General features: G+C 35.5%; 1 protein-coding gene and 2 pseudogenes across 1 annotated transcript; 2 read left to right on the top strand and 1 right to left on the bottom strand.

Moving 5' to 3' along the window:
• Nucleotides 1–31465: 31465 nt before the first annotated feature.
• On the bottom strand, nucleotides 31466–33303 carry LOC149158377 (UDP-glycosyltransferase 72B1 pseudogene; annotated as a pseudogene).
• Nucleotides 33304–37490: 4187 nt separating this feature from the next.
• On the top strand, nucleotides 37491–39191 carry LOC149158376 (uncharacterized). Its single transcript, XM_089433966.1, has 2 exons — nucleotides 37491–38323; nucleotides 38471–39191. Exons 1-2 carry the CDS (start codon nucleotides 37491–37493, stop codon nucleotides 39189–39191), a joined length of 1554 nt encoding a protein of 517 aa, XP_089290092.1.
• Nucleotides 39192–49915: 10724 nt separating this feature from the next.
• Nucleotides 49916–50844, top strand: LOC149158375 (ADP/ATP translocase ER-ANT1 pseudogene; annotated as a pseudogene).
• Nucleotides 50845–72089: the final 21245 nt, after the last annotated feature.

The raw sequence follows: 72089 nt of genomic DNA, 5'->3' as shown, positions 1-72089 counted from the left end.
AATGAAAGAAGCAATGGTGGGGGTCCAAGTGGAATTGGCAGGTGGCCACCAATATCCCCCTGGATCATTGTGAATTAAAAACAGAGTTGCTACTAGACCTAGGAAAATGGATAAAGCATCGATTATGCTGCTTACATTCATTATTCTCTTATAGACTGACGACATCTCTGGTTCATATGGGTTGCGGGATAAGCAGGTTGATAATTATAAGTTGTTTCTGGGTCAAGAGGACCTCAAGCATATAATGTGGGACATTCGATATAATCTCGATGACATCATGGTCTGGCTGAACAAAATCAAGCGCTACATTCACTCAGACTCAGTTATGGACTCCACAATGCTTCAAAATGGTGAAGCAATCATTGTTTCCACACCAATCAATATGGTTAGTGGAAATTCATCTCCAGATCATTTAGTGATCATCCTTGATGAATGATTTGTCTCTCACTTCTATTACACTATCTGGTTTTTTGTTGCATTTTTATGTTTTCTAGTTCTTACTATGTTATGTTTGTCTTCCAGTTCGGTAATATGTATGCTTTAATCATGGTTAGTGTTACTTATGTTGGCCAATACTCTTGCTTTTGTTGATAGTCGGGGCCTCTAATAGTCTTTGTTATATGTCGATATGGACTTTTTTTGTTGACAAAGTCAACAATATGCTAGAGTAGAAACCAATTGTAAACTTTATTTTTCAATATCAATAGAAATTAGAGTCGTATATTACAAAAAAAAAGGCTTATAATTGATTTAAAATATTAAAGTGGTGTTTAATTAAATTTTGATTTAAATATATGTTTTAAGAAATATTATTGACTTGATTTTTTTTATATTAGAGTAATAATAATAATATAGTAAGGTTATAGTGAAATTAGATATTAAATTAGTGGATGAGATTAATTTTTTTAATAGAGGATGTCTCTTCAAGTAAAGATTTGATTGATGCGAAAACAAATTGTAAATTTGTCTCAACATGATGATTTGATTGTTATTTGTATTGTGAGTTTAGCTTAAATAATTTCCTTTCCTTTCCTTTTTCCTTTACCCATAATGATTCTTGAAAAAAAATACATATTAGAAAAAATGCATAATCTACGTCATTAAACTTACTCAAACATAATAGTGAATTAGTTTATAAATTCCTATTTATAATTAATAATTAATAAATATATATAATAAGAATAAAAAATTATTTATTACATAATATTAATAAATTATTTTGAATGATATGTTATTTAAATAATAATGATAAATTAGTTTACTAATCTATATTCATAATTAATAATTCATAATAAATTTACTAGTCTATATTTATGATTAGTAATTACTAATATTTAAAAAAACATTATTATAATTTAATTGTAAATTATTAGTGAAATAATTATTATTAGTTATCATAAATGTAAATTAACTTGTTATTAATATTTAAAATAATTTAATGATAACTATAAGTTTACTTTTATTATTACTTAAAATAATTTAGTGATACTTGAACTTTCAAATATGTCTGCGGATTGATTAGATAAAGACAAACTTTAATTAAACATAATCACATTTTCAATAAATAAATATCTTCACGACTAAATTGAATTAAATTAAATTAAAAATAAAAAATATTAAATTTAACGATTAAAAATGGGAAAGGAAACATAATTCTCCATTTGTAAAAATATAATATTTCATTGTGAAAGTAATTATATATTTTTTTACAATATTTCATTGTGAAAGTAATTATATATTGTCATCGTTCAATGACAGAGAAACTGCCATTTTCTCAGAGACAAAATGGGTCGTTTGCTTGGTTTTCAGATTGCAAGTAAATATTCAGTCAGCCTTTCTCATAATTCTAATGATGCATTTTCCATTTAGACATCAACGTCATTCCAGATCATCTACTTTAAAAGTATCAGCCTATCCCAACCTATTAGATCCCATTTATTTGTTGTAGCCATCCCCTTCCAAAGGAAATCCGACAAAATTATATTAAGAGACAGGTAGACATTGCTTGGGATGGGCATGAGTGATAATTGATAATTTGGATGTGCCTGCAGAACAACTTTTGTTAAAACACACCCGCTTGGGAAATTCAGGGTTCAAAACACCCAATTTGTCATTCGACAATGTGTTTTCTCCACTAACCCTGCCCATGTGGAATTATTTTGGTGGTTTCCAACTAGTGGAATCCCAGGATAGTTTGTTGGTAGTGCACCTTGAGTATAGCTCAAAGTGTGACAAAGTATTTTTTATATTTTTTTATGGGTAGTTGAATAAGAACATTTATATTTTCTCTTTATTCACCACCATTTCAGAAGCGAGCATAAAATGGGTAAAATATTACAGAAACTCAGTGAGAAGAAAGTTGGTTTTTGACTTTGTAATGATGTAATTGGTCTATTGTTTCCTTATTGTAGATAGAGAATCCAAAGATAAATAATTAATTGAAGAATGAAGATACATTATTCCAAGTTGCTATAGCTAATAGATTCCACAAGGTTGATATATTATGGAGAACCATGGAAACGTTTTTATAAACTCTTGCAAATGAACTTGGGAATAAGGCTGACCTTGCAATACTTCTTTCATGTCTAATATCCCCTAATTGTCCCATAATATAATTTCTAAGTAAGTAGAAAAAACTGGATAAAACTCCATAGACCGTTCATTTGGCGATGGGATCATTTTCTTTTGAAAAGGTTCCAGTATCAGTAGTATTTCATCCTTTGTAACTTTATTAAAGAGAGCCTCATTTTCAATTCCATTCACCATTTGAGAAGAAAAGGAGATTGCCTTAACTTTCATGCAAAATTCCAAAAAAGTGTCAAACCTCTAGTCTAGTGACATTGTCAAAACTATTGACATTAACTTTATTCTCATCCATGAATTTCTAGATAAGGTAATTTAATTATTTTCCTAAGATTTTTTTATTTTTTGAAAAAATTTGATATTCTAGTGACATGGTCATATAAAAAAGTTGTGCATATACAATAGATACACATATACTAAAGTTGCACATATACGGAAGCTACCCATATATGGAATATATGGATATATGAAAGATACACATATACGGAAGATATGTACATATACGTAAGATATGCATATACATAAAATGTCTGCATATAGAAAAGATGTGTGCATATAAAAACGCTGTGCATATATGTGCATATGTGCATATCTTCCATATATGTGCATCTTTTGTATATGGGCATATCTTTTGTATATGCGCAACTTATGTATATGTGCATATCTTCCATATATGCGCAACTTTTGTATATGCACATGTTTTCCATATATGCACATATCTTTGTATAAGTGCAACTTATGTATATGTGCATCTATTGTATATGTGCAACTTCTTTATATGCACATATACGAAAAATATGCATATATATAGAAATTATGCATATACAAAAAACATGTGCATATACAGAATTCACATAGCTTCTATACGAAAGCTATACATATACAAAATATATACAGAAGATATGAAGATACAAAAGATTTGTGCATTTATAGAAGTTGTGCATGTGTATATGCGTATATGAATATCTTTTGTATATGTGCATATCTTCTGTATATGTGTAGTTTCTATTTATGCACATATATTTCATATATGTGCAGCTTCTATATATGTGCATATTTTTTGTATATGTGCAACTTTTGTTTATGTGTATCTATTGTATATGCACAACTTCTTGATATGCACATATCAGGAAAATATGCACTTATATGGAAGTTGTACATATACAAATAAAATGTGCATATACAAAATATTTGCATATACGAAAGTCACACGCCTTCTATTTGAAAAATATGTGCATATACAAAAGCTACACATATACGGAAGGTATTTGGATATATGGAAGATATGCATATACAGAAGTTGGGCATATATGCATATATGTGTGTCTTTTTTATATATGCATAACTTTTATATATGTGTATATTCCGTATATGCACATATCTTCCATATATGTGTATCCTCCATATATGGGTAGCTTCCATATATGCACAACTTCCGTATATGATATCTAAAATGTTTTCATATATATTTTATTTATTAATTAACTTTTTATATTTACTTTATAAGTTTTACTTTGTGTCATAAAGTGTGCCATAGGGATCACCATGGCCAAATTCATGTTAAGACATCTTCATAAAATCTCTTAATACTACTTAAAGTGAAATTAATGGCCGAGTTTGCTCAAGTATATAAGGCTTATAATTGATTGGTGTTTCTGTAAGGTGGTGGCATGAAAAAATCCATCATTGATTGTAGTAAGTAAATTATAGGGGAATTGAATTTCTTTTCCATGATTTCACAAATAAAGTTGCACGATTTTTCTTAGTCCTTTAATGGCAGTTTTTTTATTAAGTGGCATACACTATAACGGTTGATAGGTTATATGCATCTTTGGTGAAAGAAGAGTTTTCTTGTGCGATGTCCTCAAAGGTGGGAGGGGGTTCCCCCTCCTTCCGAAATGCCCTGTTTGGTTCTTCTCGTAAAGTATAAGAATAGGTAAGGTGGTGGTCCATCGGGAGTGCAACAAACACCAGTAATGGGGGATTCATGGAAAAGCAGTATGCGGGGGTGGTGCGTCCCCAAAACCCCCCAAAACCCCAATTTCACCATTCTTGCCAGAATTTTAGAAATGTAGAGAAAGGAGATGTGAGATCACGCATTTATTTGTAAGGTTATTGGCATTTGGCTGATAGAACGAGAGATCGAATGTTGGATACAAGCTAACTGGAAACCTAAAGGAGAGGTAGATCTACGAATAGGCCCAAAAGAGGTTTTACGGTTATCTTTTCCAACCCGGAAGATAAGGAACGATGTTTTGAAGGAGGGTTGTATTTTCTTAATAATGCAGGACTTTACATCAGGCACTACGAAGCATGTTTTAACCCAGATAAGAAGGAATTCATGGCTTCACTGGTTTTAGTTAGATTATACTCTTTACTACTAGAATTATGGTTCTCAGAAATATTTGAAGGCACTGGTCAAGATCTGGGACGTTTTGTGAAGGTTTTGGAGGTGAATAAATGGGGGAGGAACTTGTCATATGACAGGATATGTGTTTATAAGAATATCTCGCAACCCTTGTCGGACTCTATAGAGTTGGATTATCAAAGGGAGATTTGGATGCAACCCCTTAACTATGAGCATGTGTCATTCCGATGTAGACCCCGTCACAAACATGACCACTTATTCTGTGAGTACTCATTGAAGAAAAGGAACAATCCAAAGGAAGATCGATGATGAATGATGGGTTTACAAGTTCTGCTAATAAGAGGTGCAGTGAAAGGAGACAAATTCATTTTAGCCCAAGGGAAGCAGAGGATAAGAAATATTTCTCCGCACTTGAAGTAATGGAGAAAGACAATCAAGAACTCGATGTGACCCAAATGGATATTGTTCCTTGAAACACACTCAGGATAAGGGAGCCTTAAATTGAAAAATGGGTGAGGAAGAAAATCTACAAATATAATCTATTATACATTCCTTGGCAAGTTTTGCGAAAGTGGTTCCTCTATTGGATCACAAAATCATCAACTTGTCAGAAGAGGAGAAAACATTGGTCACTATGGTAAATTAATGGGTTGAGAAGGACATGCCAGCTTTTCCAAGTGAGGAGAAGGAAATATACTCCCAGTCTTACCTTCATTAGAAGTAAAAAAAAGGACTTTCTCAAGGGACTCGACAACACAAGCTTTCCAATCCTTTAAAGAGAAAGGCAGGGAAATTTGATTGAAGGAATGGTATAAAGAAGAGAAGAAGAAGATTGTCAAATAAAAATGAGAAGCTCAATAATAGAAGGGGAACACTTCGAATATCTTAGAGTAGGTTCTCATTCGCTTAGCGAAGGGTTTATAAAATATCTGCATAGTACAAATGAAAATTTTATCATTGAATATTAGAGGGCTAAACAACCATGATAAACAACATTATTTTAGGGATCATATTGTTACATGTCAATTTTTTGCCATGACACTTGATCAGTTTATGGGTCTTTTTACCATCAGTGAACATGTTTGAACCATCTCCCTCAGAAGTCAAACAACCCAAAATATTTTGGATTAGATGAGAAATTTGAGAAAAATAGTTGTCACACCTTGTTAAATTCCACCTACCCCAATTTCTCTAGAGTTTCCTGTGCATGTGCTAAAATTAGCTTTGAGAATAGCACAGAGTTGCACTCTGTCTGCCACTATAAACTTGCATAGGTGAATTCTAGAAATAAAAAATAAAAAGTACATTCTAGAAACATAGTTGTTCAAATATTTCCCAACTAAAAGCTTCCGGGTGATGACTATTCGAACTATAACCCTTAGATGATGCATATCCATCCATTTTCTCATGGTAACCTAATCCCTCAGTGAAGGAGTCCCATCCTCCTCTTTTGGATCTAAAACTTCCTCCTATTGGCCTATAAAATGACTAGAGGGTAGAGGGATTGAGGAGGTCAGAACTCAGAGAAGAAAAACATATGTTGTTGGTTTGAGATTGGAAATATTGTCATCTAAGGAGGAGATTGAAGGCATTTGGGAGGGGCCTCGCGACATCAAGGTGAAGGTTGTAAGGATCCTCTTAATATTTGATTAATACAAATGAACAATTTCTCCCATTTATTTGGCTTATTGGGATGATGAATAGTTTGCAATTTTTTATAATGTTTATTAAGAAAAATTTAATTCCTAATTTCCTTAATCATTAGGCTACGTTGTTTGGATTATTATATCCCATGTGATTTTGATCCTTTTTATAGTCAATGTTTGCAGGTCTTATCAAGCATTGAAGAGATGCATCAAATCACAACAAGGGATCTTCATCGAGCATTTCGTGAAAGAGGTAAGAGGCTCATCTGTTAGCTTTAATTCTTATAATTCAAACAAGTTTGACTTAAGGAAAGAGTCAATTCAATTGTATTGCTTGTTTCTAGTTTCCATCAAGGATCTAGGGAGATCACTCTTGTCCACAAGAGGGATTTTCCAGTGTAACAAATTAGAGACTCCACTGGGGAGCATCTTTGTTCTCATTTATTTCCTTAGCTTTTCTTTCTGATTTTTATGATTTATCCATACCTGAGTCTTTATAATTTAATGGCCTTTAAGATATGAGTGGTTGATTTTTCAAATTTTTATTTTTTCTTAAGTTTCCCCTCCTACGTCGTTTCTGTTTGTTAACACAGCATAGTCCTGCGCCCTTTTTTCCATAGCAACAGAGTGCATGTAAACCCGCACAGGCATTGAAATTTTTTGAAAATATTGCTTTTGCTTCAACCCATACCTAAAATTGTTTTTCTTAAAGTTTCATTATCTTTCTTTGGACTATGTTGTGTCTCTTCTAAATGTAGTTGACTACTTTGTTAATGATTTTTTAGAATTAGGTCTTTTTGAAAGAATTACTTAGGGTTTTCGTTGTTGATTTGCTGATTGATCAAAATAAGATAGATTGTCCTTCTACTTATGATATTCTTATTTTTTTATGCCAAATACACTAGCTAAGCCTTAATTGTTCCTTATTTATAGTCAAATTCATGTTGAATTGCAAATTAGGGTTTCTTGAGACCTTGTGCTTTTGTAAAGAAACTGAAGTCATTCTTGCTTGATGAAGGAAATTGTCGCTTTCATGTTGGAAAATTTTTTGCAATTGCACTGTTATCATCATTAAATCAAAGTATTCATAAGGAAAAATGTATTTTGTCCAACTCTCTTGATTGATTTCTGTGTGCTTGAAAGTTTTGAGTGATTAGAGATAAAGAGTATTTTGGCTTATTTGATGTTTAGGAAAATATAGAATTTGGTTTGTTGACTGATTTTTCATTACATTATAGTGAAATTGGTTGCTTTAGAAAATTTGAAAAGTTGTGAGTTTTCGCATTTCATTTCTAAAAAAATCAAAGAAACTCGTTCTTTTCTCTAAATAGGATTTCATCAAATTTGAAAGTTGCTATTGCATTTTAGAAGTGCATTAAGATTTCGAGTCATGTCATAACATCATAAGTTTCACCTTCATCACCCATTGAGTAAGGAATAACTTAATAATACAACGTTAATTAAATTCATCTAGAATTTTACATTTTTTAGGGCTCTTTTGACCTACAGTAGCTAAAGTGTAGGGATTTGGAATAGGGAAGGAAGTAAACTTTCCAAAGCTACAAAAAAACATTATAATCTTGAGTTAGGGAGAGAAAATCCAATTATCTCCATTTTTCTCTCGGAAGCTCTCGTTGTACATGATTTAAGCACGAGATTGTGTCGAATATGGTGAAGTGATCTTACCCACTTCATCGACCTAGATATAGTGATTTGCGCGTTTTAAAATGGTACCAAAAGGTACTTGGGGTCACTTGAAAGTAAACCTCCAATTGATCATGTGGAGGAGTCTTCAAGGGGATTGAGCTTGTTACTCTGCCCTTGCATGTACGTCTGATCTACGACAATCCCCCCAGGTAAAATTGTTGTATTCGGTAAAATTATTGACTTTAATCCAAGGGCTCTATCTAAGGTGACGATAGAGGGAAGGTCCTACTGTACCTAGAATAGATGTTGACTAGACTCACATGGACTTTTTGGAGGGTAATCTTTGCTCCACATGGCATAAGAAAAGCTACTTGCACCATATTGTTTCATTATGTAGGTTGTCAGGGTAACTGGTTCCAAATGCTCATATCTATACAAATTTTCACTTTGATCTCTCTGAAGTTGGATTTCATCACCAACTAGTAAATATTGATCTCTGTGAAAGGTGATTTTGTATGGTTTGAATCCCTAGATTTTTTTAGCTTGTGTTACTTTGTTTGCTTTTACTTTTTACAAGACCTTAGGTGTGAATAGTGAATATTATTTAATCTTAATAATAAAAACTTATTTGGGTTGAATCTAATGGCTACCCATCCATAAGTTACCAACTAAGGAAACCCCATTAACGAGAATCCTAGTCCTTTTCCCAATCTTGGAAATGTCGGTCCTCGTTATATGGCTACATTTTCACTTCCTGGATTCATGATAGGTTTACATGTATGGTTGTACTCATCTTCTTTAATTCAACATACTCCAATTGTACCAGCTCAAATGAGTTTTTCACTTCAAACAAGTTATCCATCTCAACATCAACAACCTATTGTTGACCCTTCACCTTCTTCACCCAACATTTCTTCCTCCCCTTCTTCTTCTCTCTTGGTAAAAGCCTTCATTCTAGTAACCAAGTGACTAAGAAGAAGAAGAATAGGAAAAAGAAGAAGAAGCAAGATAAGAAAGTATTCAACCAACCAACCATGGCCGTAAGTATTGGTAATGCCAAGGGAACTTCTATAATGCATCGTAAACCAAAATACCCTTGCAAGGTTTGTAAGGGTGACCACTTCCTTATCAATTGTCCTGGTATTCCCAAGGTTTTGGAAGTATGGTCAAATAATTCTTAACAAATTACAGTTGATCCATCAACCAGTGATTCTTATATTCCAGGGAAAAGGATTAAGGTCAAGTTTCCTTGTAGGTTATGCAAAAGGACTCATCATATCACATTTTCCCTCACATGGATGAATCCTTAGAATTGTTTGAAAAACTTACTATTTCACAGCAACAACTTCGAACTAATTACTGTAAAATTTCTCCCCATCTACCGCCAGTTGACGAAGTGATTGCTCTAAATCCAAGTATAGTCAATCCCACTCTTCCATTGGAGGGTGAAACATGCATCACTCAAGTTGATGGACTATTTTTCGATCAAGTCGTCGAATCGATTCCATATTTGGTCTATCCCACTCTCCCTTTAGAGAGTGAAATTCATACCACTCATGTTCTTCACGTTACTTTAGGTTCTTCTACACATGGGGACATCTCATCTGTTGCTTTTGAACCCCATCCAAGTAACGAGGCTATTTCTTTTGATTGGAGTAGACTGACATAACCTCATCTTCCTTCTTCCACCCCTTTCCAAATCATTGTGAAGGCTTATGGTAAGAATGTGTGTCACACCAATGTAGATGAAGGTGCTTCTGTCAGTATTTTACCCTCGACTACTTGGTAAGCTTTGGGTTCCCTTTATCTTGTGCCTATTACACAGAATCTGTTAGCTTTTAACATAACCGTTAGAGAACCTTTAGGGATCCTTCCTAAGTTACCTATTACTCTAGAAAGTAAAACAGTTTGTATTGATCTTATGGTAGTCCAAGGTCTCTTATATTCTAATTTTCTCGTTGGGCAAGACTATGTTTATGCCATGAAAGTTGTCGTATCGACACTCTTTCATTTGATTACCTTCCTTCATAATGGAAACATTGTGACAGTTGATCAGATTTCATACGTTGATCTTGCTTCCACTACCAGTCATACAACACCCCTGAATGTTCATTATATGGAAGTGGTACCTACATTGCCACGAGTTAATTATGTGGAAACCTATCCCATGATTTCAGTTACCGATGCAAGCAATTCTATCACTGTCTACTCGACTTCTTTTGGCTCAAATCTGGTAGCTGACATGGTCAAAACATCAATGGGGGCGTTTGAATATGATTTTCTTATCCCTATTGATCCTCTTGACAAGTGTTCCTTCCAGAGGAATTTTCTTTCATCTGATGAAGACCTTTTGGAAGCCATGATTAAGGGGTGTCCCTTGTCACGTGTTTCTTCCATATGGAAGCCATGAACAAGACTCTTGTTGAGAAATGGCAACAAGAGATTCCAGTTTAATTTGTCCTTGAATTAAACCATGAACTAAATTTGAATTCTATTCTTATAACAACTTAAAATAGTTAAATTAAGTTTATTAAACTTACTTAACTTCGGAAATTCAAGTTGGAAGTCGTTTGGAAGTCATGTATATGTTCTCCCTACTTTGTAGGAGTCCAGTGTGAGTTAATTGTGAGTTGTAAAATAGAAGACTCGGTTTCATGAGTCAGTTCAATTAAATTAGTTCTCAAACTAATTGAGAGAACTAATAGTGAGTTAACAATCAGTGGTCACACTAATGAACTCCACTAGTGCTACTCCAGTTAACTGAATATGTACTCATTAGAAACTCATGCATGTCGATTTTGAGAAAGATCCAGTTGAGACTAAAGTGCAGGGACAATGTATTATTTGTTTTAGATTTTCTTAGTTTCACTGATATTGCATGCATTTAGGAACTGATCCTTGTGGGATTGCGCTATTTTTAGAGGCTTTATTTCCCTTTAAATATAAGCTATCCTTCATAGGAGTTACACATTGGAATAGAGACTTGGAGAGCTTGTGAATTGGCTAATATTTGGCCTTGAGCTTGCTTATGAGTTGGAGATTGAATTTGCTGAGCGATGGGATTGTTCTAGAGAGAACAAGAATTGTAATTTCATCTTGATTTTCAGGATTAATACAAAACAGGTAGTGGGATTTTGAGCTATGGCTTTCCCTGGATATTCATTGTGTTATGTGCCTTTGATTCTGTTCCTCTATTGATTATTGTTTTCTCGAATTTTATGGGCTTCTTCTGTAAATATTAGAAGTATATTTGTGTCTCTTGCTTTAGAAAATTGCATTAGCTTATGAATCTATAGGATTTTCTACATGGTATTGGAGCAAGATTGTTTTTTGGGCCGAGAATTTGCAAAGCCAATTTGAAAATTTCTGTGCAAAAATTTCATAAACAGGATTTCTTGGGAAAAGATACCCAAATTCAGAAAAAAATCAGGCGAATCAGAGCTCAGATGAGGGAGATATCGTTGATCTAGCTCTCTAGAGGAGATTTCAAAGTTTTGAGTTTCTGGGCTACAAGTGAAAGTCAAATTTACAATACATACTTCAGGATTGGAAGATGGCATTCCATGGGTTGAGGCTTGAGTATGCCTTAGAAGGAAACTCAAATTTCATAGCTTGGAGGGACAGGATGGAGGTTTTGCTAGAGGACAATGGCTTGAAGGAATTTGTTGAACAAGAAATTCCTAAGCCAGCAACTACTGATGCAAAGAACATGACTGAGTGGAAGAAGTGCATGGTGAAGGCAAGGCAGATAATCATTGAGGGAGTTTGAGATCATATTTTCTCGAGTCCCCATGGAAAGGAAAGCACACATGATATGTGGAAAACATTGACGGACTTGTAACATAATAGCAGTGATCAAAGGAAGTTGGCACTGGAGGATAAACTTCATAAAATCAAGATGGAGAAAGGCAAGATGATTCCAAAGTACTTGACCAAGTTCACTCAATGTCGGGATGAACTTGGAAGTGTTGGAATCACAATTTCCAAGGAGGATATGGTGAGCCTTTCTCTTCTTGGACTCCCAAAGAGTTGAAATAGTTATCAGGACTCTGCCAGTGGTCAAGAGAAGTTGTCAGATTGGGAACAAATATGGTCAGATTTGATACAAGAGGAGATCAGGAGGAACATCAGGGATGGCTCTTCATCAAATATTGATGATGAAGAGAACTGTGCCTTAGAGATTAATGATAGGAAGGGGAAAGGTAAAATTTCTCATTCCAAATCAGATTCTTATCATGGAGGTAAGAAGAAGGACATGACGAAAATTAAATGCTTTCATTGTCACAAGATTGGTCACTTTGCTGCAAATTTTCCATTGAAGAAGTCCAAGGAGAAGTCCTCATGAGGAGCAGTAGGTGAGGCTTTGGCATCGCAATTAGAATTGGCATTTTCCCTCACTGCATGCATGGTGTCTTCAATGATGGGAAGTGTCTGGTAGTTAGACAGAGGAGCTTCTACCCACATGACTGGCGACAAAGAGTTATTCAGTGAACTGGAGGAGAAATATCTCAAAGATGCATATTGAGATGGGTGATGATGGTAAGTATAATGTTAATAGTGTAGGAAAGGTGTTCCTTCAACACATAGCGATGGTTCAAGTAAAGAAGATAGGGATTCAAGTTCATAATATCTATAAGATAAAGGTAGAATATTGTGCTATTTTGAGTTCAAAAGCGGAAAAGATGTTGAGCCGAGACATCGGCGAGTTGTGGCACAGGCGATTGGGTCACTTGCATCTTGGGGTTTTGAAGATATTGCAACAAATATCTACCAGTCTTCCCAAAGGTACACTTGAGCAAGTTGATACATGCAAGGGCTTTACTTTGGGAAAATACACCACTCTTCCTTTGGAGATAGAGACAGTCAAGTAGAGTATATTATGGAGAGAGTCCATTCAGATGTGTGTGGACCATTCTCAACAACATCTATGGCCAAACATAGGTATTATGTTATATTTGTTGATGACTATTCTCGTAAATGCTAGGTATTTTTATGTAGAAAAAGGATCAAACTTTCACAAAGTATTTTGAGTTCAAAATATTGGTAGAGAAAGCGTTTGGCAAGAAGGTTAAATATCTATGGAGTGATAATGGTGGTGAGTATGTCTCCAATGAGTTTAAGAACATTTGTGCAGTGGAAGGGATTAAATGAGAGTTGACGAGACCTCATAACCCTCAATAGAATGGGGTTGCCGAGAGGAAGAACAAGAGCATAGTAGGGGTAGCAAGGGTGATGTTCCATGATCAGGGCCTACCACTACAATTGTGGGCTAAGGCATGCAACACAATGGTTTATGTTCAAAACCGTATCCCACATTTAATACTTGAGATGAAGACACCAGAGGAGGCTTATTCTGGTAAGAGGCAAGATGTTGGTCAATTAAAGATTTTTGGGTCATTGGTTTATTGCCATGTGACCAAAGATGCACAAAATAAGATTGATCCAACAGAAGAGTTGGGGATCTTTGTGGGGTACATGCTGACCAGTCGGATGACAGTGGTTCGCAGGGATATCAGGTTTGATGAGGAGAAGGCCATGTGAGTATCCCTTGAGAGGGAGCTTGAGCTAGAGGTGGATGAGGAGATTTTAGCTCCTAATGTTGAGGGGCCTTAGATTGATGTGGAGAAGCCACATTTAGAGGTTCATAGAATGGAGACATCGACTCAGGCAGAGTCTTCCAGAGAGGAAAGAAATCGCAGTAGAGAGGCTGACAGATTGTTGGATGATACACGGGAGAATGTGGGAGCACCCTCTTCTCAACGCAGATAGAGGAGGTCACCATAGAGGTACACTAGATACATGGCACTTATGGGTGCATGTGTTGTGAAAGAGCCATCTTCCTTTCAGGAATCAGTGCAACAACTGGTTTGGGTTTATGTGATGGTGGAGGAGTATGAATCCATAGTTCAAAATAGTGTTTGGGATGTGGTCCCGAGACTCGAGGACAAGTCAATTGTGAGCTCCTGATGGCTTTACAAGGTAAAGCAAGATGCAGATGGTAGTGTGGAGAAGCATAAGGCCAGATTTGTGGCCCGTGGCTTTTCATAGGTAGAGGGGATTGACTATGATGAGTCCTTTGCTCCTGTTGCAAGGTACTCATCAGTCAGATCTATTTTGGCACTATCAGCACTAGTGGGTTAGAATATCCATCAGATGGATGTGAACATTGCCTTCCTTAATGACATGATTGAGTAAGAGGTGTACATAGAGTAGCCCGAAGGTTTTAAAACCTTGGACCATGAGTCGCATGTGTGCCGACTCAAGAGAGTGTTGTATGGGTTGAAGCAAGCACCCCATGCTTGGTACACCAGGATAGATAGCTACTTCACTGGGTTGGGCTTCACAAAGAGTGAAGAGGATGTGAACCTGTATCACATAGTGGTGGAAGGTAAGTTGTTGATCATTGTACTTTATGTAGATGATCTTATACTGATAGGTGATGAGAAGCTCATCAAATTTTGCAAGGAGGAACTTAGAAGAGAGTTTGAGATGAAGGACATGGGATTGTGCATTAATTTATTGGCATGGAGGTATTGCAGGGAGATGGGGAATTATTTGTATCTCAGGGTAAGTATGCGAATGAGATACTCATGAGATTCCGCATGGAGAGAAGTAAACCCATGGAGACTCCTCTAGCTACTAACTGGAGGAAGGAGGATGCTACTTCAGGGGAAGTAGTGGAAGCTACTGTTTATAGGCAGCTTATGGGTTCACTCATCTAATTGGTGAACACACGACCGGATATGTGCTATGCAGTTAACCAACATAGTAAAGTGATGGTTAGGCCTACCAAGCTGTATTAGAAGGTGAAAAAGCATGTATTGAGATACCTCAGAGGCACTACTCAGTTTCAGTTATGATACAAATGGATAGAGGGAGTGAAGCTTCAAGGCTTCATCGATGCAGATTGGGAAGGGAGTCCATCCGACAGGAAGATCACATCAAGAGGGATATTTAGTATTGGGTCAGTGACGATTTCTTGGTACAACAGGAAACAAAGATTGGTTGCACTTAGTTCGACAGAGGAAGAATACATGGTTGCAAGTCAGGCAACATGTGAGGATATTTGGATGAGGAAGATCCTGGTTGGTTTGTTTGGTTAACAGATGGATCTGACAGCGATTTATTGTGATAATTAGAGTTGTATCAAACTCTCTGAAAATCCAGTCTTTCATGATCGGTCCAAGCATATTGATATTCAGTATCATCATCTTAGAGATTGTGTATTGAGGCGGATCATGTTGTTATATTACATTCCCACAAAGGAGAAAGATGTTGAAATCTTGACAAAGGCACTGTCAATATGTAAATTCAAGTTTCATAGAGACAAGATCGGGGTAGTTGATAATCCCTTTCTTTTTGAGAGGGAGTGTTGAAAATGGAAACGAGAAATTCCAGTTTAATTTTTCCTTGAATTAAACTGTGGATTAAATTCGAATTCTATTCTCATAACAACTAAAAATAGTTAAATTAAGTTTATTAAACTTACTTAACATAGGAAATTCGAGTTGGAAGTCTTTTGGAAGTCATGTATATGTTCTTCGTACTTTGTAGCAGTCTAGTGTGAGATAATTGTGATTTGTAAAACAGAAGACTTGGTTTAATGAGTTAGTTCAGTTAAATTAGTTCTCAAACTGATTAAGAGAACTAATAGTAAGTTAACATTCAGTGGTGATACTAATGAAATCCACCAATGCTACTATAGTTAACTGGATATTTACTCATCAGAAACTCATGCATGTCGATTCTGAGAAAGACCTAGTTGAGACTAGATTGCAGGCACAATGTACTTTTTGTTTTAGATTTTTCTAAATTTCACTGATAGTGCATGCATTTAGGAACTGATCCTTGAGAGATTGCGCTATTTTTAGAGGTTATATTTCCCTTTAAATACAAGCTATCCTTCATAGAAATTACACATTGGAATAGAGACTTGGAGAGCTTTTGAGTTGGCTAAGATTTGGCCTTGAGCTAGCTTATGAGTTGGAGATTGAATTTGTTGAGTGTTGGGATTGTTCTAGAGAGAACAAGCAATGTAATTTCATCTTGATTTTCTCGACTAATACAAAATAGATAGTGGGGTTTTGAGCTGTGGATTTCCCCAGATATTTATTGTGTTATGTGCCTTTGATTCTCTTCCTCTATTGATTATTGTTTGCTCAATGTTTATGGGCTTCTGCTGTAAAGAGTAGAAGTAGATTCTTGTCTCTTGCTTTAGAAAATTGCATTAGCTTGTGAATCTACAAGATTTTCTATAAGTCTCATGAGGATGTTTCTTTTACTATGTCAACCTCATTAAAAATTGAAACAACCTCTTATGAGGATAGTTATTTCACTATGTCAAGCTCGTTAAAAAATGAAACAACCTCTTCAGGATAGTTCTTTTACCATGTCAACCTCATTAAAAAATAAAACAGATCCTTATGAAGATAGTTATTTTACGATGGCAACCTCGTTAGAAAATGAAACAACTTTCCATGAGCATAGTTCTTTTCCTGTGCCAAGCTCAGTAAAAAATGAAACAAATCCTCCCTTATTTGAGTTGAGTCTTTATCTAGATCTCCTAAATATTAAGTCAAGTCTTTCTGATCTCGTAAACAAGCCTTCATTTCATCCTCCTATTAGTAACTTGTAGTCTACTCAGGTGAATGAAACGAAGTTTGGGGGGCATGTGTCCTTGTAGTCATTATGCTAGGGGCATGAAAAGTTATCTCAAACACATTTTTTTTTTCTATTTCAAGCTTGTTTAAAAATGAAATGAGTCTCAAGAAAAATTTTCCTATGTTTCAAACTTGTGTAAAAATGAAACCTATCTTGAGTCCATTTCGGTTATTATTTTCAAGACTCGTTAAACTCATGAAAATCCTAATCTTCTTTTGCTATATTTTCATGCTCGTAAAACACATATGAAAATGCCGAGTTATTTCTTTCTTTTATTTCTCGCCAATTAAATTGAAATTCGGTAAGATGAGTATATTTTTATCACTTTTCGAACTCGTTAAAACTTACGAAAAATAAAAACCATGAAGTCTTATTTTAACCCCTTTTTAGACTCTTTCAAAATGAAAAGATCGCATAGTACTTTCTTGTTCGAACTCGTAAAATTAAATGAACAACCATCCACTCAGTATAAGTTTACCCCTTTTACGGACTGAGTTAGGACTATTTACGAAAAAAGTATACGTTGACTGAATATGGTAAATAGAGTTCACTCTTGTACTATTTTATCATTTTTTGGACCTGAGAGACTAAAACTGATGAAAAAGAACCTGATGGAGTCTACTTATGTTTTTCTTTTGACTTTCTAAAATTGAAAAACGTCGAGATTTACTTTCTCTGGGCTCATTAAAATTTACTGTAAAACAATTGAATGAGTTTCCTTTTTGTGTCATTTTCAAACTCTTAAAAAAAAATGCATCGAGTTACTCCTTTACTGCACTCTTAAAAACTAAACAGTATAGGACCCATTAAGCATAACGGGACCAAACCATTCCTTCTTAGGGTTCATTAAAAATACTTCAATGGACTCATCTGAAGCATGAGATTACAGTCCAAGCATATGTTATCCTCCTCAAGCTTGTAAAAAAATAAAGAGGTACTTGCCAGTAATGGTGGGGAAAAACTGGGGAAGGTATCCATTTTACATTATCATTTTCAAAAGGTAGCATGTCACTCTTGAACATGACACTCCATCACACTCATGTCCAGGTTGGGAAATCCATTTTCCTTACAATTAATTGAACCTCATTGAAAGTATTCACGGTTTTGGGTATTATCGTTAAGTCAAATGCTGCCAAGTGATTTTCGTGTCGTTATGTGTTTAAGAGAAGCCCAACCTCAATTCAAAACCCCTTTGAAAATTCTATGTCTTCAATCACATCATCCATCCTTGAGTCAGTCCTTGAAAACTATTTTCAAAACTCAACATTATGTTTCGTGTTGTAGGCTTTCCTATGACAGATCGCTTACTATCAACTTTAGCGCATTATCTAGGAAGTTTATTTTGAAACCTTCACTACATTGATGCTTGAATTCCTTAATGGCATGTTTCTCACTTTCGATGATGGGTTCTTATCATTGGCCTTCAAGCAAATGATTCTATCAGTGTTCAACTTTAGATCACCTATTCACACCTCATAGATTGTACTAGAAGTATCTTGAGAACCGTTGTCATTATTTGTGGTTTCTCTCACGCTTGTTAATGGTTCACATCATTTACTGGTAATCAAGTGGTTTCTACCATGTTCAACTTTGAGACATTTACTCGCATGGCTAGATTTGTACTATGGATTGAGAGATTGAGATCAAGACCCTGGATCTAGTTTCATCCATCTAGGTTGCGAGGAGTTTTGTATTCATGATTATACAAAAAGTTTTATGTTTGATGGTTGTGTCCATCCTATATCTACTTTGACATTATGTATTTCCATATTGTGCTATAAGACTTTTATGTTCTGAGTATGAAAATGCATACCTGAAAGATGATTTTTGATATATATTTGCATTATGTTCCTTGAATGTTCCTTGCAGGTTCCTAACCATTGCCTCTGATTCAATCTTTGGAACGATAAAGCACTTCAATCTTTCAAACTTGTTTTATAGACTTCGCACTTTAGGGGGAAATTTATTACATGTCAATTTTTTCACCATGGCACTTGATTAGTTTATGGGTCTTTTTACCATCCATGAAAATTTTTGAATCAACTCCCTCAGAAGTCAAACAACCCAAAATATTTTGAATTAGATGAGAAATTTGAGAAAAATAATTGTCACACCTTCTTACGTTCCACTTGCGTCGATTTCTCTAGAGTTTCTCGCATATGCGCTGAAATTAACTCTAAGAACAATGCAGAGCCACACTCTTTCTGCCACTATAAACCTGCGCAGGTGAATTCTAGAAAGTAAAAATAAAAAGTAAATTCTAGAAGCATAGATGGTCTAATATTTCAAATGAAATATTCCAGGTGATGACTATTCGAACTATAACCCTTAGATGATGCATCTCTGTCCCTTTTCTCATGGTAACCTAATCCCTCAATGAAGGAGTCCCATCCTCCACGTTGGGATCTGAAACTTCCACCTCTTGGCCTATAAAATGACTAGAAGGTAGAGCAATTAAGGAGGTCAGAAATCAAAGAACATAAACTTATGTCATTGGTTTGATATTGGAAAGCTTGTCATATTAAAGGCATTTGGGAGGGACCTCACTGCGTCAAGGTGAAGGTTGTAAGGCTCGTCTTAATATTTGATTAATACAAATGAACAAGGGAAAATTTTAAGGATGGGAGTTTATCTTAAAGTTTTTCAACCTTGGCGAATCTTACTAGTCCTTAATATCCAAATTTTAAAATGTTTGATGATAATTTTGTAAAAATGTTTAGATTTCTAATTATTTTATATTATACAATATATAATATTAGCGATTTTTAAGGTAAAATAATTTTATACTGTAAAATTTGGGCGAAATCATTTTTAGAAAAATGGAAATTGGCAAATATTTCTTTTGGAAAAATGATGGAATATTAGCCCACATGCGAATATTAGCCCCTAAAATTTTCTCTGAAATGAACATTTTCTCCCATTGATTTGTCTTATTGGGATGATGAATGGTTTACAATTGTTTATAATGTTTATTAAGGAAAATTCAATTCCTAATTTCCTTGATCACTAGGTTAAGTTGTTCAGATTATTATATCACATATGATTTTGATCATTTTATGGTCGATGTTTGTAGGTCTTATCAAGCACTAAAGAGTTGCATCGAATCACAACAAGGGATCTTCATCGAGCATTTCATGAAAGAGGTAAGAGGATCATCTATTAGATTTAATTCTTATAATTCAAACAAGTTTGACTTAGGGAAAGAGTCAGTTCAATTGTCTTTCTTGTTTCTAGTTTCCATCAAGGATTTAGGGAGATTGCTCTTGTCCACAAGAGGGATTGTCTGGTGTAACACATATTAAAAAGTAGAACTCGACCATTGTAATCTTACAGGAAATGAAATTGGACATGATGTAGAGAATGCAAAGCATTGTATGTTTTTGTTGGAAAGGTTGTGAACATATGTCTATATCATCCTTGGGGACAACAGGAGGAAAATCTGTTTGTTGGAATCTCCAATTGGTACTCTTTCAACAATGGTTTACATCTAAGAGAATCATAATAGGTAACTTTTGATATCTAGGAACTTAAGAGAACACCTTTCTCTTAGTGTTATATGGACCCTAAACCTCTGGAATGGTGGTGAATAAAGAGAAAACACATATGCACTTTTTCAACTGCCTGGAACAGATACAAAAAAGACTGTCATCCTTTGTTCTATACTCGAGGTGCGCTACCAAAAATGTATCTGGGGATTCTGCGAGTTGGGAACTACCAAAAGGCTCCCACATGGGCAGGGTTAGTAGAGAAAACACATTGTCGAATGAAAAATTGGGTGTTTCGAACCTTGAATTTCCTAAGAAAGCTTGTCTTGAAGAAAGTTGTTCTCTATGCACTTCCAAATGATCAATTATCACTCATGTCCATCGCAAACAATGTCTACCAGTCCCTTAGGATTCTTTGGTCGAATTTCCTTTGGAAGTGGTCGGTTATAACGAATAAATGGGCTTTGATAGGTTGGGATAAAATGATAGTACCAAAGTCACACAAAGGTTTAGGACTAAGGGATCCTTATTTTGTTAGTAAATCCTACGCAATGAAGTTATGGTGGTCGTGGGTGCAAGGTGGTTCCCATGTTTGGAAGAGGTTTTGGAGTAGGAAGTGTATGTCAGCCAATTCTCAGGTGCAAAGGATGAATATGGACATCCCAATCAATGGTTATGTCATATGGAACTCGACCTATGAGGCAAGACTAAAGGTTAAAAAAATCACATTCTAGGAAATACGTGACAGTAAATTGACCTTGTTTTGGGAAGATTCATGACAACAAAACCCTCCTCTAGCAGATAATAATAATTTCTGTGAGTTAAAAGAATGGACCCGATCTTTAGGCCATTAAAAAGTAGCTGACTTTTGGAGCATGAACCCCTCTCCCCATGATTGGCGACAATGGAAAACACAACAAGACTGGGGAAATCCCAATATGATCTTGTCATGGGTGGATTTCCAACACTATCTTCAAGGACTTAGAATACAAAACTCAGAGAAAGGAGACATGTTGTGCTAGGGAACATGTCAATCTGGAACATTATCTTTAAAATAAGTGTGCTTAACATTTCTAGAAAATAATCAGGAGGAGTGAAAATTTTGGAAGGATGTTTGTGATTTAAGAGGATGCACAAAAGTGTCAACTTTTCTAGTGGTTGATCGCATGGGGTTGGGTGCTAACATGGGATCAATTGCAAAGGAAGGGATTTTCAGGTCCATGAAGGTGACCTTTTTGTTTACAAGAAGAAGAGAATGTTACTCACCTACTCATATCTTGTGCGTATTCGCAAGAAATTTGGCAATGTGCCTATGTATTATTTAAATGAAAATCACTAAAGGTTGTGGATGTTAATACTTGGCTATTAGATTGGTTTAGTGAGAAATTCAAACATCCATGGGTAATGCCAGCATGGCGTCTACGTATGGTTTTCTCTTTCTAGAATTTATGGAAGGAAAGTAATATGAGTGTGTTTGAAGGGAGAAGTCAACTATCATATATGTTACAAGAATGAATAATGTCAAATTTGTGGGAAACCTTGGTAGTGCATCCACCAGATGAACATGCAAGGAAACGCGATGATGAATTATCGCTTATTCTACAAAAACTACATCTCAAGGTGGTTACAGGTTTTTTGACTCGAAAAAATTACAGTGAAAGGCAAATTTCTAGATGTTTAGTGCAACCCCCCTTTCCATCTTTTGTGATGTTGAGTTTTGATGGAGCCTCACATGGAAACCCTGAAGATGTGAGTATTGGAAGTATATTGAGAGATGATCAATTAAAACCGCTATATAATGTACTGGAGTTTTGGGCACTGGAAAAAGGGCTCCAACTTGTAGCAAGAACATGCGTTTGCCTTCTACAAATGCACGGGGATTCTAAAATCATCGTTAACATATTGCACAAAATTTTTCTGGGTCACCTGCCTGAAAAAGCGATCTCTAGCTAGAATTTGGAAGAGTTATCAAATAACATTTGGGAGCTTCTATAGTTTTTTGATTATGTTGTCCTAGTTCACATGAAGAGGGAAGCTAATCAGGTAGAGGATACTTTAGCGAAGTGGGCGAGTAGTGGATATGAGGTAATAGTTATGGAGGAAGAATGGGGTGTATGGATGTAGCATGATATCATTCCCACACTACAACAATGGGTAGCACAAGATAGGAAAAGAGTTGTCAGGTTGGCCCTCGATAGGGGTGTTTGAATCACAGTAAACCATCACTGACATGGAGAAGGTGGTTTTTCGATGGTTAGGCAACATGAATGAAATAAGTGGCATGTGAGGCATTCTGTTGACTAAGATGGGGGTGACCCTGGGGAGTGTTCCAAGCCACCCACTTAGTATAAGACCCCCAATGCATGGAGGAGGAAAACCAACATTTAGAATGGGTGTCGTATGTTATTTCATGTGGGGAATTTACTCCACAACATTATGTTACACAATAGTGGTCTCTATAAACATATTTGAACAAGGAGTTGAGGTTTTCGAAGCTGCCATGGATGAGCAAACTTATGGCAGATTGGAGAAAGGGAGGATTTTACCTGACAAGAGATTGATCAATGTTAATGATACATGAATTATAGGTGATTTTGTACCAGAGAAGCACAGGATGGGGTTAACCACTTGGTGAATGATGAAGGAATGTCAAGGGTTCTGTTATGTTTCATGTTTCAACATCGATTAATTGGCTTCATTATATATGGATACTATTGAGCATGTAGGGTGGCGTCGAGCACTAGTATCTACAGGGTGGTTCCAAACCTTTCTAACTCTTGCAGGGTATGTTATTGAACATGTCTATGGACTAGAATTATTGGTAAATCTCTAGTTTTCCTCTTTTATCATTGCGATTCACTCATACATAGATTTAATTAGTGCGAAAGACTTTCGAAGAGTACCCTTGTATTATGGGTGGCAATATATTGTCCAGATTCCTTTTAGAAACATGCAAGCAGATGATGTTTTTTATGGTCAAGGATTTTACGAAGTCACACATTCTCAGTTTCATTTCCTTGGTAATTGCTCGCTTTGTCCAGATTTAAGATGGTACAACACTGTATATTTAGGTCTAGGGTGGTCATGCAATCATTTTGGGTATTTTAATTGCATGCAATGTCATTTCGGGTCGTGTAGTCATGTTATAGTACGATATTTCCTAGTTCCTCTTATGTCAAGGGTTCTAGTTAAGGGTGGCGATTATTTTGGTCGGTCTCCTCTGTTTGTTCCCCACTCTATTATTGTCATAGTTAGGGTTGTGTGTTATGAAACCAACTCACAAAAGATAGATCAACGCATTAGAAATAAGCCTCTTCGAGGGGGAGACCTCCTTTACATTACACAAATGAACAATTCTTAGATGATACAAATGACAAGACCTCCTTTCTATATATAGGAGTCTAAGGGGTCATAATATAATCAGAGCCGCCATTCATCTTAATTTACTCTCCTCATTACTATTTAATCTCTCAAATTAGCTCTTATTCTATCAAGCATTCAGTTGGTCCTCATGATGGATTCCGGTTGGGATTTGAAACGTTGGCAGAAAATGGTTCTTACTGTGGATTCTCCAGTAACTAAGTCAGAAAAAATAATAATGTAAGGGCACAATAATAACAATATTAGGCTTCTATGGAGCATAATAATAAAAATATGGGGACTACATGGGCACAACAATATAATAAGGGGGTTGTACTAATAACAATAAGGGGTTACACTAGTAGTATAGGGACCTAACATGCCCCTCTCCTTCAAAAATTGTTGTCCTCAACGCTTGAGTAGTTCTTGATGCTTCTGTATAAATCATTATCCTCCCATGTGGAATCTTCAGCGGGTAAGTTCTTCCACTTGATGAGATACTCTAAAATTGATCTATTTTGTAGCTGTCGATTTCTCGTTTCTCTGACTGCTTCAGGTTCCAATATGATTTTTCCTTCCTTTTCAAGTTCTCACAATACTGTTTGAACTGGGATCTTCTGCAACTTTTGAATGAGTTCCCACTCCTTTGGGCATATGGATATCTATAAGGCTTGATGTTTGGAGGAACACTTCCTGGAATCAAATGAATAGCATGATCATGATCACGAATAGGTGGGAAGCCTTTGGGAATCTCAAATACCTTGGAATGATTGTCCAAAACGTTTTGGAGATCTGGAGAAATACATGATTTCGATGTGGGATCCTCTAGTGAACATAATTGTGCAATTACACCTCGTTTTTCTTTATTTAGAATCTTTGTCATGCTGTTAGAGTTGATTATCTTTCCCGGTTTCCCTTCGATACCCCTCAATTCAACTTCATTTCCTTCCCAAAAAAATTTCAGGAAAAGTTCTTGAAAATTAAAAGCTATCATGCCCAAAGGTTGTAGCCATTGGACTCCTAGTAAAACATCAGCACCACCCATTGGAATTGAAAGAATTGGGCTATTCAATATATATTCTCCCATGGATAGCTTGATATTATGGCTCTTTCCAGAGTAATTTATGGTTCCTCCACTTGCAACCATCACTTGACACTCTGGTGCTGGATATAGGAAGAAATTCAATTCCTTGGATATCTTACAATGAATAAAATTATGGGTACTACCCGAATCAATCAACACTATTACCTTTTTCTTATTGATATGTCCTTCTATCTTGATAGTTTGAGGAGTGGTAATTTCTTCCAATGCATTACAAGATATGGTCAGATTCATTTCTTGATGCTTGATGTGATCTTTCACTTCTTGAACATTTTTCTTCTTGATATGTCCTTCTATATTGATAGTTTGAGGAGTGGTAATTCTGGCCAATGCATTACAAGATATGGTCGGATTCATTTCTTCCTTCTCGATGTGATCTTTCACTTCTTGAACCTTTTTCTTCTTGATATGTCCTTCTATCTTGAGATTTTGAGGAGTGGTAATTCTTTCCAATGCTTTACAATATATGATCGGATTCATTTCTTCTTTCTCTGGGGTCGAGTCGTGGCATATATCCTCTTCTGTTGATGTTTCTTGATCCTTTTCTTCCTCCTTTTCATACTCTATGTAAAATAATTTCTTCTGAGCACACTTATGACCTTTAGTGCATTTGTTATCATAATTGTAACAAAGCCCTTTTTCTTTTTTTTCTTCCAATTGTTGTGGTGTAAACCTTGTAGGTTTTGGAAGGCTAGGAGAAGAAACACTTCCATAATTATAGTCGTGAGTGGCGGGATTCCTTGTTTCCATAATTTCACTTTCAATTCTTCTTTCCCACCTGAATGCCTTCTCCAATGAATCAGGTTCCCAAAGACGAACCTCATGTTGAATGTTATCCTTTAAAGTACCTATGAAGACAACAATCATTTGCTTCTCTGGAGTATCATTTACCCTTATATTCAATTTTTGAAAGTTCTCAATGTGCTCTGCCATTGAACACTTTTGTTTGAGATTTATCAATTGGCTAAAGAAGGTGTTTCCCTTTGTATCCTCATAATTTGCTATCATTTCCTCTGTGAAAATTGACCACGTAACAAGTGGTTTATGAGAACAAAGCCCTTTATACCATAAATATTGATCTGGTTCTAAATATGAAGATGCAATATGTACCTTTTGTAACAGTTGCACGTCATGTAGATCAAAATATTGCCCCATCTGTAGTATCTAATTTACCGGATCCTTGCCATCAAACTTCCTCATATCGCCTTTTCTTGATTTTAGGAGCTCAATCTTGAAATGACTATAACTCTATAATTTCGGCTCTTCCAGTTCTGAAATTGCGAATTGCAGTAGCCCTCTGTGTCCTCTTTCCAATTCCACCAGTCTAATCAAAATTGGATTCTCCAAGAAAGAGTTTTGCACAATCTCCCAAGATGACTTGACTATATACCTTTTTAGAAGAGCGAACTTGTATGAAGTGCCACGTGTCACTATTTTGACCTTTGGTTCTGAACGATATACATAGGAAACTACAGTCTGTCCTCTTTTTGTAACTTCTTACGAAATTTCAATCTGATGCTCAGAGAGACAGCTATGATGATTTTCCCAAGGTGACCTGTTTGGAATGTAATTCAGGGGTCTACAAAAACCCTAACTTCCTTAGACTATATCTCTGAAACTATAGTGAGACAAGATCGGAAATTCAGAGCAAAGATTTAGACCGATTTCTTCTCAAAAGGGTTTTTGTTTTACTTTTGAAACTTCATAGCGAAAGAGTTATAGCGAAAATCCCACGATGACCTATTTTAGTTGAAATTCTGGAGCTTGCAAAAACCCTAATTTCCTCAGATCATATCTCTGAAAATATAGCGAGAAAACTCTGAAATTTGGACCCAAGGTTCAGACCTATCTCTTCTCAAATGGGTTATTTTTTTAGCATCTAAAACTTCGTAGTGAAAACATTATAGCGAAAATGCCACGATGACCTATTTAGGAGCAACAAAAACCTAGAATTCAAAGATCTACCAAATGTTATGGTACTAGCTCACAAAAGATAGAAAAGATAAATGAACGCCTTATAAATCAGCCTCTTCGAGGGGGCAAACTCCTTTACATTACACAAATAAACAATTCTTGCATGATACAAATGTCAAGACCTCCTTTCTATATATAGGAGTCTAAGGGGTCATAATATAATCAAGGCTGACATAACAATACTAATGTAAGGGCACAATAATAACAATAACAGGCCTCTATGGGGCACAATAATAACAATATGGGGACTACATGGGCACAACAATATAATAAGGGGGTTGTACTAATAACAATAAGGGGTTACACTAGTAGTATAGGGACCTAACATTGTGGGGTTATGAGAGGCCACCAAATGTATTTTGTGTGCTTTATACATAACTCAGCCTCTGTTCCTTCTTTCGAGTTGGTGGTGGTACTTTCGTCAACCGATTTACAATCCTTAGAACCTTAGAGCTTATCTTTCAACTGTCCAGTCTTGGTTGTTAGGGTTTCTGTATAGTGGTTCATGTTCGATTTGGTTTTAACATTGTCAAGTTTTGAATTGAGCGGTTGGTGGTTATATCGTGTTTGCAGGGGAAATTGTTTGTGGTTCTTAGTTTTGCTTGGCCTTAAGTCCTGTCTGATTGGAATATTCATGGTTGTAGGTATGTCAATGATGTTTACACTGCCTCTTTATCCTCACTAGTTGTGTTTGGTATTTGGGGAATCAAGGGTTTTTGTCTGAACGACCCGACCTTGCTGTCCTAAGTAAATTTCGTTGTGGGTTGTCTCGAGTCTAGTTAGTCAAATTTTGTTGCAGGTTCTTTTGTTCGATGACACTGCAAAAACAACTCATTAACAGAAGAGGAGGATTATCTGCATCGTCCTCCTCTAGACAACGCCGTCTCTTTGGTTGGAAGTCATTGGAAAATATTTATGATGTTGTGCCCCTAGAAGTTTGACAGGAAATACGATCCCTGGAGGCATGAAAATTTGGTGAAAAATTATATCATTTAGATTCTGAGGTTTGTGAATGAAAAATAGAGTGGGTACCAGACTAAGGAAAATGGAGAAAGCATCAATTATACTTCTTCCATTCAATATTCTCTCACAGACTGATGACATCTCTAGTTCATATGATGTTGCAGGATAAGTAGGTTGATAATTATAAGTTGTTTATGGGTCAAGAGGACCTCAAGCATATAATGTGGGATATTTGATACGATCTGGATGACATCGTGGTTCGAAAAACAAAATCAAGCGCTACATTAACTGAGACTCAGACACAGAATCCACAACGCCTCAGAATGGTGAAACGATCATTGATGCCACACCAGTCAATATGGTTAGTGGAAATTCATCTCCAGATCATCTAGTGATGATGCTTGATGAATGATTTGTCTCCCGTTTCTATTACACTATCCTGTTTTGTTTTAGGTTGTTATGTTTTCTGGTTCTTTGTTATGTTTGTTTTCCAGTCCAGTAATATGTATGTTTTTTTCATGGTTAATGTGGGTGTTACTTCTGTTGGCGAGTACTCTTGGTTTTGTTGATAGTTGGGGCCTCTGTTACTCTTGGTTATATGTGGATATGGACTTTTTTTGTTGACAAAGTCAACAATATGCCACAATGCAAACCAATTGTAAATTTTGTTTTTTTAATATCAATAGAAATTAGAATCGGATATTACAAAAAGAGGCTTATATTTCATTCAAAATATTAAAGTCGTGTTTAATTAAATTTTGATTTAAATATATGTTTTAAGAAATATTATTGACTTGGAGTTTTTATATTAGAGTAATAATAATAATATAGTAAGGTTATAGTGAAATTAGATATTAAATTAGTGGATGAGATTATTTTTTTTAATAAAGGATGCCTCTTCAAATAAGGATTTGATTGTTGGGAAAAAAATTGTCTCAACATGATGATTTGATTGTTATTGTGTGTTGTGAGTTTAGCTTAAATAGTTTCCTTTCCTTTCTTCTTTACCTAGGATGATTTTTGGAAAAATACACATTAGAAAAAAATACATGCTCTCTGGAATTAAACTTACTCAAACATAATAATGAACTAATTTATAAATTCCTATTTATAATTAATAAATAATATATATGACGAATAATTTTTTTATTTTTTTTATAAAAATGTTTTTCTTAATTACACAATATTAATAAATTATTTTAAATGGTATGTTATTTAAATAATAATGATAAATTAGTTTACTAATTTATATTTATAATTAATAATTCATAATAAATTTACTCATCTAATAATTCATAATAAATTTACTCATCTATATTTATGATTAGTAATTACTAATATTTTTTTTAAATATTTATTATAATTTAATTATTAATTATTATTGGTTAGCTATAAATGTAAATTAACTTGTTATTAATTTTAAAATAATTTAATAGTGAACTAAAAATTTAATCTTATTATTATTTTAAAATAAGCTTTTATTATTATTTAAAATAATTTAGTGATACTTTAGCTTCCAAATATGTTTGGGTTAATTAGATAAAGTCAAACATTTAATTAATAAATATTTTTGGCAACTAAATTAAATTAAATTAAAATAAAAAACAAAATATTAAATCTAACCATAAAAAATGGGGTAAGGGAACGTCATTCTCTATTTGTAAAAAATAAAATATTCCAATAGGAAACATTTTCAATAAATAAATATTTTTCGCAACTAAATTAAATTAAAATAAAATATAATACAAAAAATTAAATCTAACCATTAAAAATGGGGTAAGGGAACGTCGTTCTCCATTTGTAAAAGTAAAATATTCCATTTGTAAAAGTAAAATATTCCATTGGGAAAGTAATTATATATTTTCAAACTGCCATTTTGTCAGAGACTGCCATTTTCTCAGAGACTAAATGGCTCGTCAGCCTTTGGTTTTCAGATTGCAAGTAAATATTCAGTCAGCCTTTCTCATAATTCTAATGATGCATTTTCCTTTTAGTACATGACCGTGCAACAGGCAAGTTTGGTCGGTGGTGGTAAATAATTGAATCACCTTCCAAAAGAAATTCCCATGGTAATTTCGTGGCTCCTAATTCCATTGGAAATGCTTCAAATAGCCCTCTGGGTTACTAGGTTCTTGGTGTTCCTGTTTTGACCAAAAAAAAAATCTTGGGGTTTAATGAATATGGAGGTCTGGTCCAATTTGGAGTAGATTTGTAAGGATGCCTCTACCCTAATACAAACGAATGATGTATCTGTTGCTCCAAGGGCAGATTTGCACACAAAAATTGAGCGAAATAACTGTAATTGCCCCATGAATGAAACTGTTGATGCCAAGCATATGGATCAGGACATTTCAGAAGTGAACCAGAAAACCCCTTTCTTTGTTGAAAATAATTGCCTACAGGGAGCAATTGGTGTTCTGAGAGATCATTTGGAAGCCCTTGCTGATGCAAGCACATATGAGGAAGTGCAGGCTGATAGTGAGATATTGAAAATCATATGAGGAAGTGCAGGCAAAGTGCATATTGAAAATCTTTCCCCCTTGGGTCTCAATAACGTGTTTGAAGAGTAAGGTATGAATCTGAACCCCCGGTACACTGAAATCCCTGGTGACAGGAACGCGCATTTGGGATCTTTCGAGATCAAGGTAATGACATTACTGAAGCCCTTATGTTAGCATCCATGGAAAGTTAGGGTTTGCATTCAAACAAGTTCATAAAGCTTGACATCCAAAATTCTGATGTATCAAAGTTCTGTTTACAGTTGGAACGCCCCCCAATCTAGAGGACGAAGATGATACAGTTTCCATATATGATAGAGCCTTGAGTATGTTTGATCTCCCTCCCAATCACAATATTGGTATGCAAAATCTGAGCAGTTAGGTAAAGAGAATGGTAATACAAACCAGAGATATCAACTTCATGCCAATTTTTCAATCCATTGGGAAACTATGGACGTAGTTTTAAATGATCCACAATCCCAAAAATTGCAACAGCAAAGATCTAGGGGAAGGTCACTTGGAGTAGAGCATAAATGCAATAAGAACCATAAATATCATGAGAAGGAAAGGATTGTAAAACATGGACTGTGATTGGTTTAACATGGTGGAAGTTTTCAATGCTAAAATTCAAGAAACAGAGGGGCTTGAAACTCAAAATCTTGATACAGGATTAGAGGAGGAGCTGCAGATTGTTAATCATGGTTCAAAAGTATTTGCTAGTATTTTTTTTTAGTACAAAGACAAATATTTCATAAAATAAAGAATAAAATATCAAATTCAGAAATTTCAAAAGATACGGAGAACATTCAAAGGGTTCAGGAACAGACTCTGCGACCCATCCTTCCATCTTTGAAATAAAAATCCACGGGTTCAAATCCTCTACAATCAAAGACTATAAGCGAGCAAACACGTGAGATTTACTATGTTTAATATTGGATGGCTGTCACTGTCCTGAAAACATCAATATGATTCAGCTTCTGCTACAGAATTTACACTCTAAAAACAAACAGTGATGTCAAGTATATGCCATAACAAGTAACAGAAACTAGAAAATTTAATTCCAAGCATGGTTTACACTAGCCAGAGCAGGGGATATTGAAAAAAGCTTGTTTTAAAACAAACCGGGAATGATGAGTACATTGCTAAGCCAAAATATATATACGTGACAAACAATCATATAAAAATGGAAAACTAGTCATAATATGAAATATGAAAACATAAAAAAACAGCATAGCACCACTGATTTGCCACGTGTTCACAACTCGCTCCGTCTGTGGCCTTTACGTGGTGGCGTGAAACAAAATCTAATCTAATCTAATATCTAATCTAAGTGAAATAAAACTACCGTAATATGAGAGGCAAAGTGTTGCATTTGAATGGATGATAACCGTCGACATTCTGAATTCCTATCTAGAGGATGGTCGTCCCGAATGGAAGCCATGTTTTGGTCGCTGTGGCTCATGAGTTTGCTGCGTTCATTGCCTACTCAGACACTGCAGCGGCCATGGCTTTGTCCGAAGAACCCCCTTCTTTCAACGCACTCACGGCCGCCTCCTTCAATTCTTTCACTCTCGCCCTTACCCTCATCCCGCCTTCTCCTTCCATCAACTCCCTAACAACTCTCTCCACTTCTCCTCTCTTTACGAAATCATCGCTTTCCATCTTTGCTGGGATTCCCACTTTAAACTCATCAACCAATAGAAGCCTGTTCATCCTCTGTTCGGCAAAGAGAGGCCAACAGATCATGGGCACTCCATGTGAGATGCTCTCCAGTGTGGAATTCCAGCCGCAGTGAGAAAGGAAACCGCCGGTGGATGGGTGAGAGAGAACAGGAATCTGAGGCGCCCATGAAGCAACAACAAGTCCTCGGTCCTGGGTTCGGCTCTCGAATCCCTCGGGTAACAGTTGAGAAATCTCTGTTTCCTCGACAGACAGAAAGCTGCTCGACGGACTGCGCAGCACCCACAGGAAGCGATGGCCACTTGCTTCCAATCCCAGGGCGAGTTCAATCACCTGAGCCCTTGGGAGACCGGTTCCGCTTCCGAAGGAAACGAAGAGAACCGACGAAGGCGGCTGCTTATCTAACCACTTGAGGCAATCCGCCCCTCCATCTTCGACAGGTTTGTCATTGTGTTCAAGTGGCAACGATGATATGAGCGGCCCAACTGGATAAAAGCGGGGCATTCGATCAATATCCGTCGGATTACATATCTTTCATGCCACCAGCGCTTTGATAGCTTCAGGCTCCAGTTCCTCGAAGGTGTTGATCAAAATCCCCGTCGCTTCCCACAGAAGCGAGCAATGGCGGTAAACCCAGTCAAAGACTTCGTCAGACCTGTCCAGAAGGGGAGTCATCATATCTCTGCCAGGGATCGGCAGAGTGCCCGGTACCTCTATTGGGAAATCCATGTCTTTAAACGAAATTGGAATCTCCGAGACGAGCTTTGGAAGAGATAACAGGACTGAAAGCAGAGACGCAGAGGAAGTGAAGAATACGTATGTGGGTATGCGGAGCTCGGCGGCCACATCGAGCATAGTGGAGCAGAAAAAATCAGTGATGAAAGCAGAGATGGGAGAGGCAGAGTGCACGAGGGATCTGAGAGCATTTTCCACTGATCCTTTGGAATTTTCAAAAAGCTTAGATAAGTAAATTTCGATTTTCATATGTTGTGCGCCTTCGATCTCCTCCCCCGGCAACTGGATGAAATTGATGTCGAGAGCGGAGGACGCCATGGACTTGGAATAAGCATCCATGAGGCTAGGGGAGAACATCCATTTGCAGGTGATAAGGGTGATGGAGAGTCCATGGGTGGCGGAGAGGTGCCTGGTGAGCTCTGCGACAGGGATAAGATGGCCCATTCCCGCGCCGGGAAAAATAGCTACGTGAGGCTTTGGGGTTCCCATGGCTGTTCAATGTAAATGACTGTAGGCAATAGGGAGGAAAATGATATTTGGGTATTAGGACTCCGGACATATCATTTTATTGTGCCCGCCCAACATGTCAATGGACCACAACTTCCATTCTATGCTCAGCAGAAAGTAGAAACCAATACTAAGTTCTAACGAGGGTGAGGAGCAAACCAATACTACGTAAATGACGTCATAGCTTCCGTAAGTCTTACGTGGGATGAGATTCTAAGTTCTAACCCGGGTGAGAGTAAAAGAACAGAAACGAATAGTTAACTAAATGACTCTTGCTTCCGTAACCATTACGTGGGAGCGTTCAAAATTGAACACGTCAGAGCCCTTCAAAGGGCTGTGGCTGAACACGTCAGAGCCCTTCAAAGGGCCTCTGGCACGTCAGAGAAGGCACGTCAGAGAAGTAAGAGGAAATTTTTACCCATCAAAAAAAATTTTAAATATGATTTTTGTCATTTAAAAAAAAAATTGGAATAATATCTTAAAATTTTTTAAGAAGGGCTGTTAAATTTTCAACTTTTTTTTTAAATTTCATTTTTTCTAAAATTAAAATTTTAAGAATGTTGAATTTGAGAATTTCCTTAAATCCTTTGATGTTAAAACTTAAATCCCATTTGAGAAACTCCCATTTCAAAAACAACAGTTTCTTTTTTAGTTGTTTTTCCTAATTGTGCATATGATGCAAGTTTTTATTACTTATTATCCCAAAATTACCTTTTCATACCATTACATTTGGCAGTTTCTAAGTTGCTTCCATTTAAAAAACAACAGTTTCTTTTTGAGTTGTTTTTTCTAATTGTGCAGATGATCCAAGTTCTTATTAATTATTATTTAACAATTACCCTTTGATACTATTTCCTTTGGTAGTTTCAATTGAGAGCCACTAGGTTTGACAACGATTTAGCCGGAGAGGAGCGCATTCCACAAGCTTCATAACATACTGGATTTTATTTGTTTGCAGATTCCCAATTCCTGGTATGTTTTCATATTCCCAATTTCTTACTGGATTTTATTTGTTTGCAGATTCTCAATTTCTAAATGAGTTACTTGTATCAGTGTTAGTAAATGTGCTAGTGACTTGAGGCAAGATACTAGTAATCAGAGAACAGATTTATCTTTGTTCATAATAATTATAGATGCCACCTCAAATCTGGAAAATATGTTGTGGAATGCTTGTAGTTTGCTTACTTTATTTTTCTAGAAAACAACAGGTCATCCACAAACATGAAATGTGAAATACCAGTGGTTCTTATTACCCAGCATCTAGCAATTAGTCTATTTTCTCTAGCCAACTGAATGCATTTGCTCAGACCATCAATAACTAAAATAAATAGTAATGGAGAAAGGGAACAATCTTGTTTTAGTCCCTTATAGAGTTTGAAGAAATTATTCTGTTTCTGGTTGATGAGCATTGACAGTTTTGTTGAGGAAATGCATGTCATAACATAACAAGATTAGTCGAGATCGGTATAGCAGGCAATTCTCTATCATCTGTAAATAAACATGTACTCATTTTTAATAAATCAATATCATATTATTTCTCCATTAAATTTCAATATCAATATTCAATAGGATGGTCCATTTCGTCATCACCCTTTCGGTTGAACTTATTATGATCTTTCAACTGCAATACAAAAACAATGTCCCCAGTTACAGTGTCCGGTGCTTCATGAGCTTCACCCTGAAAGACTATTCTCTGTCCATGTAGCAGTGACATGGGGATTGGTTTCTTTCAAAAGCATATAATTTTCAGAGGGAATAATGTACATATGCTGTCTCAGTCATTATTCAGTCGCAATCTCATTAAAATTTCCGGGTAAAAATAAAGCTGAAGCTTTACAGACTTACCCCACTCTCAAGTAATGGCCTGCTTCAGATTAATTATATGAAATAAGGGTTGGCATCTAAATGTCTTTGTGATGAACGTGTGTGAGCCAACATGAAAATGAATCGTCCTTCTCATTTTCACTGTGTCTTCCAATTTCAATTCAATTGATTGACGCCGCCTTCATATGAAACTTATGTATAAAAGCTGTCATATGAATTCAGAGTTTGTGTGCACTCAATAAGCTATCCTAGTTGCAATTAAGGTTAATTTATTAAGCTTAATTTATTCAGTTTATAATAGCAAAAAAATTGATGTTTCTTTTAACACTTATAAAATAAAATAAATTTAATATTTTATAGCATTTTTAGATCCAAAATTAAAATCAATCTAAATTGGTAATATGAATATTTTATCAATATTTTAATTTAATATTTTAATTGAAAACCCTTACCCACACATAAATCTATCAAACTATCCCATGCCAAACACGAAACCGCCTCATCAATTATAAAAATTAGAAATACAGCCCACAGTTTTCCAAATCCGCCTCGCTTATGGATACAACCCACTGTTTTTTAATCCCTTGTCTTCTATAAAATACAACACCCTTCTTCGATTCCTCATAGATTCTCTTGCGTTATTCAGTTTATAATAGAAAAAAAATTTGATGTCTCTTTTAACACTTATAAAAAAAATAAATTTAATACTACATGGAATTTTTAGATCCAAAATTAAAATCAATCTAAATTGGTAATATGAATATTTTATCACTATTTTAATTTAATATTTTGATTGAAAACCCTTACCCACACATAAATCTATCAAACTATCTCATGCCAAACACGAAACCGCCTCATTAGAAATACAGCCCACATTTTTCCAAATCCGCCTCGCTTTTGAATAGAGCCCACTGTTTTTTAATCCCTTGTCTTCTATAAAATACAACACCCTTCTTCGATTCCTCAGAGTTTCTCTTGCGTTATTCAGTTTATAATAGAAAAAAAATTGATGTCTCTTTTAACACTTATAAAAGAAAATAAATTTAATGTTTTATGGCATTTTTAGATTCAAAATTGAAATCAATCTAAATTGGTAATATGAATATTTTATCAATATCAATACTTTAATTTAATATTTTGATTGAAAACCCTTACCCACACATAAATCTATCATACTATCACATGCTAAACACGAAACCGCCTCATCAATTATAAAAATTAGAAATACAGCTCACAGTGTTCCAAATCCGCCTCACTTATGAATACAACCCACTGTTTTTTAATCCCTTGTCTTCTATAAAATACAACACTCTTCTTCGATTCCTCAGAGCTTCTCTTGCGTTATTCAGTTTATAATAGAAAAAAATTGATGTCTCTTTAACACTTATAAAAGAAAATAAATTTAATGTTTTATGGCATTTTTAGATCCAAATTTAAAATCAATCAAAATTGGTAATATGAATATTTTATCAATACTTTAATTTAATATTTTGATTGAAAACCCTTACCCACACATAAATCTATCAAACTATCCCAGTCTAAACACGAAACCGCTTCATCAATTATAAAAATTAGAAATACAGCCGACAGTTTTCCAAATCCGCCTAGCTTATGAATACAACCCACTGTTTTTTAATCCCTTGTCTTCTATAAAATACAACACCCTTCTTCCATTCCTCAGAGCTTCTCTTGCGTTATTCAGTTTATAATAGAAAAAATATTGATGTCTCTTTTAACACTTATAAAAAAATTAAATTTAATGTTTCATGGCATTTTTAGATCCAAAATTAAAATCAATCTAAATTGGTAATATGAATATTTTATCAATACTTTAATTTAATATTTTGATTGAAAACCCTTACCCACACATAAATCTATCAAACTATCCCATGCCTAACACGAAACCGCCTCATCAATTATAAAAATTAGAAATACAGCCCACAGTTTTCTAAATCCGCCTCGCTCATGAATACAACCCACTGTTTGTTAATCCCTTGTCTTCTATAAAATACAACACCCTTCTTCGATTCTTCAGAGCTTCTCTTGCATTATTCCGTTTATAATAGGAAAAAAATTGATGTCTCTTTTAACACTTATAAAAGAAAATAAATTTAATGCTTCACGGCATTTCTAGATCCAAAATTAAAATCAGATAGTGCAGAACTTCTTGAAGAGGAACCAACATGCAAGAGGTACAAAAGAAAATTCAAGTCCAAATGGAAGTTGAGATTTCCATGGGCTTATGCTGTAAAAGATTTTAATGGTGTTGAAAGGATAAAATGTTCATGGTGTGTAAAATTTTAAAGGGAAACTCCATTTGCTAAAGATGGAAGCACAACCCTTCAAGTTAGTGCTTTAAACATCCATGCAACATCAGAGGCTCACAAATTTGCTTTGCAACTTGTAGAGGGAGAAAGTAAACGGAGTACTCTTCCAATTACAAAACATGTAGAACTAATGGTTGATGCTCAGAAAGAGAGAATTATATCAGTTATTGAGAACATGTATTTTGTTGCAATACATGATTTACCTTTGGAAGTATATAAGCCAATTTGTGACTTGAATAGGTATAAAAACACTCCTCACATGCCTCTAACAGATGAATACTCAGCATATACAAATACATCATCTGGAAAAGACTTTCTAGAAGCTGCTAAGGAGGTATATTGGAAAAAATTAAAAGATGAGATTTTCGAAAGCCCATATTACTCACTTTTAGTTGATGAAAGCACTGATGGGACTATGGTGCAACATTTGATTATTTATATTACATATTTGACCAATGAAGGAAGAGGTCCATGTGCTACAAAATTCATACAATTGCTACAAATTAGGGATGGAACATCACAGTCTATGTATGATGATGTGACATCTCTTTTAGCAGACATGAATCTATCCATGACAAAGTTAGTTGGATTTGGATCTGATGGAGCATCATCCATGAGGGGTATTCGTGAAGGTTTATCTACTAAGCTTCGTCGACATGCCCCTCATTTAGTAGATATCCACTGTATAGCTCATCGAGAAGCATTAGCAGCTAATGATGCTTCATCTTATTTTGAAGAGTTGCAAGCTATTGATAAGTTTGCAAACAAGATCTATTCATGGTTAGGGAAATCTACTAAAAGACATGGAGAATTGAAAGAGCTAATGGAGTCATTTCAAATCACAAGGCTAGAAGTGTTACAAATTCATCATATTAGATGGCTTTCTAGAGGAAAAGTCATGGAAAGACTCGTTAAGCTCATGCCTGCTTTGTTAAGGGACTGGGAGTTAGTGGAGAAAAAAATGTATGAGATGGCTACAATATTTCAAGTTCAATTTTGCATCCACTTACTTGCAGATGTGCTTATTGAGTTAAATAAACTGAATCAAAAGTTTCAAGAGGATCATGTTGACATTACATCTATTGGAACAACTTTACATATAACTATTAGTTTGCTTCATAAGCGATTTCTAAAAGGCACATTTGGGGCAGGTGCAATGCATACATCATCCTTCTTAAATAAAACACAACAGGGAACTCTTGAGTTTGCAGATTGCACAGGTATGGTACATGTACATGAATTAAGGTTTGAGAGTTTGCCAAAGTCACAAAGATCAGGGACACTAGATGACTGCATTACACTGGGAAAGGCTTTTGTAATGAAGGTGATTGACTCTCTAAATGCAAGGTTCACAGATTTACCTATTTTTAATGTAGCTAATTTTTTTAGTCCTCATAATTATTATGAGGATATGGATGACAGAGACTCTCAAACAAGAAGATGGTTGACACGTTTATGTGAAAAATTTAGTGCTGGAGGCTTGCTTTTTGTGGACAACATTAAATGTATGGATGAAATGGATGAATTTATATGTACTATGTATAAATCTTACCCAAAGAAGCATATGTTTGGAGCATGGGATCTATGTGGAGGTCAAATTGAATGGTTTGAAGGATTTCAATGCTTAATGCAGCTATGGCAAGCAATTCTTGTTATTCCGGCTAGTACAACAATTTGTGAAAGACGTTTTTCAAAATTAAATCGGATAAAAAATGAGGATAGGTCAAGGTTTTCTTTAAAAACATTGGATATGTTAATGTTTATCTCCCTCAGTGCACCTCATGCTCTAAATGAGGTAGATTGGAATGCTATTTATGATGAATGGAAATAGATGAAAACTCGAAAACCTCTTCCACTATGAAAATAGATTGAAAGAACTAGTAAGTTTCAGTGTTTATTACCATCATTGTCTTACTCTATCAAGCACTTGAATGAACCATTTTGGTAAGTGAATTTTTTTAGTTTTATACCATTTGTCTTTTGTAAATAAAAGCATAACCATATTTTTCAAGTTTGTATGTGAAGTTTTTCTAACACATATTGAATGTAATCATTGCAGGATATTGCACAAGATATGTTAAGCTGGAGGCCAAGTATAGGGACTGTAGTTCCAATAATTTGAGATGTGCAAATATTGGAAGTCTCAGCTTTCCAAAAGAGTTCTAATAGACAATAGAATAGTGATTTGGTCAAATTTGAAGTTTATAAGCTAGAATTACACATAAGCTAGAATTTATTTTTAATTTTATAAATGAGACCTTCCATATACTTTTAATATAAGTATTTTTGTTTCTTCTTATTTTTATTTTTATTTCAATTTCATTAAGATGTAATTATGTATATATGTTTATTTTTTGTACTCATATGCAGTTTCCCAACTATGATTTTGTCCCTATAGTTGGTTCAATTGTGGCTGAGTTCAAGGCCTGTGAAATATGATCATATGTGGTTACATTTCTCAATCACATGTGTAAGAGTAATTCATTTACTAATGTGACATAGTAGTATCTTTTTGTTTGTGAAAAAATAAAAAGAAATTTGAAAATAATTTACTATTGTCAATTGAATTGCTTTTTTTTGTTATGCTTTTCATTCTAGAAGTGCGACCTAAATGTGTGCCCTTCTAAATGAAATTAAGACCTACCCTTCAAATTTGATCACTGGATGAGATTCTGAGTTCCAACACGGGTTACAGTAAAATAACAGAAACCAATAGTTATCTAAATGATTCTTTAGTCAGTTACTACTATCTCTCATGGAAATGGTCATAGATGAATGACTTAAAGCAATTGAATCTCTCTAATAAAAAACTTATCATGGAGTAGCTTATTAGAATTGAAATAATCTCAAATCCCTAGGAAATAGTGGGTAAGGAGCCACGTGGCATTGATATAAGTTTTTAAATTTTTTAAAAGTAATTCCATTTTTTGCTAAATAAAATTTGCTTATATATAAATGAATGTTATAAATAATAATGCGGAACTTATCATAGAGAAAGTTATTAGAATCAGAATAATCTGAAATCCCTAGGAAATTTGTGGGCGAGAGCCTAGCAGAATCTAATTTTTTTTAATTTACTAAAAGTTGGTGCAACCTAACAAACTCTTAAATATGCTACAACCGTTTATAATCATTAAGACTAAGCATATTCCCTTGAGAATCAATCTACACCCTTAATTAAAAAGTTAAAAAAAGTCAACCGATCCTTAAGTTGAAATAAAAACCTTTGGGCAAAAAACTAAGATAAAAAATTGTTAAGATAGCTTTCATAAATAAACTAAGATCAAAGGGCCAAGATTTGCTAATTTATAACTCTTAATGTCTTAATGTTTTTGAGTGTAGTCATTTTTTTAAGTTGGTATTTTTTAAGACATAAATTTGAAGTATTTTTATGTAGTTCTTTTAAGAAATGTTATATATATATATATATATATATATATATATATATATATATATATATATATATATATACACAAAGATTTAAATATCAAAAGATCACAATTTTATTAAAAAATTATCATTCATTTTAACTTAACCATTTTTTAAATAATAAACCAAATTTAAAAAAGGTAATATATTAGAAGTTATTTACAAATTAATTTTTCTTATCCTTTTAGGAAATAGCTTTATCAATTTTTAATAAAACAATATACATAAATCATTGATGTTATGTACGCAACTATTAACAATGTTGAATTATGGAAAATGAAAATAATAAAAATGTAGCCAATCATAAATAGTTTATAGTTTCAAGAAGCAAGCATTTGGGGTAAGCAAACATTTTATATAGGATGAAAATTCAAGTATTGTATCTAATGTTGAATAATTTTTATGTGCTTATATTGAGAGAGAAAGTGTGTTTTGGGGGTGAGAAGAAGAGACAAGGGGAGATAGAGATTCAGATTAGGAGGAGAGGTAAGAAGAGAGAGCAAAGGCATCCAGAGAGGAAGAGATCCAGAGTTAAGATGGATGGATCTATGGTGGTTTATATTACAACCAAGTCTAAAAAAGATGTGTGATCAGTAGATCCAGAATAGAGATGAATGGATCTAGAGTGTTTATATTATAACCAAGTCTAAATTCTTTGTTAATATTACAACCTAGTCTAAAAAAAAGTATGAAATAACATAGTTTTATATTAGTTACACAATAAAGATAGTGTATATTAAAATTGGGATTCATGAATTTTCAGTTCTTAAAAAAAACCATTATCAAGAATATAGATTAGATAGAATAAAAATTTTCTTCCTATCATACAAAATCTAATGGATAAAATCAAAAAACTTATACAAAATCTAATGGATAAAATCAAAAAACTTACCACTGTTTTTCAACTTCAAGATCTGTTATAAATATTGACATCCAATTATCCAATCAATACAGTGTAGAATTCCAAAATATTATTGAGATTTTCAAAAATGTCTTTTTGTATTGAGTTATTTCATTACTCTCTCTCTTCCATTGCTCAATTCACCGTTTCATTACTCCTTCCATCTTCTCCATTGTTGTGTGAGGTGACATTGGATCCGAAATTATGTGTTCTCCATTGTTGTGTGAGGTGACATTGGATCCGAAATTATGTGTTTAGAAAATGTCAAGCCTGTGTCAGGCGATCACTGCAAGAGACCTAGAAACAAAAGTATTACAATGCTATAGTGGATACATATACAACGTATTAGAGCCATGCACATTTATTATGTATTAAATTCAGCTCGCAGTTCCCGTTTGGGTATTTAGACTACAGTGAGGCATTTGGATCTGACAGGGCTTATTCCCTCGACTTCTGCATTGTCTACTGCAATGGAGGAAGAGCCGGGTACGGAAGCCTACAGATAGGGACAGTGGGATTGTGAAAGAAAGTGTTCATACAGGACAATGCAATTCACATTGTGAAACGGCTTTTAGATTTAGGTTAAAAGCTTTCTTTTCTTCAGCATATGTATCAATTTTGTCCATATTAAAAAGTCCTCAAACACCACAGTTTTGTGCAATCTACCTGCGACGTGACATGGATATCAATGGATCACTGTAGGCATGAATCTATGTTCTCTTTAATTAATGTGATACCCATCTATCCAGTGCATACTCGACAACTGTGAAAAGAGGAACCGCTCTCTAGCATTAGAGCGTTTCATTCATTAGGGCTATACGTTAATGGGGAAGAAGGAACCATGTGTTTTCCAGCTAGGTGATAAATTAGAAATGGCAAAAGTAAATGAAAAATAATTCTGTTAAAAGAAAAATGGCAGATGGATTTTAGTTTCTTTTTCATGAAATATGATTTTAGTTATTTTGCACCAATTTCACTTTTATTGGGCATATTCATATTCAATTTTCTGTAAAGTTAGAAAGAATCTTACTTATCTATAAGTTAAGTTATTTATTTTTGCTAAGTTTGTTCTATAATCCTTGATCTATATGTTTTCTGCAAATATATATTATTTTAACAACTTTATGCCATAAAGAGCAATATTACAAATAGTTTTAACTTGTTACATTATTCACATTTTTCCAAGAATTGAACTGGTGTTAAGAAAAGTTCACTAATTGTATATGGCATAACTGGAAAGCCTTATTAAAAGAGGAATTGTTTATAATTTTGAAGAAGAGGATTTGTCTATAATTTTAGAAAAAATTTTCTTGAAAGATGTATGAGGGAGATTGAAAGAGATGAAAAAAAATAGAAGGATTTCAAGTGGAGTGGCTTATTTATACTCAACGAGGTTTAATACTTAATAGCTAATTAAAACAATGAGATTATTGGGTTCCTCTCAATAAGTGGAACTATTGCTAAATAATTATTTTAATATGCATAAAGATTAACATCAAAAAGTTGTAATACAACAACTTGAAGTGGATTAAATTCTTTAAGATATAAATTCTATGAACATTGAAGTTTGATAAGAATATAACGAACTTTGAATTTAGTATTTATCAACCATTGATACTAATTAATTTTTTTATCTATAAATTTTAGAAATATATAAACAAATTTACATATATAAAAATTTTGAAATGCAAATTTATTAATAGTTAACGAATTTTTAATAATTGAGATGGATCCATCAAAATAAACTGAAATCTTTCAAATGAAAATTTGTCAATACGAGATATAGATCTTACAATAAGTTTTTGCAAAAATTTGTGTAAGCAATTTCACTTCTAAAGCACACAGTAAGAGGAAAGTGAATTTTATCCGGAGGAAAGTGAATTTGATTTATAAATAAATTAATTGTAAATTTTAAATATTTTATTTAAATTTCCAATTCTACTGAGTTTTTCAAATTTTTATATACAACAAACCTAAATAATAATAGTTAAAATAATGGTAAACACCTTCATTTTTTATTAACATCTTTTTAATTGTAATTAATCTTTTTTATCTCAATCTAATTGGCAACCTGAATGTTAATTAGCATTTCTACGAAAACAAACTCTACACTTAATTTTGACGAACGCTAGAACAGACCAAAGCACGATGAAAACTTTTCAAATGGTATGCCTTTTGATCATTCATATTATTTTATTTTATTTTTGTTTTTTAAATGGTAAACATCTTTCCGTAAAAAAAAGAATATCAATCCCTTAATAAATTGAAATAGTTTAGTACATACTAATAGTGGAGACAACACATCAAGTCGTGACTCTTTCATAATCAAATGAAGAGTTGGAAATTTGTAGAACACATTGAAAGTCACATATGATATACCAATTACATAATATAATATGATATTCATAATATATATTATAATATTTATATTTTATTTATTAATAATATAACTACGAAGACACATAAAAAGTTATTTTTATTTATTTATTTTGATAATATAATTAATAATATATTTTTTTATGTATTTATTAATTATATTTATTAATGTGGTAATGTGGTTGGGGTAATTTTAAAAATAGATAAAGTCACTATAAATAAAAAGAAATTTTATATTTTTAGAATGTAAAATTATTTGTATTCAATTTATTTTTTTAATATACAGTTTATTTAATTTTTAATATAAAATTAGCATGTTGTATTTAAAATACATTATTATTAATAATAAATTTAATGTAATTCATAAATAAAACATTTCAATACATAAGTAATATTAGAAACAAAACACTGTTTTGTTTCTAATATTACTTATATATTGAAATGTTTTATTTATGAATTACATTAAATTTATTATTAATAATAATATATTTTAAATACAACATGCTAATTTTATATTAAAAATTAAATAAATTATATATTAAAATATTTTTTTAAAATATAAATAATTAAAAAGAAATTTTATATTTTCAGGATGTAAAATTATTTATATTTTAAAAAAATATTTTAATATATAATTTATTTAATTTTTAATATAAAATTAGCATGTTGTATTTAAAATATAATGTTATTAATAATAAATTTAATGTAATTTATAAATAAAACATTTCAATATATAAGTAATATTAGAAACAAAACAGTGTGGTTTTTAAATCAATTATATATATATATAAAATTATGGTTAAAATATTTAAAGTAGTTCCACTATTTTATTTTCGGTCATTTTTTACTTAAAAGATGTGATGGTTTTTGGTCTTTACTAGATTTTTGATTAAGATGGATCTATATTAATAATATTACATTAACTAATATAATCATAAGAAATATATGGTTGATAAATGTCCATAGACATCAATTTTTGGTAAAAATCAAGACACTTACTTCATAATACATCTCATATAATTAAAATTAAAAAAATAATAAAATCACAAAAATTCTAAACAAGAAAAACATTAATATTACTTTCATCCCTAAACATTATTAGAACACAAAGGACTATACTCAATTCCTTGTTCTTGTGGGAATGAATACATAGGTGAAACTAGTAAGTCAGTTAGCATAAGATTAAAAGAACACATAACTGATAGCTAGGAATAGGTTGGAAAAATGTGCCTTAGCTGAAGAGGCATGCTCCTCTTCTCACTATATTTGTATAAAAAATGTAGAGCTAATTCATAAAAATTACCACTATTTAAAGAGAAGAATAAAAAAAATTGAAGATAAATCTCAACCTTCTATATGTATATATTTCTAAAAATATCCTAAAATATTTTGTAAAAATTAAATATCTATTATTTATTTAATAATTATTAATAACTAAATTAAAAATATAAATTTTTATTTTAAAATAATCCTACTCATTTACATAAATATAATATAAATTAAAATTTATATAATATCAAATAAAATATATTAATATATTTTAAAATAAAATACTTATTAATTTAATCCTATAAAATAATAACTAAAAATGTTAATATGTGCACACTATTATTGATTTAGTATTATAAAATGATTACAAATAGAAATTATTATTTACACTAATTGTAATAATATTAAAAATGTATAGTTGCATTGATAATGCATATGACTATTAAATATGTTAAGTCGAATTATAAAATGATTACACATATAAATTATTATTTAAAGTAATGGTAATAATATTAAAAATGTAAAGTTGCATTCATAATATATATGACTAATATGGGAAGTCGAATTTTAAGCCTATGATACTTATCTATATATTTATATTTATATTTATATTTATATTTATATATATATATATATATTTATAGAAAATGTTAATCTAGATAAGTTAGAAATTAAATAAAAAGAAGAATGATTTATTTTATAATGAAATATTTATAGTTAAAATTATGTGAGGGTTTGGTCAAGTTTGGACACCTTTTGTGATGTTTAATTTCTCCAAAGTGGCTTCTATTTTTTAGCCTTTTCCCATGAAGGAATCTGAAATCTTGTAAAGACTAAACCCCACTAAAACCAACTTGTCTACATTTAAAAATTGTTTATAACCTTTTTAATTTTTAATTTAATTAAACTAAAATTTTATGTTGGCGAGTATCATTGATTTTTTATTACACACACAACTATATATTCTTTATAATAATAATAATAATAATAATAATAATAATAATAATAATAAAGTAGCCATAATTAAGTTAATTATTATTATGTTTTTTAATCTATGTTGGTAACGTGAGATGTATCATGAGACAAGTGTTTTGATGTCTATTTTGGATGGATACCTATCAACATTTATCAACCATTTAATTTATTTGAACAACATATTAATCATAAAGTTGTAATACAAAGACAAATGTAAAACACATAGGCAATTAAACAATAGTTGACTATATAACTTGGGAACTACCCAACATAAATTTAATCATAAAATGAAATATTTGTAATACATAAAAGTTTTATAATATGATATAGAAATAAAATTATTAAATTAAACATATATACTAGAGGAAACTTGGGAACTACCCAACATAAATTTAATCATAAAATGAAATATTTGTAATATATGAATTTTTTACAATATGATATGGAAATAAAATTATTAAATTGAACATATATATTCCTAGAGGAACCTATCAGCCTGCCTGACCATAAACCGCTGGGGTTTACGACCTATCTAAACCGGGTCATAACCGGGGGATTTGAACCTTGGATCTCTTAGTTTTCATAGATTTCACATTACTTTGATCACCAATTGAATTGCTCCCCTAGGAAAGATCATAAAATATTTTTTGATACTCTAGTCAATATTAATTTACAGTTATTCAAATTTTTAATGATGTATAACATTTCCTTGATGGTGGTGTTCTCATGGTAACTAGAACCCGACATGAGGCATAACCGAAATGTGGACGTCTCTCAGCATTGGTTTTTCAACAAAAGTTATAATTGAGTCTTGACATGTTGGTCTTATGTTTGGTTAATGGGGTGGTGGCCCTCAGTGATAGAGACTTGCTCTACACCCAAATCTGCATGCCCCTCGTGTGGCAATCCAACAGCTCCCGAACCTTACCCCACCTACCCATATCCGATCGACTTAAATTCAAGTAGGTGGGAGGATGTGGTTATGTGTACGACGATGTCTTTGGCAACGAAATTGATTTTTTCTGCTTTGAAATGGATCGTCTGTCTCATGGTGGATTGGTCATGGAAGGGGAATTCTGCGACAGATGAGAAAAGCTCATTTATCATCTTATCATGGTAAATCGTCTTGGGATGGAAGAGTACTAGTTTGGGTTGTACACTTGGCTCACACTATTAAGCGCTCTTGCTACTCACCTCACTCATCAAGCCCGAATTCTCACATCCGTGGCATATTATATTTGCTTGATCCTGGTTTCAAGGTGTTGATGGTATTAATCCTCAATCATTAATCTCTTTATGGTCACCAACAAAAGTTTATGCTATAGTTATTGGAGGTTTGTTTTCATTATTCTTTTCTCAGTTGGTTATTGTAGGGTTGTGTTGTAGTCTTTCAAAGGTTTGGTTAAAACTTGGTCCCATTGTCTTTAACTATAAGGTAGTCAACTCTCTTCTAGGTCATCTCTTTTCTCTTAATAGATGTCAGTGTTCTTTGTGCTCTTTTTACACAACTTAGGGACTTGTATGTCATTCAAATTGGTGGCAGTTATTACCCCCAGTGACACCTAAAAAATCTAACCCTGTCGGGATTCTGTTCAGTTGCCCAGTGTTGGTCTATGGAGTGTGGTACCCTCGAACCTTCTCCATTTGGTTTTGAAAATGGACATGGCCTTGCTAGAACTTGATTAATTCAAACATTTCTAACTTTTTTAGCTCCCAGTTCACACAAAGTTTGGGGTTTTGGAAAGTTTGGGTAGGTATCAGTTCAGGAGCGTTGTGGGATTGTAATTATCTTCTTCTTCCCACATATAGTTCTCTGTTGTTTTAATATTGGGTCTATGGTTTGTATTGTATTGGGGTCTTACCATCCTATTGCTCGTTCCAACTCTATCATTCAGTCTTCTAGAGTCACGTCTTCTTGTTCAGTTTGTAGGTCTCATGCCTATATGGCTCCTCGACAATGGATATCTAGATGCAAGGGTGGCGCAATTGGGGCATCCTCTTCATGATGTAGGTATTTATTTGGTTGGGAATTCGTGGCTAATTTTTTCTACTTCGCTCCTCTTGAGGCTAGAAATGAAATTCGACACTTGGAGGCTAAGGATTTTGATGATTGTGAATATTATTTTGATGTAGATATTGAAGGCAGTAGCCTCAAGTGGGTTCTTAATCTAGGGAAGTTTAATAAGATAAGACTTCACATCATCCATTCTATCACCTTGCACTATCAATTGGAAATGCTACTAAGCATGGAAATTCAAAATAAACAAGTTGACAACTACAAGTTCTTTGCAGGTCAGGAGGAGATTAAGAGAATCCTGAGGGACATCAAGTTTAATTTGGATAATATTGTGGTTAGATTGACTCGAGTGGAGTGTTTTGTGGTCTCTGATTTTAGTGACTGACTCCAATGACCATCAGGAGGAGCTTGTAGTCATCAACGCTCCAGTTCAGAACATTGCTCATGCAAACTCTTCTCGTCATTCGTCAATCATCAGTTTGGACTAATAAGTCCACCATGTAAAGTGTATCAGTCTTTACTTTGGGTTGGAACTTGTTTTTTGTAAGCAATCTTGTGATGTTTTTTTAGTATTACTAGTGGATTATGGATATGTACTATTGTATTTCGCTTCTAGCATTTTGCATGCCTCAATCATAGCCTTAAGGAAATTGGATGATCTTAGTTGAGTCTATTGTAGTGCCCAATCTTCTTGCATTCAAGTAGGATAGTCCCATTTTACAAATTTTGCCTACCGTTAGTTTCTGATGTGTTTATGATTATCCCGAATAATAGTTATGATCTTCCAAATCACACTTTTAGATATATGAAAAATTTCCAATATAATATCTTTTGTTGTTAATAGAAATCAATCAAAAACATTTAAAAAAACATGATCTATAACATTACTCATGATACTTGATGCTTCAAAGTTTTAATAATCCATAACATTACTCATGATACTTAATGTAATATAATTATATTTTGTCAAACAACTTTAATCTCATCACTCAACATTACAAAGACTTGATATGACTAATAAATATTTTATCCAAGTGTTGAACTGATTGCAACTATCAATTTAAAATTCATTAAATATACAGTAATTTAAATATTTAAAAGCATTAAATTTTATACATAAGGTTCCGACAACTTGAAAAGTGTTTTGTATCAAAGTTGTTTTTAGTACTCAAATGATACTTTTCTGGTTGTCTAAGTCGATAAGATAGTAACGTGCTCATTGTAATTTTTTACTTTTGATTAAATATCAATGTCAATGGGCAGGATTTATATATTTTGATTGTATTTATTAAAAATTATATTTATGCCGTAAGGCGTTTCGCTTTGAAATCAACTCCCCCTCTTACCCACCTGTCATCATTGTGAACCCCACAATTATATGTTAGATGATTCAAAAAGGCACAATCGTCCGATCATGAGAAAATAGTTACAAATTTGTTGTAGACTGTAGTTACAAATTCATTGTAAATTCGTTGTAGACTGCAGGCCCTTAATCTCTCTCATGAAGAAGGAGGAGAACAGAGATGGTAATGGGCCCTTGGGGTCACATTAATCTTTGCCCTCAGAGAGATTTGTAGCAAGCTTCTTGATGGGAGGCCTGGCAGCTGTGGTGTCAAAGACAGCTGCAGCACCTATTGAAAGAGTGAAGTTGCTGATGTAGTACCAGGGTGAATTGCTTAAGAGGGGTCGCCTTGCCTACCCCTATAATGTCATTTGGCATTGCTTTGCCCGAGTAATGCGTGAGGAGGGTCCTTTGTCTTTCAAGAGAGGCAACGGGGTTAATGCGATCTGCTACTTTCCCACTAGGCCTTCAATATTGCATTTAAGGACTACTTTTAGACTTTTCATGGGTACTCAAAGGAGAAAGATGGCTACATGAAGGGGCTTGCATGGCTTGCAGGGAATATAGCTTCTGGCAGTGCTTTTGGTGTAACCACATCTCTTTTTCATATCATTTGGACTATGCACGCAGACAACTTGGTACAGATGCATAGAACATTCAAGAAGGCAGTCAACGCCAATATAGAGGATTGTTGGATGTCCAAGAAGACCATTGCCAGTGATGGTATTGTAGGCTTATACAGGGGCTTTAGTGTTTCAATTATAGCCATCAATGTATATAGAGGGCTATATTTTGGAATTTATGACACAATGAAACCTGTGATTCTTGTTTGATCCCTCAAGGGAAATTTTCTTGTTAGTTTCATGCTAGGGTGGAGTGTGACAACAATTTTTGGTATTATTGAATATCCTTTTGATACACTTAGAAGCAGAATGATGATGACTTCAAGTGAAGCTATTAAATATAGCAACACCATCCATGCTTTTCAACAAATTGTACACCAAGAGGGCATTCGTGCCCTCTTCATAGGAGTAACAACTAATATTATGTTAGGAGTAACAGGGACTAGATTTCTTGCACTATATGATCAACTTCAGCTACTAGTTCTAAGTAAGTCGAACAAGTCAATATTGATATGTAGCGAATGCATGGACAATGTTTGGAAAAATGTCTGAATGGGATTTGATGTCATGGAATACTTGATTGTTGGACATACTAAAAATGGGTATTTCCAGGAGGCATTAAGGCTTTATGGCCGGATGCAATGGACAACTATAGAGGCGGATCATGTTACCTTTTCCAATGTACTTGGTGTGTGTGCTGGACCAAAAGCTCTGCAGTATGGAAATGAGGTGCATGGCCATGTAATTATAAATGGGTTTGACCTAGAGGACCTTGTAGGGAATGCTCTTCTTACTATGTATGTCAGATGCAAGTCCATTGAGAGTGCACAATAATTATTCGATAGAATACCTGAAAGAGATGTGGTGTCATGGACTAATCTTGTAAAGGGATATGGCCAGACTGAGTTTGAAAAGGTTATGATATATTTTACAATCTTAAGCCCAATGTATGCCTTCTCATATAACAATCACATTGTCTAAGATAAATCAGTTTTTCAGATAAATTTTGTATCTTTTGGGTGAATTATGTTAGGCCAGGTAGAATCTGCCATGCATAGCTTCTCTTGAAATCTTCTACACGCAGGCTTAAATAACTATGCTCTTCTAACACTGTGTTTGTGAATATCCAAGTAGAGGAACATTTGCACATATTTTCTTGATAAAGATAGAGTTCCAGCGTTAAATATATGCTAAGTGATCTAATTGCAGGTTGTGGAGATTAAGAATCAAGATATAGTGTGTCGTGTCAAAAGCAATGCAACTCTTTTTGGGTCCATTGTTTACAATGCATGCCACTCAAGTTCATATTCATCTTCTGACACTGAGTGATATAGATAAGCACGTAAGTAATTGCAAGCATGGATATTACTGTGTTAGTTGCCAATATAGTTATAATTTTTTTAGGCAGAGGGTCCGTGGTCATGACAGACTGGAATTGTTTTAATGCTTCAATTTCATTTTTAGCACATAGAGCTACAATTGGGTAATGTCGAATGCTTTAGTTTTTTGTTTCAATTGATGGGTCAAAATTCACTGTTTTTTCTAGGTTTTCAAGTTAGATATTAATGAATACTGGCCATGGAAGAGTCATCAATGAAGATTTCAGAAATGTAAGAGTTACCTAAATATGGGTTGAGAAAAATGGTCTGTGTGAAGCCTAATTGGTGTAGAATTTATGCCAATATTAAGCACGTAGAAATTTTGTAGGTTGCATGGGCATAGATTGTCACCGATTTCAGAGATTATTCTTTTCCCTTTGGCATTATTTGCCATTCACACAGTTTGTGTTGCTTGGTTTAGTTGTGTTTTGGTCATGAAAGTGTGGTTTGCAGTGAGCAAAAGTCTTGAAAGCTGTCTATCAACTAGAAAAAATATCAGAAGCAAACTGTGATAACATTCATATTAATAAATAGCCAACAGATCATATATCTGACATTAAATTATCAAGAGAGAAGGTTCAAAACATACATAGTTTCCACATAAATGGCAGTATTCTTCTATTACTTTTCTTCAAGGATAGGGCATTGTTTCAGAGAATATCCCTAATGAAATCCATTGAATTAATATATGAATTTAGGGTATCATGGTTCAGAACAACATAATGTTATAATGTGAAGCCAATGAGATTACATAAGATTACCCTGCTCCTTTCTTACTAATTTTCTCTTTATAAACTAGCCATTTGGAACTTTGATGTTACAAATTCAAATTCTAGTATCATCCACCTGGTTAATTCTCATCTTGGGGCATCTGCAATCTTTGATGACATAATGCCTTTAGAAGCACACAATTTGTTTGAATACCTATCCACTAGTTAGTTTGTCTATGCTCATTATGGTAAATTGGATCTTACACCTTGAACATTCTTTACCTGTAGTTTATTAAATCCAATGGCTGATTTTTTGGTTATCAACCACTTGATTAATTATCACCCAGGATAATCTTTGACAACATAATGCCCTCTAGAAGCCCATAGAATCAATTTTTTAACATATTTTCACTCTTTTTATCACTAGGAGTGCTCAATTCAAACAATGGTGAGACCATCTAGATGTTAGAAACCTAATGCTAATTTTCCATTTGTACCCAACCTAATGAATATTAATATTGGTGATAACATATCTTTAAAATGGACATATTGAGTTAATTTCCCTTATATAAGGGTCTTCCTTATTTATTCATAATCTTTGAATTTCAATTACTTCATTGTTCTCATCCTTTGTCAAATGTTCATTAAGCAATGTTAGAAGACAGTATTGGCTGCCATCAAGGAGCTTAGGATAAACCTTATAAACTAAAAGCATGCAGTCTGTATCTAACATGAAATCATAGTGTCAACTACATTAATTTGTGCATTTTCTAATTGTGGTAACCCTTGCTCTTCAAATATTAGATTTTGCAAGCTTTGATCTGATGGAATTAATGTAACCTTACAAATTGTAGGGCACTAGTCTATTTTTGTGCTAAAGTGTTGGAAATAATACTGAGAGTGGGGGGGGGGGGTGAATCAGTATTATCAAATTCTTTTCAATATACCTTCCAGTTTTATACTTTGATTTATTCTTCAGATATTGATCATTAATTTGTATGTCAGTGCCATATAATAATGAACAAGAACAAGAAAAATAGATAGGTACACCAAAGAACACCAGATATAAGGTCGAAACCTAATGTGGGTGAAAACCACCTGCTCCAATATGTCTCTATCTTCTTTCAATTAGAAACTTCTTTTACAAGGATTTTGTACTGGTGCAATCCTTTACCAATACGTAGGCTACAACCTATAGAGAGCTACAACTCTCTCTCGTTTTCCAGTCTCTCCTAGAAGGGAGCCACAAACCCCTTTGCTCTTTTACTTCTTTAAGGACCACGTTTCATTAATTTTCAAACTGGATCCAAGAAGATCAAATAATCATCAAGTACATGCAAATCACCCAATATCCTTATACAATCAACCAAAGAATTACCCAACCTCTCAGAATGCTGTAAACAGAAAAGTACTACCAGAAATCTAAACCCAGAACTCTCCAGCAATAGATAAAAGACAGCCAACAAATGTTTTAGGATAGGTCCGCAACTTCACCAATAGTGGCTTGCGAATACCCGCAACTCTTCTGTGTCTAAACTGCGTGGATCCGCACCTCGTCGGTCTACTACTCTGTGTATTTCCGCACCACTCGTTCTGCTGCCCTACGTACCTCTCTCACATCCGCACCTGCACTGTTTGTCTGACAGCGTACCTCCGTAACTTGTTCTTCTGTTTCCTGCGAACCTCCGCACTGCGTACCTCGCACTGCACTTTCTGCTGCGCTGCGTACCCCTGCACTGCGCTTTCTCCTACGCTGCGTGCCCCCACACTCACGCCGTGGATAGCCTGTGAGCCTCTAATAAGGGCCAAATTAACATTCTTCCAATGTGCCATAGATAGCCAGATCCACAGATCTGATCATGCGCCCAAGAGATCATGACTTATCAATAGATTTTCCTTAAGTTCTCTCCTTGATTTAGATCTAGCTTTTAAAACCAATCACCCAAACTTTCAGATCTTAAGATATTCAAATTTCACAAGTGTCTAGCCAAGAGATCTCTTTTCCTTTTTATAGGCAAGCCCTTATTCAAACCATGGGACAAAACCATCGAAAACCAATACAAGGGATCCAAACAGGGGTTCAAATAATTTAGATCCTATACCACGGGCCAAAACCATAGGATCATGAACGACGGGCTAAATACCAAGGGCCAAACATAAGAAACCCCACATGAGCGTGCTTCTCTGCATTGGAGTGAGTGAACTGGGGGACCGCACCTTATGAACAGATAACCTGCGGGTATGTCCGCACTTCCTAGACGGCGAACCTGCGGGTCCACACCTTACGAACGATGCACCTGCGAACCTATTATTTTCCATCATTTTGAGAGCCTGAAATAGAGTTTTGCCACTTGCGTGAGTTGCCATCAAGTACAACACCTGTACCAGAGAGCCAAACTAGAATCATAATGCCAACAATATCTCCCTTTGGACTTGATGGCAACCTCAATGTCCTCAACGTCATTATCCCCCTTTGACATCAAGGGAAAAGGGTTATGCTCCCCCTGAGAACATGATTAGGCCTTTGATTTGTTGATCATGCTCCCCCTGACTAAAGATCAGATCTGCAAACAAAAAATTTCTTCAAGAAGAACCATAATCCACCATACACCATACATGACCGCGAAAGAGATAGAGACATATTACAGCAATATTTAGATCAACATCCATGTTCTCCTTCTGTACTTCCTCCAAGATCTTCTACCATAATGCCAACAATGCATTATTAGAAGAATATATGCTCCCTGTGAACCTGTGCCATTCGATCTTCGACCAATCCGCACCCCAGCAAATGTACGCGTATACCCCATCTGAAACTTGCGTACAACCAACAATCTCTGAAACAGATGAGATTCAACAACAGGATGATGCATCAACAACCCCCAGCTTTTGCCTGAGGTATTCAAAGGTCTCCCTGGGCAATGGTTTGGTGAGTATATCAGCAACTTGTTCCTTAGAAGGAACATACTCCAACTTGACCTTTTCTTCAAGCACTTTCTCCCTGAGAAAGTGATACTTGATCGGTATGTGCTTGGTCTTTGAATGTGTGACTGGGTTCTTTGAAATGCTGATTGCACTTGTATTATAACATAAGATGGAGAAAGGTGGAGTACAAGTGATCTGAAAATCTTGCAAGGTCTGCATCATCCAAAGGAGTTGAGTGCAACAAGATGCAGCAGCCACATATTTCGCTTCAGCTGTAGATAAAGCAATCGAACTCTGTTTCTTGCTGAACCAAGATACTAATCTGGAACCCATAAAGAATGCACCACCACTTGTGATCTTCCTGTCATCCAAGCTTCCAGCCCAATCTGCATCTGTATAAGCATGAAGTGTGAGATCTGTATCTCTAGGATACCATAAGCCATAGTTTTGGGTTCCTTGAAGGTACTTGAAAATTCTCTTCACTACCTGAAGATGAGTTTCCTTTGGATTTGCCTGAAATCTTCCAACTATTCCCACTGCATGCATGATGTCTGGTCGGGTACCTGTCAAATAATGTATACTTCCAATCATAGATCTGTAGGTTGGTTGATGCACTGCTGCTGATTCATCATTTGCACCGAGGCTACATCCTGTGACCATGGGGCTACATACTGGTTTTGCATCTTCCATGCCATATTTCTTCAGAATCTTCTTGAGATACTTGGTTTGAGACAAGAAGATCCCTCCTTCATTTTGTTGGATTTGCAATCCAAGAAAATATGTTAGTTTTCCAAGCAAAGACATTTTGAATTCTTTCTGCATCACCAAGGCAAATCTTTGACTCATGGCTTCTTCATTCCAGCCACAGATAATATCATCTACATACACAACAAGTATTAGCAATTTGTCATTTTCATTTTTTATATAAAGATTGCTATCTGCTGATCCCTTTGAAAAGCCTTGTTGATGAAGATATTTGTCCAAACGGTAGTACCAAGCCCTTGGAGCCTGTTTAAGACCATAGAGAGCCTTTTTTAGTCTGCATACAATATTTGGATCATTCCCAAGGATGAACCCATCTGGTTGCTCAATGTATACTTCTTCTTCTAAGTCTCCATTTAGAAAGGCTGATTTTACATCCATTTGAAATACTTTGAACATCTAAAAGCTTGAGAGAGCAAGGAACATTCAGATGGCCTCAAGTCTAGCGACGGGAGCAAAAGTTTCTTCAAAGTCTATTCCTTCTTGTTGAGCATACCCTTTACAAACAAGTTTGGCCTTGTTTCTAACTACTTCCCCATTTTCATTCAACTTATTTTTGAAGATCCATTTTGTCCCGATGACATTCTTATCTTTTGGTCTAGGAACCAACTCCCAAGTGTTCTTTTTTATCTGCTCAAGTTCTTCATCCATCGCCTTGACCCAGTGAATCTTCGCATGCCTCTCTTACATTTTGTGGTTCAGTGGAGGAGAGTAATGCCAAGTAGCTTGAGGCTTCTACAATTGTTCTTCTTTTTTGTACACCTGCCTCTTTCTGCCCCAAAATTTGAGATTCTAGATGATTCTTCTGAACGTACCTGGATGGAGTGTTCTCTTCTATCTTTATCTGTTCCTCTGGTACCTCTTGAGGTTCTTCTTCATCATTAATCTGATTTGGAGAGTAGTCTTCATCCTCTTCGATATTTTCATAATTCACTTGCCTAGGAATGTATCCTTTTTCATCAACCACTACATCAATGCTGTCAACAATTCTTCCAATTCTTTTATTGTAACACTTATATGCTTTGCTGTGGGGAGAATAACCAAGGAGAATGCCTTCATCTGCTCTAGTTTCAAGTTTTCCAAGCTGCTCATCATTATTCTTAATATAGCATTTGCTTCCAGAAATTTTGAAATGCTTTATTGAAGGAGTCTCACCATACCAGAGCTCATGAGGAGTTTGAGTGCTGTTCACTTGGACATTTGTTTTGTTGAGAATAACAACCACAGCAAAAGCAGCTTTACCCTAGAAGGTTGCGGGAGTCCCAGACTCATCAAGCATAGCACGAGCCATTTGTTGGACCATTCTGTTCATCCTTTCGACCACTCCATTTTGCTGAGGAGTCCTAGCTATAGATAATTCCCTTCTTATTCCATGTTCTTCACAGAAATCGAAAAATTCATTTGAGGTAAACTCCCCACCTCTATCGGACCCGAGGCACTTAATTTTGTGATCTGATTCATTTTCAGCCAAGGCTTTGAAAGATTTGAATTTTTCAAATGCTTCATCCTTGTGTTTCATAAGTCCCAACCAAACCATCCTGGAGAAGTCGTCAATGAATAATATAAAGTATTCTTCTCCTCGAGGTGACCTTGTCCTAAATGGACCACATACATCTGTATGGACTAGCTCAAGAGGCCTGCAGGCTGATCCTTCCTTCTCAGGGAAGTTAGTTCTGGTTTGCTTACCAAACTGACATGATTTGCATATGGTGTTGTTTGGAATTTTGATATCTGGAAGACCATGAACTGCCTGGTATTTCCATGCTTTCCTTATTTGTGAAAAGCTTAGATTCCACAACCTCCGGTGCCATAACCAATGTTCATCATCTTTGCTCAAATAGCATTGTTGTTGCCCCTCTTCAAATATGTATAGATTATTTGGAGTTCTTCTGCCTTTGATCACTATTTTTCCTATATCAAGATCACGAACGCTACATCCATTTGATCGAAATATTAACTCTGTTCCTTGATCACACATCTGACTAACACTTAGTAGATTATGCTTCAAGCCATCAACATACAAAACATTTCCAGCTTTGAACTTTTCTTTCAACTGAGCAGTGCCTTTTCCTTTTATGGCTGCAGGGGTATCATTTCCAAAAGAAACTTTCTTTCCCTTTTCTAAAGCAGTATATGATTCAATTTTTTCTTTATCACCTGTCATATGCTTCGAACATCCGCTGTCGATGTACCATATATTTTCTTGTCCTTCTGCATAAAACGCTATCCCACATCTTTCTGTTTGTGGTTCCTTTATCGTCCATATTCTGGTGCTTGAGGTTTGTTCCTTTGTTTGCCGAAACCTGCTCCTGCATTCAGAATCTTCATGACCGAAGTTATTACAAATAGAACATTCAATTTCATTTTCAAGAGTAGAAAAGTTGTTATATGTCCTTTTCGTAATCCCAGTCATACTTCTTTGTTTTTGAGCTTCTCTAGTCATGATTGTCTTATAAGCAACACATTGAGCTACTTTGTGACCAAAGTTATGGCAAGAGAAACATTGGCCATTGAAGAAACTTCTGCGATTATCAAATCTACCAGCCAAATGATTGTAATTTCTACTGTCATCCATTCTTGAATCAAATTGAGAAGATTTTGCTTGTGGCTGGTTGTAGCTTTTGTTCACCCTTAAGATGGATTGCCCCTGTTTTACCTGGTAGTCTTTGTTTTTTCTTGACGTAATGCGTCCTTGCCTTACCTAGTGATCTCTATTTGGCCTTTTCTCATTACTCCTTGCTGCATCAAGATAACTCTTTGAGGTGGATGCTTGAGAAGTTTCTCCATTATAACCCAAACTTGTCTTGATTAGTGGAAAACGTTGTACATTGATAATCTCCTCCAGAGTTTTAGATCCTTTAACAAATTTAAGATTAAGAGCCCTTGTTTTCTCAATTTCTTTTCTAAGGCCAACAATTTCACATTCTAACTTCTTAAGAGATTTTTATTTATCATCAAGTTGGAATTGCAAAGTATCAATGATCATATCTTTTTCTTCTAAACATATTTTGAGTCGAGAAATCTCTTCATAAAAACCATCTACATCTATAGCGTCCATGTAATCATCATCTTCAAAGGCCATTAAAAGTTTATAATCATTACCTCGTTCATCTTCGTCACTATTTGATAGGCCATCACTGTCTTCATGAGTGTAGTAACTTTTCTTAGTTGCATTCGGTTTCTTGTTCCATCTAACAGGTTCCTTCCCTTTGTCAATCTTATCCTTGTGAGGGCATTTGGCAGCATAGTGACTGACTCTTCCACAAGCAAAGCATTTGAAAGGTAACTTACCTCGGAAACGACCAATACCCCATTGAAGATTTCTGACAAAATTTAATTCTTCTTCTTCTTCTGACACGTGTCCTGACTCATAGTACTCTCCTTTACCTAAAGCCTTGAAGGTAGCTTCTATCCTCTATGATGGACCTCCTTTCCTCATTTCATAAGCAGTTAGAATTCCGTGCAGCTGTGACATTTTAAGGCTTTGTATATTTTCCTTTTCTTCTATTGCAGAAACTTTAGATTCAAACCTAGGGGACAAAGATCTTAGAACTTTTTCAACCACAACAGCCTCTTTTATTTCTTCACCCAAAATTTTCATACAATTAACAATCTCATCTACACGCAGAAAATAGTTAGCCACACTTTCATCATTATACATCCTGAGATTTTCATACTGAATCCTGAGGGTTTGAAGTTTTGCTCGTTTTACCTGATCATCTCCTTCATGGCTCAGAACAATCTTGTCCCATATCTCTTTTGCAGATTTGAACTGCATTACCTTGACAAATTCTGATTGAGATAGGCATCCTAATAGGGTATTGACCGCCTTTGCATTTGTTTCATATTTCTTCTTCTCAGCCGGATCTGTAGGAGTTTCTGATGGAAAAGTATACCATGTATCTATGATATCCCAGACTTCTGTACCAAGAGATTGAAGATAGGCAGTAACTCTTACCTTCTAATAAACAAAGTTTGTCCCATCAAAAATCAGTGGCCTAATTGATGCTTCCCTCTCGTAGTTGCTCATGATGGAAGATCTTTCTTCAAGTGATCAAGCTTCTTCTGAAGAACCTGCTCTGATACCAATTGTTGGAAATAATACTGAGAGGGGGGGGTGAATCAGTATTATCAAATTATTTTCAATTTACCTTCCAGTTTTATACTTTAATTTATTCTTCAGATATTGATCATTAATTTGTATGTTAGTGCCATATAATAATGAGCAAGAACAAGAAAAATAGATAGGTACACCAAAGAAAACCAGATATAAGGTGGAAACCCAATGTGGGTGAAAACCACCTGCTGCAATATGTCTCTATCTTCTTTCAATTAGAAACTTCTTTTACAAGGATTTTGTACTGGTGCAGTCCTTTACCAGTACGCAGGCTACAACTTGCAGAGAGCTACAACTTTCTTTCGTTTTCCAGTCTCTCCTGGAAGGGAGCTACAACCCCCTTTGCTCTTTTACTTCTTTAAGGACCACGTTTCATTAATTTTCAAACTAGATCCAAGAAGATCAAATAATCATCAAGTACATGCAAATCACCCAATCTCCTTATACAATCAACCAAAGAATCACCCAACCTCTCAGAATGCTGTAAACAGAAAAGTACTACCAGAAACCTAAACCCAGAACTCTGCAGCAATAGATAAAAGACAGCCAACAAATGTTTTAGGATAGGTCTGCAACTTCCCCAATAGTGGCCTGTGAATACCCGCAGCTCTTCTGTGTCTAAACTGCACAGATCCGCACCTTGTCGATCTACTGCTCTGCGTATCTCCGCACCACTCGTTCAGCTACCCTGCGTACCTCTCTCACATCCGCACCTGCACTGTCTGTCCGACAGCGTACCTCCGCAACTTGTTCTTCTGTTTCCTGCGAACCTCCGCACTGTGTCTTCTTCTGCACTGTGTACCTCGCATTGTGCTTTCTGCTGCGCTACGTACCCCCGCACTGCGCTTTCGCCTACGCTGCGTACCCCCGCACTCACGTCGTGGATAGCCTGTGAACCTTTGATTATGGCCAAATTAACAGCCTTCCAATGTGCCAAAGACAGTCAGATCCACAGATCTGATCATGCGCCTAAGAGATCACGACTTATCAATAGATTTGCCTTAAGTTCTCTCCTTGATTTAGATCTAGCTTCTAAAACCAATCACCCAAACTTTCACATCTTAAGATATTCAAATTTCACAAGTGTCTAGCCAAGAGATCTCTTTTCCTTTTTATAGGTAAGTCCTTATTCAAACCATGGGACAAAACCATCAAAAACCAATACAAGGGATCCAAACAGGGGTTCAAATAATTTAGATCCTATACCACGGGCCAAAACCATAGGATCATGAACGACGATCTAAATACCAAGGGCCAAACATAAGAAACCCCACGTGAGCGCACTTCTCTGCATTGGAGTGAGTGAACTGGGGGACCACACCTTATGAACGGATAACCTGCGGGTATGTCCACACTTCCTGGACAACGAACCTGCGGGTCCACACCTTTCGAACAATGCACCTGCGAACCTCTTATTTCCCATCATTTTGAGAGCCTGAAATAGAGTTTTGCCACTTGAGTGAGTTGCCATCAAGTACAAGACCTGTACCAGAGAGCCAAATCAGAATCATAATGCCAACATAAAGTTTATTGTGCGTCATGTGATTTGTTTCTGACAAGGTTTGTAATTTGATTTATTTATGTTGTTTGTATTTTGAAGGTTATTGCATCTTGGGGAGTTCACAACAACATTGACTTTCTTTCTTTGTCTTATGCACGACATGCTGAAGACATTATGCAAGTAAGAAATATGACATAAAATATGCATTCTTGCTCATGTTATGAGCTTGTGATGTTACTTCTAGAAACTATGATGGATCTCACATAAATTTTTTTTGTCAAACTATTTTTCTGGAAACAAGTTATAGCAACACCGTCCATGCTTTTCAACTGATTATGTGTTAGAAGGGAATTTGTGCCCTCTTCAAAAGAGTAACAACTAATATTATGTTAGGAGTAGCAGGGGCTGGAGTTATTGCACTATATGATCAGCTTCAGCTACTAGTTTTGAGTAAGTCGAACAGGATGTGGTGTCATAGCATATTGTGATTGTTGGATATACTAAAAATGGGTATTGTCAAGAGGAATTAAGGCTTTATGGGCGGATGCAATGGATATTTATATAGGTAGATCATGTTACCTTTTCCAGTGTACTTGGTGCGTGTGATGGCCCAGAAGCTCTGTAGTAGGGAAATGAGGTGCATGGCCATGTAATTAGAAATGGGCTTGACCTAGAGGACCCTATAGGCAATGCTTTTCTTAATATGTATGTTAGATGCAAGTTCGTTGAGAGTGCACAACAATTATTCGATAGAATGCCTAAAAGAGATGTGGTGTCATGGACTAATCTTGTAAAGGGATATGGTCAGATTGAGTTGGAGAAGGTGATGCTATATTTTACAATCTTAAGCCCAATGCATGCCTTCTCATATAACGATCACATTGTCTAAGATAAACCAGTTTGTCAGATAAATTTTGTATCTTTTGGGTGAATTATGTTAAGGCAAGTAGAATCTTCCATGCATAGCTTCTCTTGAAATCTTCTACATGCAGCCTTAAATAACTATGCTCTTCTGACACTGTGTTTGTGAATATCCAAGTAGAGGAACATTTTCACATCTTATCTTGATATAGATAGAGTTCCAATGTTAAATATCTTCTAACTAATCTGATTGCAGGTTGTAAGGATTAGCGATCAAGATATAGTGTGTCTTGTCAAAAACAATGCAACTCTTGTTGGTCCATTGTTTACAATGCATGCCACTCAACTTCATATTGATGTTCTGACACTAAGTGATACAGATAAGCACGTAAATAATTGCAACCATGGATATTATTGTGTTAGTTGCCAATATAGTTATAATTTTCTTAGACAGAGGGTCAATGGTCATGACTCACTAGAATTGTTTTAATGTTTCAATTTCATTTTTAGCACATAGAACTATAATTGGGTAATGTTGAATGGTTCAGTTTTTTATTACAGTTGATGGGTCAAAATTCACTATTTTTTCAAGGTTTTCAAGTCAGATATTAATGAATATTAGCCAGGAAAGAGTCATCAATGATGATTTCAGAAACGTAAGAGTTACCTAAATATGGGTTGAGAAAAATGGTCTGCGTGAAGCCCAATTGGTGTAGAATTTATGCCAATATTAAGCACGTAGAAATTTTGTAGGTTGCAGGGGCATAGATTGTCACTCATTTTAGAGATTATTCTTTTCGCTTTGGCATTATTTTCCATTCACACAGTTTGCTTTTCTTTGTTTAGTTGTGTGTTGGTCATGAAATTGTGTTTTGCAATCAACAAAAGTCTTAAAAGTTTCTTATCAATTAGAAAATATATCAGAAGCAAACTGTGATAGCATTGACATAAATAAATAGCCAACGGATCATATATCCGACATTAACTTATCAAGAAAGAAGGTTCAGAACATACGCAGTTTCCACAGAAATGGCAGTACTCTACTTTTCTTTAAGGATAGGGCATTGTTTCAGAGAATATCCCTAATGAAATCCATTGAATTAATATATGAACTTAGGGTATTATTGTTCAGAACAACATAATGTTCAAATGTGAAGCCAATAAGATTATATAATATTACCATGCTCCTTTATTACTAATTTTCTCTTTATAAACTAGCCATTTGGAATTTTGATGTTACAAATTCAAATTCTAGTATCATCCACCTGGTTAATTCTCACCTTGGGGTATCTGTAATCTTTGATGAAATAATGCCTTTAGAAGCACATAGTTTGTTTGACTATCTGTCCACTAGTTAGTTTGTCTAATCTCATTATGGTAAATTGGATCTTATACCTTGAACAAGCTTTACCTGTAGTTTATTAAATCTAACGGCTGATTTTTTGGTTATCAGCCACTTGATAATTCTCACCTGGGGCAATCTTTGACAACATAATGCCCTGTAGAAGCTCATAGAATCCAATTTTTAACATATTTTCCCTCTTTTTACCACTAGGAGTGCTCAATTAAAATAATGGTGAGACGATCTGGATGTTAGAATCCTAATGCTAATTTTCTATTTGTCCCCAACCTAATGAATATTAATATTGGTGACAAGATATCTTTAAAATGAACATATTGAGTTAATTTCCCTTATGTAAGGGTCTTCCTTATTTATTCATAATCTTTGAATTTCAATTACTTCATTGTGCTCATCCTTCGTCAAATTTGCATCAAGAAATGTAAGAAGACAATATTGGCTTCCATCAAGGACCTTACGATAAACCTTATAAACTAAAAGCATGCAGTCTGTAACTAACATGAAATCAAGGTGTCAAATAAATTAACTTGTGCATTTGTTAATTTTGGTAACCCTCTCTCTTCAAATATTAGATAGTGTAAGCTTTAATCTGATGGAATTAACGTAACCTTACAAATTGCAGGGCACTAGTCTATTTTTGTGCTAAAGTTTATTGTGCGTTACGTGATTTGATTTTGGCAAGGTTTGTAATTTGATTTAGTTATGTTGTTTGTACTTTGAAGGTCATTGCATATTTGGGAGTTCACAACAACATTCACTTTCTTTCTTAGTCTTATACACGACATGTTGAATACATTATACACGTAAGAAGTATGACATAAAATCTACATTCTTGCTCATGTTCTAAGCTCATAGAATACAATTTTTAACAAATTTTCACTCAGATTGGGAATGACGAGGAGGCTTTGTGATCCTTCAGGAAAATGCAATAGGAAGGTATTAAGCCAAATGAGTTCACCTTGACTAGTATTCTTGGAAGATGCACAATTTTAAGAGATTTGGAATTGGTAAAGTAGGTCCATGTCTTTGTGATCAAATTGGCCTGCAAGTCCAATGTCTGTGTCAGAAATACCCTGGTTGACATGTACACCAAATGTGGGAGTATAGAAGATGCGTGTCAAGTCTTTGAAGAAATTCCAGAACAAGATGTATCTCATGGACAATGATTATTTCAGGATATGCCTAATGTGGCAATGGCAAAGAAACCTTGAAGTTCTTCTTCCAGATTCGACACACTGGCATGAAGCTGGACACGTTCGTTTTCACTAGTATTATCAAAACTCGTGTTGACCTTGCATCTCTAGAGCAGGGAAAGCAAATCCATGCCTGCACAATGAAAACTACAGGAAAGTTCTACGAATATGTATATCGTGTCAACCATGTTTCAAAGGGAGATGGTTGGATGGGTTTGTCTAATCTATACATTCCCAATGGCCAAGGGGGAATAAGTAGTTGCGATGCTGCCAATAGAGTTACAGAAAATAATCCCACATAGGCAACTAAATTTGTAGGTGGTCCTCTAGTTTCGAAGAAATTTCCAGAGGTCAAAGATGAGTTCTGTAAAATTCCACTCACCAAATGTGTAATTATATTGATTTATTCTTAGTGCAGTATGATTTCCGTTGATATTGATGTGCGATAAATATGATAACTTTAGACTCTCCTTCTTAATGATAAAATGAGAACTCCTATAAATTTGTTAATTTATGATGCATCATTTCTCACCAATTTTTAAAATTTTAAAGTCAAAACTCAAGAAAAACGCAAATTACAGGTGAGATTTTGATCCTTCATTTCTTAATGCATCTAAGATATATTATGGTGACATAGTGTTATAGACATTTTTGTGCCTTACAGCTATAAGCATTACATGTCCATAATTCAAGGGATCCAAAGTCCCTAAAGATGTTGTTACAGCTCCTAAAGGAACAAGGTCAACCAATGACAGCTTCTCCCAAAAGTTCTCCACCAAAAACCACTCAGAAACAGTCAATTCAGGATCAATTCAGAAGCTCCACTAGCTGCCTGCATTGCAAAGCACCCAAATGCACTGGCTAGGTGCGTTGCAACGCACTTGGATACACTACCCAGGTGCGCTGAGCGGGAAATGACAAATGGCAAGCTCATTCAACGAGGTGGAAAGACCATGGAAGCTTCCAGAATCTTCTCCAGTGACACTTGCCTCAATGAATTCGACTAGTGATGAGTAAGAGGCTCTCAACCTCCAAGTGGAAGAAAGAACTGACAGAGAGAAGCCACAAGTCAAAACATAAGCTGACTCATCCTCTCTGCTTACATATATATATGGATCCCTCATCCCAGAGATCCAGAGGTTGGAATTTTGCACTTTGCAGAGAATTGCTGTTGGTTTGAGATTGAGATTAGTACATTGGGTGATTTATGCTTTGTTGGAGGAGAGGAAGGGATTCCTTTGCTGGGAGGTAGATGCTGGATCGGAACTCACTTGGTTGTATCTCCTCTTGGACTTTCTTATTCTATCAATAAACTATTTGAGTTTCTCCTACATGCTGTGTACCAATGATGTTTTGTTATGCTTACATGTTTAGCTTAATCTGATCTTGAGCTTTTTATGAATGTATATCTATATCTTCATGTAGTTTCTCTCTCTTGTGATCTTGCAGGAATTCAGTGAAGCTGGGCCGGTGAAGGAGCAAGGAGCTGGGAGCCACTGAAGAGAGGAGTGATTGGATCAACAAACTAGCGGAAGACACAGGTTAGTTACATCCTTTCTCTTCATTTACATTTCATAAAGAAGAAATACTCAATTAGTTTTCCTTGTTTGTTGCTAAGGCACTATCACACCTTAGAGTGGGATAGGGGCATTCCGAATGGATACTTTTCCCAACAACAAATTGGCGACTCCACTGGGGACCGTATCTAGTTAGTTTATTTGTGTTTCTATTGTTGTTCTTCTCATAAACTTAGGAGTGTCGAATCGAACTGCATTTTCCATTTACAAATGCAAAGTAGAGATCTGCTACTCTAGTCCATTCACTGGGCTTGTTTTTATGATCTGAACAGCTGATCCACAAGTGCTCTAACAGCCCTTTGTGATAGATCTTAGCCCTCCTTTAAATCATCCTCCTAATTGTACCTAATTGATAGCTTTTATCCGGCCAAAAACTGTAGATTAAACTGCAAACCGTGACCTAGAACCTAGAGACAATTCTCATTTCTGCTTCAGCGCAGGCTCTGTGAAGAGGTTCTACATTTCAACGCAGGTCCCGAGAGGGCTACCTGCACTGAAGTTCAGTTTCTCTGTGCTGGGGGTGCGCTGATCAGCCCTTGCCTTGTGCAGCTGTGGTTCCCTGCTTCCTTTTGCTCAGTTTTGTCTCTGTTTTTTGCAGCCTGTTATCAGTGTGGGTACCTATCTGAAACCCCTTTTCTTTGCCTCAATTCTGCCTCAGTTGTATAAAGAACCTGTATTTGTTCTTTGTGTATTTGTTACATCATTTGCAGTTTCCCATTACAAAAGTAAACTAGTCATACTGTCGCCCTTAGGTCTAGACCTGTCGTAAGTGTCGTTTTGATCTTAGGAGTAAGTTTATTGTTGTTGACAGTTGATTGCGCTTTTAATTTTGTCTTTTGGTTTGAATTTATGAATTTCTAAGTGTCGAAACAAGTGTTTACTTCAAAATCATAAGTGTCGTAATCATCTTTTTGATTTCAAAAAGAAACTTGTTTGTGTTTTCACTAGAAATCAAATTCAAATTTGTACAACAGCTTTCTTTTTAGGCATCAATATTAAGAAAGTGAAAACAAATATATGCATTTGTGCATTTGCATATTGATAGTTTGCATGCTTTGATTTAGGAAAAGTGCATTTACAGTGTGCTCTATGCTCTTTGAGAAAAGATTGTGTCTTTCTTTTCCCCTTGTAGCTAGGATTTTCATTGTTGAAAAGATATAAAAGCTTGCTTATCATCTTTAGACTGCATTTAGGAGTTGTATCATACATCTCGTGGTGATCCAAAAAGGCAAACTTCTAAGAAAGATCAACCTAAAATAAATTGAATGAACTTAACAATGCTTTGTAACATAACGCACAACATAGAGGTCTAGGCTAGAGACGTGTTCTGGCGTCGTAAAACCTGGTGATTGTCGATCTCACTGATGGTTGGGTGATTCCTCCTGAGAGACGATAAGCGCCAGTACGGATTGTGCTCCCACGTACCGTCGAGCATATATTGGGAGACCCCTATAGGCATAAAACCTTTATCCATAGGAATCCGTGTCGGCCGCCCTACTGATCGCAATGCACTGAACACAGCATTCGGGAAGATTGACCGCCCGTACCTTAAAAAGTATTCTGCGGTTTTGCGAAAAGTTTGGCACACCCTCTACCTAGAACTCCAGAGCAGTTCCTTTTGGCCTTTTTCAGACTCTATAACGGAAAAAGTCCATCCGAGCATTTGTCACTTCGGGCTCATTAAAACATCGAAGGCGACTAGAGTCATCTTTTGCTTTTTCTCGACTCTTTAAAATTGAAAAAGCAAGTTGTGTATAAGCGTCATTAAAATTTATTTTAAACGGAATATTCATACCCTTTTTCCTGCGTTGATCTTTAGGTTGAGAAAATGGAGCCTACCAACCAAGGAATTCCCCTTGGTGGAAATCCTAGTCCCTTCTCCTCTTGGGGAGATGTTGGTGCGCCCCATATGGCCACATTGTCGCTTCCAGGACTGACAATTGGCTTGCCGGTCTGGCTCTTCTCAACCAATGTCGTTCAGAACACCACTATTCCTGAACAGTTGAATCAGCAGTTAGACCAGTCCAGAGTTACCCACCAACCTTCTACTTCCTCTAATTCTTCCTCTCCTCCTTCCTCTTCGCTTGACAGGATTGGTAAAGATAAAAACCAAGTTCCTAAGGATAAGAAGGAAAAGAAGAAGAAAGAGAAGAAGAAGAAGGAGCCAAAAGCGACTGGGGGCAAACAAGTGTCGTCTAACAAAAATCCACACACAGCACTGACTAGGCCTAAATCGCCATGTGTCATATGCAAGGGAGACCACTTCCACAGAGATTGTCCCTGCATCCCTCGGATACTAAGGGACTGGTCTCCCCGTTTGCACAATCCGGTGGCATCAACCTCTGATAGCCATGTTGAATGCACACCGTCAACTAGCGAAAGTGAAGTCCCTGGACAAAAAGGGAGAGCTAGATTTCCCTGTATACTGTGCGAAGGCAACCACGCCATCCACTATTGTCCCTTCTTAGATGAAGCGAAAAGAGTTTTGGATGATCATCCGATTTCACCGTTGCGACTTCCTCCTGGATATAAAAAACTCTTGCCGAGTCCTTCGTTAGTTGAGAATCCAGCTGGCCCGCTCAAGTGGTCAGCTGAAGCGCCGGTCATTGAAGATGAACCAGCTGAATCCATACCCGACGAAAGTCAAAAGGTCGAGGCGGCAGTTGACCCGGTCTTGCCTTCAGAGGATTTATCTTCGAATGACACAGTCACTGAAGAGGGTAAAGATGACACCATCCAAATTCTCTTCATCAACACAGACTCCGACGAGCACGGGGGCAATCCACCCATTCCTTTATCGTAGGAAGGAAGTTCATCAGAGCGATACTCGATCGTCTACTCGGTCCCACCACCAAGCAACCTAGTTGTCTCCTTCGACTGGAACCAACTAGGCAGACCCCGTTTGCCAGCAAGCATACCATTCAGAATTATCATCCAAATATACAGAATGGTCATGGCTGGCACCATCATTGATGAGGGAGCATCTGTGAGTATCCTTTCCTCTATTTCTTGGAAAGCGCTTGGTTCGCCATCGCTTTTGCCTGAAATGAGAAATCTGACAGGATTTGATAAAGGAACCAGTCGACCTTTAGGGATCCTCCCCAATGTGCCCATAACATTGAAAGGGAAGACCGTTCAAATGTTATATATATAACCTACTCCTTGGACGAGACTATATATATTGCATGGGAGCCATCATCTCCTCACTCTTTAGAGTAATGTGTTTTCCGCACGAAGGAAGAGTGGTCAAGCTCGTGGACCAACTTTCATTTCCCGGATCACGCATCGCAAATAGTCATATACCATCCCTAAATGGTCTCTTCATGTAAGAAATGTCTCAACCTACGGTTCGTCCTCCCGATGAGCGCGAGTAATTCGGAGGGATATGACTGGAACCTAGGGGGCATGCGTCCTGGTCTGCTTCGGCAGGAAAACTTTGGGTATAGGGTAGGTTTCCGCGGGAGAATATGACTAGTCCGTACCCCGTCCGTGATTGGAAGAGGGGTTGTTCTAGAATAAGATTCTTTTGTTAAAGTTATGTGTTTGGCGCTCGTTGTCACTCACCTTTGTCTATCTCAGTAGACATCGCTGAAGAAGTGTTTTGTTTGAAAGATTAACAGGACAATCTTTGGGTAACCTGAAAGAGGTAGGCCTCTCTCGGTAAAACAATTGTTTTGGTGGAAGTGAAGTAGAGGTAACCTTGAAACTCTGTTTTATACCTGGGGGCATGCAAACCTTTTGGAGTGCAAGCAAAGGGCGGCTGTTTATTTTTAAAATTTTTAGGTCCTCCCTTTAAACCTGTAGGTCTAACCCTTTAAACTTCTAGGATTAGTCGTTTCCGAACTTGCATAATGAAAGGATGCGGGGCATAGCTTTGTAAGGTGCAAGCTCCATAAAAAATGGAATCTTACATGAGACATTCTTACCATATGACTGGATAATCGAGCAGTTTTAGCGCATAGTTCATGCTCGTTAAAAAATAAACATAAAGATCGAGCCGTTTTAGCGCATAGTTCATGCTCGTTAAAAAATAAACATAAGATCGAGCAAGTGTTTCAACCCACGTTTAAGCTCATTAAAAAATGAACTACCCTCCGGTAAATAACCACCGTGAATGTAACATTATCAGCCATTAAAGCCTTGGTCGTGTTTGCACCGTCACCTCCACTTTTCCATTGGCCGATCATTCACCTCCATTTGATTGTTTACCCATTTTGAGGAATAGCTGCGAAGAGTGATTTCACTAGCCATCCTTGTGACACTGCCGTGCTTGGAAAATTCCAACCCTTACCTGGAATCAGCTGCTACCCATTTTATCACTCGTTCCTCAAAAGACGAGTCTTCTTTAAGCTCTTTTCATCTGACTCGTAAAATATGAAAAGATTGCCGAGTTTTGGCCTTCCAGCTCATTAAAGCGACCGGAAGAGCTATCCCTCCTCTAGATTTTAATCTTTTTGGACCTGAGGGATTATTGCACAAAAAGATCGAGTGCTTGTTTTTTTCGGCTCGTTAAAACTATCGAAAATTCATCCCTTCTGTATTGTTTTATACTTTTTCGGACTTAAGGGATTAGATGACAAAAAAGGACTTTTGGAGTTAACTTTACGTACCTTTTCAGACTCTCTAAAAATGAAAAGGACCGAGTTATCTTTGTCGTTAGACTCGTTAAAAAGATTAATAGCGACAAACTTGTCTTTAGACGAGAACGAGTTTCACTATCGCTAGGCTTGTTAAAACATAGCGATGGGTTTGCCCGAAGGGCAAATTATAGAACAAGAATATGTTATCCTCCTCAAGCTTGACAAAAATAAAGAGGTACTGGTCAGCAATGACTGGGGAAAAATTGGGAAGAAACTCAAAGAACCTTTACTGGTAGCAAGTCGCTCTTGAACATGACACTTACACTCCATGCCTGAGTCGGGTTGGGTTGTTTCATTCACCGGTCACATCACCATGGTCTCGCCATACCATCCACCTTTGGGGTAAATGCTACCAATCCATCACATAAGTGTCGCCGATATGTTCAAGAGAAGTCATCCAGAGAAGTCAACCGTGTCCCATCCACTACCATACATTATACTTCATTCTTTCATGACCGCCACCCTGAACCATATATCATCAGATCGTTTTCACCTCCATCAAAATCATTTGCTCCATTCCGTGTCACTGATGTGGGATACATCAAGGCCCTCCTTTGATGGATCGCTTCTTGTCGACATCAGCTCATTATCCAAGAAGTTGATCTAGGAACACCCCCTTCAGTACTTTGAAGCTTGCATGCCTCAATGGAAAGTTTCTCACTTCCGGCGACAGGTATACATCAACGACCTTCGACCGAAAGATTTTGCGTGGTGTTCGACGCCAAGTCCTTTATTCACACCACGTGAATTGTGCTGCAGTACCTTGAGGGTC

This window comes from Pinus tabuliformis, chromosome 5_2 (genome assembly GCF_031772625.1).
Source record: "Pinus tabuliformis cultivar Carrire ecotype Pingquan chromosome 5_2, CPIR1, whole genome shotgun sequence".
Classification (NCBI taxonomy): Eukaryota; Viridiplantae; Streptophyta; class Pinopsida; order Pinales; family Pinaceae; genus Pinus; species Pinus tabuliformis.
Note: the sequence above shows the minus strand (reverse complement) of the source record. Positions and strands in the feature narration are given on the sequence as shown.

Excerpts from the sequence above, each read along its gene's own strand:
- LOC149158376 (XM_089433966.1), top strand. The coding sequence starts at position 37,491 with ATGGTTGATGCTCAGAAAGAGAGAATTATATCAGTTATTGAGAACATG. Across the intron at positions 38,324-38,470 it reads GAGTTAGTGGAGAAAAAAAT|TTTGCTTCATAAGCGATTTC; the intron begins GTATGAGATGGC and ends TATAACTATTAG.